The 61,629-nt window shown below is 32.8% G+C and overlaps 6 protein-coding genes across 12 annotated transcripts; 3 read left to right on the forward strand and 3 right to left on the reverse strand.

Annotated features, from left to right (window-relative positions):
* The first annotated feature begins 275 nt into the window (after positions 1–275).
* On the forward strand, positions 276–1,729 carry LOC112418585 (uncharacterized). Its single transcript, XM_024774993.2, has 2 exons — positions 276–464; positions 590–1,729. The coding sequence occupies exons 1-2, from the start codon at positions 276–278 to the stop codon at positions 1,727–1,729; spliced, it is 1,329 nt and encodes a 442-aa protein (XP_024630761.2).
* Positions 1,730–3,814: 2,085 nt separating this feature from the next.
* On the reverse strand, positions 3,815–4,400 carry LOC25483670 (U2 small nuclear ribonucleoprotein B'' 2). Its single transcript, XM_024774627.2, has one exon. The coding sequence runs from the start codon at positions 4,398–4,400 to the stop codon at positions 3,864–3,866; it is 537 nt and encodes a 178-aa protein (XP_024630395.2). The 3' UTR covers positions 3,815–3,863.
* Positions 4,401–10,343: 5,943 nt separating this feature from the next.
* LOC25483671 (non-classical arabinogalactan protein 30) lies at positions 10,344–11,943 on the reverse strand. The gene is made up of 2 exons (XM_013612372.3): positions 11,205–11,943; positions 10,344–10,636 (listed from the first exon to the last, which is right to left on the reverse strand). Exons 1-2 carry the CDS (start codon positions 11,941–11,943, stop codon positions 10,344–10,346), a joined length of 1,032 nt encoding a protein of 343 aa, XP_013467826.1.
* An 11,402-nt stretch (positions 11,944–23,345) lies between these two features.
* LOC25483672 (putative phosphatidylglycerol/phosphatidylinositol transfer protein DDB_G0282179) lies at positions 23,346–41,773 on the forward strand. 5 transcript variants are annotated; one of them, XM_039827028.1, is made up of 5 exons: positions 23,375–23,480; positions 33,409–33,475; positions 33,955–34,056; positions 34,529–34,689; positions 36,475–36,767. In XM_039827028.1, exons 1-5 carry the CDS (start codon positions 23,451–23,453, stop codon positions 36,580–36,582), a joined length of 468 nt encoding a protein of 155 aa, XP_039682962.1. In that variant the 5' UTR covers positions 23,375–23,450; the 3' UTR covers positions 36,583–36,767. The 5 variants fall into 5 exon arrangements, with proteins under 5 accessions (XP_013467827.1, XP_039682963.1, XP_039682962.1 ...); XM_013612373.3 differs by lacking the exons at positions 33,409–33,475; positions 33,955–34,056; positions 34,529–34,689; positions 36,475–36,767 and adding exons at positions 23,936–24,037; positions 24,461–24,621; positions 26,031–26,298 and having other exon boundaries at positions 23,346–23,547; XM_039827029.1 differs by lacking the exon at positions 33,409–33,475 and having other exon boundaries at positions 23,357–23,547.
* Positions 41,774–47,617: 5,844 nt separating this feature from the next.
* Positions 47,618–53,412, forward strand: LOC11424420 (pentatricopeptide repeat-containing protein At3g04130, mitochondrial). Of its 3 annotated transcripts, none has more exons than XM_024777400.2 (4): positions 47,618–48,193; positions 48,765–50,336; positions 52,412–52,553; positions 52,998–53,412. In XM_024777400.2, the coding sequence occupies exon 2, from the start codon at positions 48,814–48,816 to the stop codon at positions 50,317–50,319; it is 1,506 nt and encodes a 501-aa protein (XP_024633168.1). In that variant the 5' UTR covers positions 47,618–48,193; positions 48,765–48,813; the 3' UTR covers positions 50,320–50,336; positions 52,412–52,553; positions 52,998–53,412. The 3 variants fall into 3 exon arrangements, with proteins under 3 accessions (XP_024633168.1, XP_013467830.1, XP_024633163.1); XM_013612376.3 differs by having other exon boundaries at positions 47,656–48,193; positions 48,765–50,464; XM_024777395.2 differs by having other exon boundaries at positions 47,656–48,193; positions 48,765–51,525; positions 52,998–53,397.
* A 3,041-nt stretch (positions 53,413–56,453) lies between these two features.
* Positions 56,454–60,525, reverse strand: LOC11431185 (uncharacterized). The gene is made up of 4 exons (XM_003590251.4): positions 60,079–60,525; positions 59,820–59,978; positions 58,456–59,139; positions 56,454–57,811 (listed from the first exon to the last, which is right to left on the reverse strand). Exons 1-4 carry the CDS (start codon positions 60,406–60,408, stop codon positions 56,723–56,725), a joined length of 2,262 nt encoding a protein of 753 aa, XP_003590299.1. The 5' UTR covers positions 60,409–60,525; the 3' UTR covers positions 56,454–56,722.
* Between the last annotated feature and the right edge of the window lie 1,104 nt (positions 60,526–61,629).

Raw genomic sequence — 61,629 nt, forward strand, 5'->3', positions numbered from 1 at the left:
TTAATTCTTACTCATCCGTCTTAAATCATACGATCTTTTGGTCATTTCATATAAATTAATAAATGTAAATAATATTGTATGAGAAAGAGATATCATAAGTAATTTTAGAAAATTATTAAGTGTCAATTTAAGTGGGTTAATTTAACTTCTTAAAAAAAAAAAAACTAACAAGTTGTCCTCATGAGCTTAACTCAGTTAGTATGGACATTGCATAAAATATGTAAGGTCCGGGGTTCGAATCCCGGCCACCACCAAAAATACAATGAACTAACAAGATGTGGGTTATAACCTCCTCTCTAACAAGTACACTTCAGGGCCAAACACTCTTCATGCCAAGACCAACAGGAGAAGCTCTCCCTCTTGGTCCTCCATTATCAAAATCAAACATATCCTTTGCAATGGATACCAATGGCGTGCTGGTTCAGGATCCTCCTCTTTTTGGTTTCACAACTAGAGCTCCCACGGTTTTCTTGACTCACTAGTTCCTATCATGACATTCATGACCTCCATCTAACCGTTAGAGATGTTTTCACTTTTACCGGTTAACACACTCAGGCTCTCTACACTAACCTCCCCCAAACAATTGCAGACTCTATTAACAACACTCGCATCAAGTATAACGAGAGGATTGAAGATGCTTTCATTTGGAACCACAACAAAAACGGCGACTACACCGCAAAAAGTGGTTACTCTTGGTTACTTTGATACTCGGATTCCTCCACCACTGTCATCTAATTTATCCTGGACTTGGATCTGGAAGTTGAGAATTCCTGAAAAATTCAAGCTGTTGATTTGGCTAGTTTGCCACAACGCTGTTCCAGCTTTATCCCTGATCCATCACCATCACATAGCTCCCTCTACTACCTGTTCGAGATGTGGGGAGGACGATGAAACTATCCTGCATTGCCTTCGTGATTGTAGTTTCTCCAAAAACATTTGGTTTAATCTCGAATTCACGGCTCAGGTTTTCTTTACTGATGGTAATGCGAGCAGCTGGGTTAGAAACAACGCTTCAGGTATGCTTTATTCCACCTTCTTTGTCGGCCTCTGGTGGACGTGGAGACACCGGAACTTGATGTGTCTAAATCATGAAACCTGGTCCCTACATTGGCTCAATTATCATATCCAGAACACAGCTGAAACTATCGTGACCTCCCTTCACTCAGTGTCGGTTCCCCAGTCAGAAATTATGGTTCACTGGAACAATCTTGATAGTAATTGTATAGTTCTGAATGTGGATGGTAGCTGTTTAGGTGAGCCTATTCGAGCTGGGTTTGGAGGTGTTATCCCGAATTCTGCAGGCTTCTACATCTCGGAGTTCTCCGGTTTCATCGCTTCAACAACTGGCATTTTGTTTGCCGAGCTTACTGCTATTCATCGTGGTCTTCTCCTAGCGGTGAAATTGGGAATTGAGGATATGCTTTGCTATTCTGATTCTATGCTATCCATAAAACTTCTCATCGAGCATGCTTCCAACTATCATGCTTATGCTGTTTTAATCCAAGATATCAAAGACATTTTATCGACAACAAACTTCTCCATTCATCATTGTTTTAGAGAAGGGAACCAATGTGCTGACCTCATGGCAAAGCTAGGAGCCACCTCTAATGCAGACTTCTCTTCTCATGCCACTCCTCCATCCGACCTTTTTCCCGAGAGCTTAGGCTTTTTCTTTTCTGTTTGTTGTCTTTTATTCTTCCTTTTTAGCTTTGTAACCAAAATAAAATAAAATTATCCTACATTAATGATATAAGAAAGATAAATTAAAAAATTGAAAGTAATAAATAGTTGAAGGTATAGTGTGAAAAATAACATTAATATATTATAAAACAACTTATAATTTGAGACAAAATTTTTTCTTCAAAGCGATTTATAATTTGGACAGATAGAGTATTTTTTTTAAGGAATCTCTTAAAACTTAATTAGAAGTTAGAACTGTGTCTCATAGAATAGAGTGAACTTTTTTTTTTGTGATTATCAATGAATGAGAATGAAGTATTCTAAATCATCGAAACCAATTTTACTATTTATTTAGTTAATATGGAGTTTTCAATAATAAAAAAAATTGGTTACAAGGCAAAAGAAAAAAAAAGGAAAAAAGGAACATAAGCAAGAAAAACAAGAAAGAAAAACGAAGGAACTACTCTCTAGAATAGACAGTTCCAACTACGTACATCCTGAGGAGGTTCAAGAGATTATCTGGAGGAGAGACATGGTAGAGCAGCTCAGTATCCGAACCTGCTTCAAGCTTGACCAAAAAATATGCGCATTGATCACCCTTTTTAAGAGTGTGACAAACAGTTACATTACCTTGCCTAATCAGATCCTTCACATCTTGGATCAAGACATCATAAACATGGTATCCCATTGACGGTCCTTTGAGGAGTTTTATAAAATGTAGGGAGTCGGTATAGCAAACAAACTCAACAATATTAAGCTTTTCGCCAAAATGAACCCATGGTAAATAGCGTAAAGCTCATCATACAAGATGTTAGATGAATCATTAATATAGTCTGAGAAACCTGATAAATAAAATCCAGCATTATTCCGAATAATTCCACCAAAACCAGCTCTCACAGGGTCCTAAACAACTACCGTCAATATTGAGGATGGTACAAGAATAATTATCATTATTGCACCTAATAAATTCCCGTGAGCTTAGCTCTGTTGGTAGCGATATTGCATTTTACTAGATTGCCGACCCGTGCGCCGCACGGGTCCTATGAACTAAAATCATTTCATAATGTATTTTGTTTGAGTATTGCTACTTCACACGAAACGAAACACACGACCAATACATTTATGTTTTTAAAAAAAGGACACAATGGGCTTTTCACACAATACATGGGCTATGTGTAGTGTTATTCTTGCATTTCTTGTGTTCAGACTTCTTAACAAATAGAATTATCCATTTTGTTTTGGTAGTGTAGTTATAATGTAAATTTGAAAATATTTAATACCTAATGAATGTATCAATAATCAAGAATTTTTTTTAGGTATTAAAATTGAACTTTCAATAATTGTAATTCATATTTAAGTACATAAGTGGCATTATCAAAAAATATAAGAAATAATTATTCCATTTCAGGAAGGTCTACGAAAATTATAATTTACATAAAAATTTAGGAGTGCTAATAACACACTTTTCAACATACTCATGCGGGTTCGATAAAATATTTTCTAACACAATTTGAGGAGTTGCAATTTTTCTCTTAATATCTTACTTTCATATTACTATAACATTCATGCACAATGAATTATAATAGCAGGAACTATTTTGACTTAAAATAATTGTTTTTGTGTTTTTTAGTGCCATTGTGTTGTTGTTGTTAAATATTGTAGTAGGCACGATGAATGATATATTATTATATCTTTCATAACTATCCATTGTTAGAAAAAAGAATTAACAACATTGTAGCATCAAAAATTGTATCTCTATATCCCATTCATTCTCCATAATAGGCTAAGGCAAAGACATTCTGCATGATATGAAGTTAAGGACCATAAGAAGAATTGAGCTGTTATTTTTACGCAAAAAGAATTAAGGTAGGATCTGATTCATTATTTTTTGTCTATGTCAATGACAATGAAATGAAACAACTAATAGAACCTAGTTTACAAAGTAAATGAGAAAACTGTTATACAGAGAAAATGAAAATAAACCACATACAATCAATAGACATCGTTATACCAAGCACTATTTCAATCTTCCCACAAATGTGATATATATAGATCTCTCACTTTCCATCTACTTTAATCCAACTTGTTGTAAACTTACAACTTCTGCAACTGATTTTGAAAAGATCTACACCAATACAATACGCAAAATTTGCTTCAAATATTGACTGCAGAAAATCGATTAGTTACTTTTTAGCAAAGTTTATAATCATGGGATTTTGTGGGGTGATTTTGAATCCTTGAAGAGCCTGCATTGCCATGGATGATTGCCCCTCATCTTCGAAATCTACAAACGCGATACCTGGCTTTGCTTCGATCAAGCGCACTTCCTTAAAACCTGGGTATTGTTCAAAGAGCATTTCGAGCATCCTGCCAGTAGTTTCATAAGGCAAATTCTCTATGAACAAAATATTGTTGGGAGCAGCTGCCTCTTGGGCACCCGACCCTGGACAGAATGAGGCCTGTGTTGAGCCACCATTACTTGCACCATGTGTTCCATTAGGCACGGCAGATTGTTTTGATTCATCAGCATACCACTTTTTCTCAGCCTTTTCCTCTTGTTTCTTTTTCTTTTCCCTTGGAACAAAGCTTCCCTCTTCTTTAGAAACACAGTCTGACTTTGTTTTTGTATATTGAATTCTCATAGGTTTTACATAAAATGGGAAGTTTTGCATCTGTCGGACTGCATTACTGGCAGCAGTTACTTCACTGAAACAAACCATTGTAAAGCATTTGTCCTTACATTATAAAATTTCTAAACAAATGTCACATTATTAGAAATGGATATCCCTTTCCTTATAATTAATTTAATTTTAGAAATGGATTCCAATGCAAATTAACATAATCACAACTGATTAGCAGATTGAAGTTTTTTTTTTAGGTTCAAACATTTAATTCGTTGAAGAAAAGCTGGTTCACAGCTTCTAAAAAGAGGTTACAACAGTTTCAGTTACCAACAGTTCAGTAGGGGCATTCCCTATCCAAGCTTTAAATCCTACAGTCTTAGAAAGAATAGCCATGTCATGTGCCTCTACATTAAAACATCTTTTTACATGGATAATTCTAGCAATAGTAAAAGAGTTTAGTAGCTGTTTACAGTCTAGTATAACAGTGTCAATTCCAGCAGTGAAACTCTTTCCTAAGATGCAGTTTACTTAATTCTCAGCATCAGATGCAATTATCAAGCTTGAGATACCTCTTTCTAGAGCAAATTGCACATTGCAGACCCCATCGCACACCTAAAGCTTCTGCTAAGGCTGGCTCTACTGCAATTTCTTCCAATCTGTAGGTTTTAAAAACAACGGCTCCATCATGATTTTTCACAATCAAACCCAACCCAACAAAAATAAAGCTGCTAAATCTTGCAAGATCCATCCCCAACCAGGAAATTCAAATGAGCATGCAACGGTTACTAACATCCTCAACGTCATATTCAACAATATATGACCTATACTTCATTCTCGTTTTGTTGATTTCCTTGTCCAAATCTGAAACAGGGCACTTCACGAAAGGACATGTTTAACATTAAACACCAATATTAGTAACGTACAAAACTCAACATGAAAAGATAGGGATGAATGCAAACAATGATAATATATCTACCGGTCAAGCAGTGGTAAGAAAGTAGGGTTTCAATGTTTCTACCAAAGATGCTCGAGTTGGAAGATTCATATAGGCAGTAACGATATGGTTCATGAGTATCTGGTTTGCATACATATATAGCAACAAAAGATGGGGAAGATAAACGATTGTTTGCATTGGAAACACCCAAAATAATGCTGAGTGGAAATTAAATGTGACTGATTGCATAGGGTATTCCAAAGTGTATGGTTCTGTTTAGAAATACCACATAAAAACAGATAAAGAGGAAAATTAGCATTAATTGTTGGAAAGAAGTTGGAAAAGCGCCACATTAGCCAAGAAGAATTTGAAATTTCATTTTCACTCTCAGCAAGGCAGAATATTAGGATTTTAAATTGCAACATCATATGGAGGGAATTTTTTTAGGGTTGCATCTATTATAGGAAACAAACTTAATTGGGATACCATTCTACATGCCTTGGAAATCGAAAAGAGAGGCTGAGTGGAGAGATTGGTGTTTTCCATACGGCACAACAATAGAAATTAATTAAATGTAGTTCATTGTATCACCAAATTAATAAAAAGGCATGTTAAATATTGCTATGTTTTTTGAATTTCATTTGGTGGAATATTGAAAGAATTAGGGTTAACACTAACAACAATTAATACAACATTTTGAGAGGGAAATTTTTTGGGTTAAGTGATTGCTAACCTAATAACATTAAGGAGTAAGGGATATGCAGGGGTCAGGGTTCGAACCCGTACACTCCACTTCTCAACAATTAAATTGTGTGAGCTCTGGTCACTTGCCTACTTGACAAAAAAAAAAAAAGAACCTCTCAACTTGATCCACATGAGAATCAATCGTGAAACAATGAGAAAAAGAATCTATACCATTCAGTATTTGATTCTATATAACTATTTTATGATATCTAATCTCACACAAATTAGAGTTATGTAATTTGACTTATTAGAAATCAATTTAATAGATCAAAGAAAACATAAACATTGAGGAGAGTTATGACAATGAATATGGATTCAATGAGTATCCTTTCATAGGTATGGACAGTATGATACTCGTCCCTACCCTGTTGGATAAATATAACACATGTGCTCGTCCCGTACCTGCGTTGGTACCATTATACGGGTAACCGTAAGTATTGAGGTATTCATGGGTACCCATAAAATTTTGAATTTATTTATTTTTTAGTAGAAAGAATAACTTTTTTTTAATTCCCAAAAAACTTCAACTTTTAAACTTTCCTACATAATTCATTCAAATTTCATAAATCATAAATAATTCATACAAAATCCATGATTCTTACATCGTGCGTTTCAATTTACGAAGGAACAAAATACATGACATAAAAGAAAAGTAACTAAGACACATATAAAGAAATGACTGAACAACACACAAAAATTAAATCAATTCTCACAAAGAAGTTAGAAACAAATTGAAATACTCATGTATTCATCTAAAACTAGAAAGCTCTCAAATCTAAAATAAAAATCAAATAATCATGCTAAGAAGAAGAAGAAGAAAACCGAGAATGAGAAGAAGAAAACCTGGTTGTACAAAAAGGGAAGAGGAAGATAAAGTTGTCGTACAGTAAATGAAGCTAGGGTTTTTTGAGATCTCAAACTCATTTGTGTGTGTATTAGTAATTTACTTAATTTATTATCGGATATGGGTACCCGGGGACACGAGCATCATCAAATCCGTGTCCATATCCATAAAATAAAGAAAAATTCCCGTTTATTATACCCGTAGATATCCATTTACCTACGTGCCCCATGTTTGTGTTGGATTTTACATGCGGGTACCCACATGCACGGGTATTTTTGTCACTCCTAACAGTGAAGGATTTGAGGAAGGGAATCATCGTGATGGTGATAATGATAATTATTATGTTCGATGTTATTCAAGCATGTGACGCATCTCAATATCAAGATATTGAACCAAAGTGACATGAGTGTGAGATGATATGTCGCACAAAATGTATCTTTAGAAGAAGTATACAATGTGTTATTGATCGTAGAAAATTGCTCTTTTCCCATCAAGTTTTGCTCACTCCCATACAAACTGACGAAAATACTCCCAACGCGATTTAACTTACACAGATGTTAAATGCAATGTGACTTATGTCACGCTGAAATGCAGTGTTAGTTAACTCACGCTGATTACAGGTAAATGTGAGTTAACTAACGATGGACCTGTGTGCAGAATATCATAAGCATCTTTTTCTCTAATTTCCTTCCTTCATTCATACATACATCAATTCCTCTCAAAAATACATGTTTTCATCATTCATTCAATCATTCATAATTTAAATACGGGAAATAAACGAAAATTAACCAAAATGTCATAAAAACGCAGATGTGCAAATCTAAATATATTACATCTATATCAGTTGAAGTGTCAAAAAAAACATCTAAATATACACATATGTTAGAAAAACATTACAAAAACCTACTCATGTGGACCATGGCTCATAGTCCTCCTCCGCGGAACCAGCTCCTCCTACAACATGAGATACTCCGACCGAATGCCCTCCACAATGGCGGAAACAAGAGGATTCGCAAACACATCAAGAACCTCCATAACATTGTCCACTCAGCGCCTGATGTTATCGAAGATCTGGAGTGGGTCGTGAACCTGTCTACCCCAGTGGCAGAGGTACCACAGGGGCCAAGGGAGGTCGTGGTCCCCCCACATTTTCCAATTTTTTTTCCTACTAGTAATATACCATGATTTTATATGATGTTTCAATAAGGTCAGCAATGTGGCCCCCCATCACTATGAGTCTATGAGTGTTATGGTATATTATATGTCTAGTGGATCTTTGTCTTTTATGGAAGAAAAAAAATGCTTTTTAACTTATAAAAAAAAAGTCTTTTAACTATGTAACTTGTAAGCCATTCAACTCCGGATGTAGTTTTTTTTTAAATATGTAGTGCATTTGAGAATTTATTTTTGTCTTTACTAAAGTATACCTTTTAGACTTGCTCCCCAAGATGTTTAAATCCTGGCTCCGTCCCTGGTCTGGCCTACTGCTGCTAAATAATAACCTCCTCATAAGGAGGGACATGAGTTGTGTCCTAAGCAACGGGCGCAGACGCACTCATAATAGGATGGAATACACGGTATAACCATTTGATTTACCCCCTCGCATACTTCCACAATTTGTCCTCACCCTCTCCACCTAGCTAAGGACCTAGACAATAAAATCCCGAAATACGATAACCTAAAGCCACCCAACACCATGGTAAGGTGTGAGTCGGCTACTAACTACTTCTATCTAAAAATCTAAAATTATTGGCAATTGTATACTTTAAAATTTGGGTAGTGCTAACTTGTAGGTTACAAAGACTAACCACCTCATATTCAAAATTTATATAAGATTTTCGGGTTTGAAATTTGAATAATTTAGACTAACAATATTTGAAAATTATAAAACTGAATGAATGTGTATTTAATGCATGCTTGTATTTTCAAACTTCAACAAGCATTGGAAGGACATCATTAGATGCATGACAACAATGGCAAGAGGTTTCATAAACATCCCTCACCACCAGTTGTGCAACATAGGCAGAATAGAGTGCAAGGTAACATCTCAGTTTGAGAGAAACCAAGTGAGACCTGGTCGAAATGCAATGTGGATGCCGCGTTCTATAACCGTAACCAAGTTAGATCTTTTGTGTGTTGTGTTAGAGACTCCCGTGGATAATTTATTCGGGCTCAAACGAATTGGCAGCAGGCAAATACGACAGTTTTGGAGGGTTACTCGATGCCATTCACTTTGCTGATGGGACCGAGTTCTTTTCGAGTCTGACTCTTCTACTCTAGTGCAAGATCTATCTGCTTCGGGTCATAGTGATTCAGAATTCTACGCTATTATTTCTAGTATTATTTATCTGTTATCTTTACATTCTAACTTTGAGGTGAAGTTCGTTAGGAAACAAGCGAACATGATTGCTCATACTTTTGCTAGGACAACATGTTCTTCGGCTAGTCACCATATTTTTTTTTTTTTATCCTTCTTGTATTAAACATTAGTTGATTAATGATAATAGTTAACTTTCGTAAAAAAAAATGCATGCTTGTAGGAAAGGGTCCATCAAAATTCAAAATGTGATACATGACATGTTTAAGATGTATAATATCATGGTGAATTAATCTGTGACAATACTTTTTTTTATGAAGGACGTAATATGTAGTTATGTTCATACCTTTCAAAATGAATGTAGTTATATATATATGCCCTTTTTAACATTATATTTGAATTCTTATAAGCAAAAACATTTTGTTGGAATTATTTAAAAGTTAACACTGTTAATTACCTAAAAAAAAAAATTCTTAGAAGTTATATGCATACCCTTTTATAAATTACAATCTTTGTGTTTCTTTAAATAAACTTATTTAAAAATAAAAAAAAAAATATATACATATCCTTTTATATATATATATATATGTAGTTAATACTTTTTTTTATGAAGGACGTAATATGTAGTTATGTTCATACCTTTCAAAATGAATGTAGTTATGTATATGCCCTTTTTGACATTATATTTGAATTCTTATAAGCAAAAATATTTTGTTGGAATTATTTAAAAGTTAACACTGTTAATTACCTAAAGTTTTTTTTCTTAGAAGTTATATGCATAACCTCTTATAAATTATAACCTTTGTGTTTCTTTAAATAAACTTATTTAAAAAAAAAAAATATATATATATATATATATATACACACACACATATCATTTTATAACCCTTTGTGTTTGCCTTTATGATGTAATTAACAACCAAATTATAATGCCTTAATATGTTTTCATATTTGAATTTGATTGATTTATATGAATTAGTATTATCATAACCAAATACATTAGTAATTTCACACAAATAAATTCTACTTCTAAAATGCAGCAATTTAAATCGATTTAAATATACAGGGGGGGGGGGGGTTAGCGTAAACAAGTGTGATAAACCATTTTTTTATTATTGATGATTCAAGATCCAAACACCATATTTGAACACAAAGTTAAAACCCTAAAAGATTCTTCAATTTACATCACTATTATTTTTCTTAATGATGACATTTGGGCTCAAAAGCAAACGGCCCAACAGAGAAGAGTTTTACATAAACACCCTTAGACATTGATCGTTTTACAAGCTTAAGAAGAGCCCCAATAACACCACCATGAAGATTTGAAGGTTTTAGTACTTTAGGTGCACTATCCAAAACAACGTTGCAATGGCGAGTTGAATAACCTGTAATGTTCTTTGGACCTCCAATATAAAAGTAACCTTTCTTATTCGTCTTGGCTTTAAGGACCAACTTGTATTTGGTGTTGTTGCATTGGAGCTTAACAATGGCACCTTCAATTTTCAAAACAACATAACAATGTCATTGTCATAACTCTGATCAATCAATACATAACGATTTGGACATACACAAACAAAAAAGTAGAAAATAAAATAATTAAATAAAATGTGTTTTTGAAATAATTAAATAAGGTGCATTTTGTAGGCAAAATTAATAACGTGTTATTATGTTTGTGTGTGAGTATAATAGTTATTTTACAACCTTGTCATATCAATGGTATTACTATAGAAGTATTCTTCTACAACCTTGTCATATCAGTGAAAATAAACACAAAAATAATGTATATACAGACACGATATATTAAATTTATGATTGTAATAATAAATTTATATCTATATGCATTGTACATAAAATGTTAGGCCAAAAGAAGGTGTGAAAAAAAATACAATAAATACATAATATATTACTTATATATTTTGATTCTTCATGCAAGAATGCAGTCAATGCTTGACGGGACAAAAAATATTAGAAAAACAAAAATAAAAATTTAAAAATACTTTTTAAAATAAAGAGACAAATAAAATAAAATGGAGTTTCAACATATAAAGTTAAGAAACAAACCAGGAAGTGGTGTAGCTCCCTTTAGGGTGTCAACACCAGTATGGTTGCATGATTTGACATAAACAACTCCTTCAACAGCTATCAAGTTTCTCGAAACATGTGTGTGAGTAGGAGCATGAGCCGGAGGATGGTGGTGGGTTGGGGATTTTGCAGAATGAGGAGGAAGTAAAGGTTTGTGAACCGGAGGCTTAATAGGAGCATGGGCAGGAGAATGATGATGATAATGGGTGGGGGGTTTTGCAGGGTGACGAGGATGTAAAGGAGTGTGAACATGGGAAGGGGCAGGGGATGGTGAGTGATGTTGGTGGCGGTGATGGGTTGGAGGTTTGGCAGGGTGAGGAGGATGTAAAGGAGTGTGAACCGGAGACTTAATAGGGGAATGAGCAGGAGAGTGTTGTTGATGATGATGAGTTGGGGGTTTTGCTGGGTGACGAGGATGTAAAGGAGGGTGAACATGGGAAGGCGTAGGGGATGGTGAGTGATGTTGATGTTGGTGGTGGTGATGGGTCGGGGGTTTAGCAGGGTGAGGAGGATGTAAAGGAGTGTGAACATGAGAAGGTGCATGGGATGGTGAGTGGTTGTGGTGAGGTGGGCTAGCTAATGGTTTATGAACAGGTGACTTAGTTGGGGAATGATGTGGAGTTGCTGGTTTGTGATGAAGAGTTTCTAGCTTTTCAGCAAATGCTATGAAAGAGGTTATTTGGAGAAAGAGAAAAAACAATAAGAGAGTTTTCGCCATTTTTTTGTGTTAAGAGAAGGTAACCTTGAAAGAGAGGGAGATGAGTGATGTTGATGTGTTGAGAGAGTGTGAGAGTTGATCTATTTATAGGAGTTAATGTCTAATATCATTGTGGTTTTTCTTTATGTGTGATAAACATTGTTTCTTTAATTATGTTTTTTAGTTAATGACCAAATTCATTGAACTTTATTTGAATTTAAGGGGAAAAATAACTTGTTTCTCTTTATTCATGCTTGTTAGTGCAAGACATAAGGAGAAATTTGGGAAGGGTTCAAGGGAATACTGAAGTGTAGTAAACTAGTTTTGAGTACCGGGGAGAGTATACGTTTTTTATTTTTTAAAGGAAGCGTATACATATGGTATGGTATATATTTACACTCTAATAAAATCGATACCTTTTTATAAAAATATAATAAATTCGATGCTTTTTTGTAAAAAGTATAATTATTGTATTCTGTTTATTGACATGTTTCATAAAGGTGCAAATTCTGAAGGACATCTTTGCAATTCTCAAAATTATTTCTTTCTCTGTCTTTATTTTGTCCATGTGATGCCTCCATTAAATACAATTAATTCTGAAGATTATGACACTTGAATTATGATATTAAAAAGTTTGCAATCAGATTAATATTGCATTATATTAATGGCTTACATATCAAATGTTTCTTCTTTTTTCTTTCAAAAAAAAAAATGTTTCTTCTTTTTGACGAGTGCATAACTAGCTATGCACATTACAGAGGTTTAGTAAGGATTTGTTTGCTTTCCGAAAGTATTTAGCTTTAAAATATTTGTTTATTTTAAACTAGCTTGGAAACCCGTGCCAAGCACGGGCTAGAATTTCGTGATATTTAAAATATTAATTAAAGATTTGATATCATTTTCATTTGTCTGGTTGTTCTCTGTGCAATGGGTCAATCCATGCCAGTGTTGGCTCCCTTGTAAGGCCCAACAATAGTATCATAGCTTAGATCGACTTTGTGGAGAAGCAGAATTGGTTTATGGTGGTAAATCTCATATGCAGAGAGTCTCGTACTTGAGGGAGAAATGTTAATGTGTCAAGTGCGAGTTAAAGTCACATTGGATGTAAGAGTAGATGTTGAGTAACATATAAGTGTTATGATCCATATACCTAATTTCATAAGGTTTAGGGTGAAGATGTGTTGTTAAACTCACGTGTATTGTTCTCTTTGTTTAATGTGATTATCAAACTCGATGCAGAATCTCCCGAAAGTCGCAAATAAATTGTCTTTTAAATTTTTGATGTCGTTTGTTTGCATTTTTTATCTTAAAATTTAGTTTTTAAATGTCATTGTTTTTCATCTGAATTTTTTTCATTCAACCTCTATTAATTTAAATTCATCAACTTTTGGACTTTGGCGACAAGTGGCAATGGAAAATTGCAGATGTGTTATGCTGAGTTCACAAAATACATGTTTATTAGACATTTAAAATTATGTGGCATTTCTTAATTGACTCAATTTTTTTAGTAAAATAATTACCCAAAAATCTCAAACTCCTTTAACAAACTCGTAAAATCACCGATAACTCACACTACTCTCTATACTCTCATGAACATAACGCACAATAATTATTTTTTCCCTATCTTCTCTCATGTTCAAATTCCTTTTTCAAATCCGTTACTTTTCCTTCTGATTTCCTTTTTGTCTTCACGTAAAAGAAAGGAATATAAAACTCTCTTCATGAAACAGTCACCAGCCAACCTTCTGGAACATGGTGTTCCTCCGCTTGACCTTATTTTACTATGTCACGTGATTACGAACACGAATAGTTGCCCATTTGGTTAAGAAATATTAGTGTGTGTCTAGTGTGAGTCAAAGTTCTATGTTAGGATGAGATATATGGTAAACTTTAAACAACATATAAGTGAGATGACATATATATCTGATGCCTTAAGGTTTAGGATAAAGATTTGATATCAGTCATACATGTGTGGTTTTTCTTAGTCTAATATGGTGATCAAACTTAGACTATGATCCCTCGAAGGTTCCAAAATTAGGATGAAGTGTTATGTCAGCTTTTGGATGTCATTTGTTTAATTTTTCTTTATCATAAATTTTAGTTGTTGGATGTCACTCTCTTACATTTTTTTTTTTGTTCAACTTTCATTATTTCAAATTCCTTGACTTTTGTCTTTGGTGGAATCTGAAATGGAAAAAAGATGTATTATGTTGAGTTGACAAAATATATACTTAGTAGAAATTTGAAAATGAAGTGTATTTTTTAATTGAGTCTAATTTTTTGGTAAATAAACCCCAAAATCTCCAAATTCTTCAACAAACCTACAAATTACCAGTAACTCATTTTATTTCCTATACTCTCATGGTTAAAATACACACTCCTTATTTTTTTTCCTTACCATTTCTTTCATGTCAAAATTTCTTTTTAAAATGCACCCGCCTTTTTTTTTTATCATGTTATGCATCAATCTGACCTTATATGACCATGTCACCATCATACAGATGTAGAGTCGTCGCACATTTCAGAGAGAGATATTAATGTCTCTTATGTAATTAAAGCTTCACATTAGATAAAAAAGTAGATGATGAGAAAAATATAAGTGAAATGACCCATATACCTAATGCCTTTAGATTTTGAATAAAAATATGGTGTGAATCTCACTTTTATGGTTGATTTTACCCTACTGTGATTATACAACCCAGTTTAGACTCCCCCGGAAGTCTAAACATTATGATGGGTGGTTTTGTTAGTTTTGAATATCTTTTATTTATTTTTTAAATTTTAGTTTTTGGATGTCATTCGTTTTGATGCTATTTTTTTATTCAACATCTATTATTTTAAATTACTTAACTTTTGATCTTTGGTGGGATCTGACAATAGAAAATTATAGATTTGTTATGCTGAATTGACAAAATACATGTCCATTACACATTTTAAGTTAATATGTAGTGTCGATCTCTCTTGTGTGATTGCTCTTAACCTAATATGATGATTCAACTTAGTGTAGACATCCTCTGTGGTCCCAACAATATAAAGAATAATTTTATTAATGTTTGAATGTCATTTGTTTTTTTTCTTATAATGAAATTTAGTTTTTGGATCTCATTCTCTTTCATGCTCTTTTTTTATTCAATCTTTATTATTTGAAAATGTGTTATGCTAAGTTGACAAAATACATGTTTATTATACATTTAAAATGATGTGATATTTTTATAATTAAGTCTAAATTTTGGTAATGTAGTTACCCAAAAACTCAAATCCTTCAACAAACTCATATAATTACCGACAATCCAGCATATTTCATTTACTCTCATGGTCAAAACACATTACATATATTTTCCCTTATCGTTTCTCTCATGTTCAAATTCCTTTTTCATATTCATTCTTTTTCTTCTATTTTCATTTCTCTCTTCCCATGAAAGAAATGAACTTAAATCTTCATTCATGAAACTACTTAAACTAACCTAATTAACATGTTGTGACTCTACTTAAAAAAAAATGTTTCTTCTTTTTGACGAGTGCATAACTAGCTATGCACATTACAGAGGTTTAGTAAGGATTTGTTTGCTTTCCGAAAGTATTTAGCTTTAAAATATTTGTTTATTTTAAATTCCTAACAAGGAAATCGAAAACTTATTTTTACAAACGGAAATTGAAGACTTGTGTTGTAACAACTACAACTAGTGTTGTAACCAAAAAAAAAAACTACAACTAGTGTATTAACATGTAAACAAAAAAAAGCAGTGTATTAACCCGTGATATGTACTATTTTTTTGTCTCTAAAATATTTTAAAATAAGTTTAAATGGTGATATTCCGTTAGCAATGTCTTATGCAAGACTTTTTGAGTTATCGGAAAATAAACTAGCTACGGTGTTGGAGATGTTTGCTTTAGATTGGGGAGGTGGGTGGTGAGCAGTGGCGGAGCCAGAAAAAAATGTCAGGGTGGGCCACTAAAATTAACTATTGAAAAATTGTTTAAAGTCTCGCTAATTAGAACTATAATTGAATTATTTAAATTTTTCGGGTGTGCCACTACACCAATTTGCGGGAATTTGGATCAACCGAAACCTAAAACCGACATAAAATTGTATAAAATTTCACAAAATAGACCTATAATTGAATTATTTAAATTTTCGAGTGGGCCACTACACCACTTTGCAGGAATTTGGATCAACCAAAGCATAAAACCGACACAAAATTGCATAAAATCTCGCAAAATAGACTTATAATCGTTGATTTTTTAATTTTTCGGGGTGGGCCACCCAGCCCATGAAGGGCTCCGCCACTGGTGGTGAGGCGTGGAAGTGGAGGAGGAGGTTATTTGTGTGGGGGGAGGTTTTGGTGGGGGAGTGCGTGGAACGGTTGTCTGTTGTTGTTTTGCAGGTTGGCACGGCTGATAGGTGGGTGTGGAAACTTCATCCTTCCAACAAATACATAGTGTAATCTGCGTATTCTTACTTAATAGCGATTGACGATAACGTTACTGAGGAATTTCATCATTTTTGTGTCATAAAGTGGTTCCGTTAAAAGTTAATATTTTTGTCTGGCGTCTCTTTCTGAACAGACTTGCTACAAAGGATAATCTTCGAAAGAGAAATGTTCTGATGTTTCACTGGTATCTTGTGCGGCTTCATTTGGGGCTGTAGAGGATAGAGACCATTTGTTTTTTTAAGTGTGATCACTACGATCGTTTGTGCCTTATGATATCCCATTGGCTTGGTATCGATACAATTCTTCATGACGACTTATATACTCATTGAAATTAGTTTTGTGCTCTTGCAGGGTTCTCAAAATATTCAAGGACAACCTTCTCTATTACTATTTGGATTTCGGTCTTATTTGTTATATGATAAAACCGTAACAATAGAATTTTTAAGGGTTAATAGGCTTTTACCCCCTATAATATAGGTCACTTTTGGTTTTGCCTCCTGAAAAAAAATAATTTTGGATCCAGTCCTTGTAAAATTTTTTTGTTTTGAAAAACCCCCCTAGACCAGCTGACTGTGCATTTTTGCTGATGTGGCATGCTGCGTCACCTTTTTTGGATGACGTGGCGCGATGACTGTATAATTTTTTTATATATATTTTTTTATGGGGTACACGTGACATTAATGATTTTTTTAAAAAAAAAAACGAAAAAATATTATAAAAAAATGAAATAAATTCTAGAAAAATAAAAATGATTAAAAAAAACAAAATAATTATGGAAAAATTAATAAAAATCTGGTAAATGAAAAATAATGAAAAAATCTAGAAAATTTAGTAAAACAAATTCTGGAATAATTTAAAAAATCTGGTAAAATGAAAAAAATATTGAAAATTTAATAAAATAAAATCTGGAAAAATTAATATATTTCAAACAATTCATATTTCCATATTATTTTCAATAGTGGAAAAATTTAAAAATTCTGGAAAAATAAAAAAAAAATCATATTTTTTTCAAAATTAGGAAGTTTTATTTTATAAAAAAATAAAAATAAATTTCGATATATTGGAAAGATGGAAAGTATATTCATAATTAAAAAAACATAACATTAGATCATGAAGAATAGAATTTCGATATATATTAATTTTTTTTATAGAATTTCGATTTTTTTATAATTTTAATTTAATTCAGATTTTTTTAATAATTTTTTTGAAAATTTTGATATATATTAATTTTTTTTATTTTTTCAGATTTTTTTTATTAAATTTTCTAGATTTTACTAGAATTTTTAAATTTTACCAGATTTTATTTATTTTTCCATAATTATTTTCGTTTTTTAATCATTTTTATTAATATTTTTATTTTTCCAGAATTTATTTTATTTTTTATAATATTTTTTCGTTTTTTAAAATTTTTTAAGAATTTTTTATTTGAAAAAAAATCATAAATGCCACGTGTACCCTATAAAAAAATAAAAAATAAAAATAATTATACAGTCAGCGCGCCACGTCATCTGAAAAAGGTGATGCAACATGCCACATCAGCAAAAATGCACAGTCAGCTGGTCTAGGGGGTTTTTCCAAAACAAAAAAAATTTACAAGGACCGAATCCAAAAAAATAAAATTTACAGGGGGTAAAGGTCTATTAACCCAATTTTTAATAATCATTTTCATCAGCTCAGAGGACTTCTTGAAAGGGTTAAACTAACAAACATATTGGTGGTTAGAAGCGAATTACATTACGTTCAACTTTGACTATCTCTTTTGAAGGCAAAATCCTTTATGTTGTTTTCAAGCTGCGATGTAATTTCGTTTTTCGTTTCTTTGACTGTTAGTAGCCTGACTGTATTGTACATAAACTTTTAACAGATACTTTTAGCACGCCTTGTACTTGAGGGGCTGTTAGTTTTTTACTTTAATATAATTCGTTTAATTTATTAAAAAAAATGATATATTTATAAGAATAAAAAACTTATTTAATTATTCACTAATTAATCGAATTATATGATTAATTGATCAAACTTCCTTCAAAAAATTATACAAACCTTATTAAAGTTTTATCAAGAAAATGATATACATTAATTGATCAAACTTCCTTCAAAAAATTAATCGATCAAACTATTATGATTAATTGACGTTGACGTAGGAACCTTTTATTTTACAAACCTTATTATCTTTTTCTTGTTTCCATCTATTTCTTCACTTACTAATTTGTTCTAGTGCATCCCTCTCTCATAAAAAATTAACAATAAATAATTTTAACTTCTCTTTTTTTTAAGAAATTTTTTTAACTTTTATTTTTGTTGTCATAATTGGATAAAATTATTTCTCTCTCATCTTATGTTCCTTTCTCTCAAGAAAATAACAACTACTCCCTTCGGTCCTTATTATAAGAAAATTTTCAAAAATTTTTTTGATCCTATTTATAAGAAAATGTCACAAGTTTTAAGATGTAGTTATTACAAAAAAAAACTTTTATATCCTTCATTTAATGTTTGTCTTTTCAATATTAGTGAAATCAACTTCTTTGTAGTGGTTAAAAGCTTGTAATGCTGTATTTAGTTTTGGTACTCATAATTGGTGGTCGAGCCTGCTTTCATGTCTGGGTATTGACTGATTTGATTGTAATTTTGTTTGGACCTTGACATTTCCGTGATTGTTTTGGCACATCTTGTGCGGTAACAATTACGGTGTCCGTGTTAATATATCTCATTTTTGCTTGTTCAAAAAAATATTAGTGAATGTATTTAATCGTTCACAACTTTCTATAGGGATATATTTGTAAAATTATTTAAAAAGTGGTAAAATTAATGATTGTATTAGTTTTTGTGTTTTTTTATTTTTCTTCTTATATATTAAGGACTGGAGGGAGTAATTGATTTTATTTCGTATATCAAATATTATTTTATATTTTATTATTTGAACTAATATTTCTAATTCAAACTCATAAGCTACATTAATGCAATTTTTTATGTTAAAAACAATGTATTTTTTAAACTTATATAAGTAAAAGCAATCTATTTTATATCAAATTTTGAAGATTTGATTTAACTTGTCTATTATCTATAATGGAAAGATAGTCATGCAATTCCAATCTCCCTTTTTTGCTATGTCATCCCAATTTCGTCCTTTTTTTTCCATCTCATTTCAATTTTGTCCCCCGACTCTTATGACCCATTTTTTTCTTTACATATTGATTCCATTTTTTCAGTTATATATTAATTTTTTTCTCATTCACCTTTTAACCGATAGAAACAAACAAAGGGATACACATTTTGACCCTTTTCTAATATGAGAATAAGCACACCTTCTCAGTCTCACACATTATTTCCTTTTAAAAACATTTTCACTTGATTCAAAAAAAAAAAAAAAAAACATTTTCCCTATCCACTATTTGTGATATTGAGCAGCATGATCATTACACAATTATATTTCAATTTGTTCCTTTAACGTAATTTAAACATTGAAGTATATTTTCTATGTTTTCTTTAGTAATGTATATTTTCTATGGTGAGCAGCTTGATAATTACACACACTCATTTTTCAACCACTTCCAAAAATATAACTGATTTATCGACCACAAATATGTTGAATGTGTCTGCAATTACTTTACTACACAAAATGGTAAAGTATGACTTTTTTAAGAGTTTATTCAAAAATTATGAGTACAAATATATAAAAAAATATATCAACACCCACGCATTCAATTTCTCTTTACTCTTTCTTCACAAATCTTAACTGTCATCACTTTTCTTCTTCTTATCTATCGAAAATGGATGATTTTGGATCAATCCTCTAAATTGTTTTCCTTTTTTCACATAGTTTCAATATTAAAATATGTAAATAAGTGGGGCATCCAAGTTATTTTCAACTTAAAAAGTTTGCTTCCGACCATTGCATTAAAAGATATTCATACAACATACCAATCTTTTATAAATTATGACGGCTTAATAGTATCGTAATATAAAATCTAAAAAACTCACATAGTTATCCATTAAAATCAAATGGATAGTTAATGGTTTCTCAGAGTTCTTCGAATCAGTTGATTTTCATAGCCTGACAATTATAGGAAGAAAAAAAAAACACCATTTACTTCTGTTGTCGTTCATTTCAATAAGGAAATTGAAATTTTGGCACATAATAAAGATGTTATACAAGATGTCTCGACAAGTGAGATGTTAAGAATAATGTCAAGACGTTGTGATAACACAGTTAATCTAACAATAGATATGGACAGGAAAATAAAAGAACATAAGTTGTTTGTTGACCCAGTTCGGTGCAACTTAATCTATGGCTGCGGGCTACCAAACCAGGAAGGAAATTCACTAAGTAGTATCAATTCAAAGCATACATAAAAATTCTCGGTCTACAGCTTCTCACTTAATCATAGATATGAGAACCTCCGCTCACTTCCTCTTAATCACAGATCCAATGATCGTCCTTTTAATAGATAACAAGATGGAGACACTCTTCTAATCCTAATAATCAACTCGTGCTTACAAGCTTTGAGTGATTTCTAAGAATTACAACTCAAATACAAAGTCAAGTTCAATGCATCAACATGATACAAGAGTGACTCACAAATAACAAAGAACATACTAAAATCCTAAATGACTCTTTTATGAACGAAGGCTTCAGTGAACAATTAGGTCTTGAGTCTTTCTTTATATAACCTGATGTGAAATGAACTTGATGCACAAATTTGGCTAATCATCAGCTGAATCACGAGATTTCAGCACATGATATTCTGAAGCAAATCGGATGTTTCCTTAAACGTTGCAACAACATTCTTAAGGACTAAGTTAAGTATAAACCGTCTTTCTCTACTTCTAAAAACATGATTCTTGGTCAACTCTTCGTGACTAAAATCTTCAGAGAATATTTAGAAAATCTTCACGCTTAAAATAAATAACCAAGAAGGCGGAATCAAGGCACGCTATGATGTCGTACCAAAATGTTAAGACATCTTGTCTGACATCTTGCTAGAACTATTGTTTTAACAAAATGTAGCCAATGCATGTCTACAAACCCAACAATCTCCCCCTTCGATAAATTTTTGGCTAAAACAACCATTGCATGAATCTTCAAAATACCAATAACTTGCACAAATAGGACAAAAGAGCGAGAGATCATTTGATCATAATAGGATTTTAGCACGAAAGAAGATAACATAAGAACTTTAACATTATTCAAAAAGAAAAATCTTTAAAAATAACGCACAGATGGACATGTTCAGTCATCATCCGACACAACAGAGGCGTATGCTACAAAATAGAATAAAACCCAGTCTCACAGATAAAGTCAGGAGAAATAAACTCCACAGCTCTCATAAGCTTATTTTATATTTAAAACATTGTTAAATATTTGAATTGCACTCGTTGAAGATTTTATATGCTTATATATGCAGAAGAAATTTTTCTCCAACGATATGTGATAGTTGATATGATAAAATTTGGAAAACTCGTGTCTATTTTTAAAATATCAACATCAATGTATTATTTCTCCAAAATAGCGTTAAATATTTACACCGCACTAATTGTAGAATTTATGTGCTTATATCTTCAAAATCAAATTTTATGTATACCGATATGAGAAAGTTGATATGCTTAAATTTTGAAAACTAATGATATTTTTTCAAGGGTAAAACTAATGATTATTTTAAAAATATTAACGTTAATGTAGCTTTCTATTAATTTTTTTATATGCAAATAAGTAAGATTAAGAGTTCTCCTTCAAAAAAAAAAGTAAGATTAAGAGTTTAAAAGAGATGAAAATAAGCTATTTTCCTATACTTTTTTTTTTTTTTTTTTTGAAAGGGAACATATTTCATTAAGAAAAAGCTGGTATACAGCTTAAAGGATTACAACTGACAGAGTTTTGAGGAACATAAACAGGAAATAAGGAGCTAGCAGGAGCTGCCCCAAGCCAAGTACTAGTGCCCACAATTTTTGCCAGAGCAGCTAAGTTATGTGCATCAGAATTCTGCCCTCTACTAATAAACATAATACCAACATCCGACAAACTAGACATTAAGTCTCTACAGTCTTGAGCTACCATATTGATTGATGCAAAACTGGATTTCCCATTGATACAGTTGACTACATTTCCTATACTTATGCATAAAAAAGTAGCATAAACTGTTTTTCCTATATCTATGCTATAATACACTGTTTTTTCTTATTATTATTAATAACAAATTGATCATGAAACCCGCTAAACCGATTATTTTGTTGTGCAATTATATTCAAAAAATAAAGAGAATCGGATAATAAGGAGAAGAAAGAAGAAATAAATTGACTTTTTATTTGCAAAGTATAGGAAATTAGATGTAGAGAAAAGATTGCCTACACCTTTTTGTTTTTATTTATAATTAAAAAACAAATAATGTTTTAAAAATATTCCAAAGACTTATTAATTTTGCATCCAAAATATTATAAAAAGATAGAAATTGCATCCAAAAACAAATATGCATGGAAATTAGTTATATTCGTGATAGTTCCTTAATATTTAAAAACAAATGAATTGATTCGATAGATATGAAAATTTGTTAGACTTGTAGTGACTATTATCCGTAATTTTTTTAACAAATTAATTAATTTCATAATTATCTGTGGTAATTTGTTACAGTTGTGACAATCATTATCCATATAATTAATTTTCAATTTTTTTAAAATTCAATTAAGTTAAATTTTTGCAAAATGATCATTATACACATAAAATTAAACAGATCATAAGGACGATTATAAAATTTTATTATACTTCAATTTTTATATACTGTTATTAGATAGATAATACTATTTTGTCCTCCTATTAGGCAGACCTTGCGCTTGATGTGGGTGTTTTAATCTATTTATTTTTTCATTTTTTCTAATAATTGGTAGAGAAGAAAGGGAAATTTCACCAAAAACAAAAAATAAAAATAGAGAAAAAAAAGGGAAATATAGTAGTGTTGGAAAGTTAAGAAGATTACGCACGCAATGCTAGTTTTAAGGAAAAGTTGTTGCTAATTCTACTTCATATTGTATTGTGTTGTCAAATACACTTATTATCATTATCTCAACACTCAACAGAACAAAACTTGGATCCTCCCTTGAGAAACTATGGAGAAGAAAATGATAACTTCCAAACTATTCTTCTTCTTTTCAACTCTCTTTCTTCTTCAAGCTTTCACCGACGCCACTGATGTTCACTATTGCGGTTTTTTCTCTTTCTTTCTCATAGATTAATAGTATAAGTTTACATAGAGAATATTTGAGATTTGCATTTGACCACTTTGATTTATAATGATCCTTGCTAAAATTAGGCCTAGTTTGACATAAGTTGTGTGACACTGTTTTGGAGAACTTAAAAAAGCAGCTTATGATAGTTTTCATAAACTTTTTTCAGCTATCCAATATAGTTTATGAAAACAGCTTATAGCATATTAAAAAAAATGAAAAATTGTTATTGAAATAGCTTATGTAAGCTTGTACATAAGCGCTTATCATGATAATCACTTGTGCTATAAGCTGCTGTTTTGTGTTGTATTAGTGTTGCTTTTATTGAATAAACTATATTACTTAATTATCTTCTATGTATGCCACAGATAAGAAAGCTAGCTATGATATTGAGGTTAAAGAAGTTCAAATATCTCCTGATCCCATTGCAAGAGGCCGCCCTGCTACATTCACCATTTCTGCAACTACAAGTACTGCTTATCTTCACGTGCTTTTCTTATGTTACCGTGTTTCTTTTCTTTTCTTGTTTAAATTTAGATTGTTATATCTATTCTCATGCATTTGGTGTCTCTTTATGCACATGTTTGCTTGTACAATATTTTACCTTTTAAGTGTTTATTCCGAACATGGTAAGTAATGTGGTTTGGAATTTTGGTGCGGTTATGTCGTAGTGGCAGCGTTGTCAGTCGCAGATCCTAGAAAATAATGGTTTGTTCGAATAGCACTACACGATAGTGTTAAAATGATACTATAGACGGAATTTGACAAAAAATTTGTGCTAAAAAGTGTATTGCAGAGTAATAGTAATATGTGCATTCCGGGTAGAAACAAACAAGATTTTGATGATAATGATTTGGTCTTCTTTTCACTAATCCAATCATTTCATGACTCAGATCAAACATTATCAGGAGGGAAAGTACTGATCGATGTGTCGTATTTTGGATGGCACGTATATAGTGAGACCAAAGACCTTTGTGGAGAATCATCTTGCCCTATTTCGGTTGGTGATTTTGTGCTTGCACATTCACAAGTTTTACCTGGATTCACCCCACCTGTAAGTCATTGTTGTTAGTTTTATTCCTTGAATAGACTGTGTTCGTGCGTGCATGTATCTTTGGGCTATAGGAAGTATATCTATTTATGTTAATACAGATTTGCATTATTGGCTTCTCCAATATTAGTTGGAACTTGAGAAAAAATTGTTATTCCTTATACTTTGTGTTATGACATTTAGATATTATAGGAAAGTAACTGACATCTGTGATAACGCAACTGTCGTCTGATGTGTCTTGGCATGTTATATATGTTCAAATTCTTGGATAGTATTAAAGTAATATCTGTTTTGAAATGTTTTTTCAATTTCTTTGGGAATTGGAGGGTAAAGTCAATATGGTTAAGGTGAAATTGCTAGCTGGTGTTCTCATAATCTTAAGAATGATAACCCACCTAGGTTGGCCTGGTGGTAATGGTTTGAGACCTGAGAGTGTGCTCATTCTCAAGGTCTTCGATTCTCACCCGGTGCCAATATTGGTAGGTTAATTTAGCTTCTTCAACGAAATAGCTCAGTATTGGCCCGTGAAGAAGCTAAATTAACCTACCAATATTGGCACGGGTGAATGATACTGTTAGCAACCTTTCTTACAGGTCTTGAATGACATTGTTACCAAAATAACAACTCTTAACAACCACCTAACAAACTCCCCTTTATTTACAGATACATAAATTGCTCCTTTGACCAATCTAGGAATGATAGGTCTAACATTTAAGATTCTGATAATTACCAATTAGAACACATTGTTTCTTCCATTTTTGGTACTGGAACATGCAACAACAGCGATTTCTTAGATAAAGAATTTCCTTTTTCTCTCAATGCTATATTGACAAGTTCCTAGTTCGTTGTCCTTTGTTCATTGCTAATGTTATGAGAATATTAACATGTGATTCATCTTTCCCTTTGAGAGGTTTAAAAGTTGAACGAGGCTGTGGATTTCATTTTTTGTTTCCTTCATGTTATCGACTCGCCTGTCTCATTATGTGTGTCCCTTTCAATTTTTTATGTAATATAATTACTTTTTTTTCCAATCCAACCGTCAAATGTATACCATGTGCATCCATCCCAACTAAATATCTTTCACTTTTTTACATTTGTAACAATTGTGATTGTGAACACACCAATACGGTTAATTTGGTAAAAGTTACTCCATTTTTAAATATATGTTAAATATGTGTGAACATGGCAAAACGACTTATAATAAAATACGGATGGAGTATGAAATAACCAAATGTGACACTCATAATGGAAAGGAGGAATTTATTCAATTATATTTGTTTGTTTGCTCTGGAGTATGTTTTTAAGTAAGACTTAAGAGTGTTTGATTATACAGTACTGTCCTGTTTTTTGTTTAATGCTAGACTGTTATGTTTTTTCAACGAAATAGCTCTTACCGTCTGTTGCAATTGCAGGGTTGGTACTCTCTGAAGATGAAGATGTATGATGAAAACAATAATGAGTTGACTTGCATTACATTTGATTTTTATATAGGGTTTGGTTCCTCAGTGGCTGATATGTAGTTGCAATTTGTCATTGATATCTACGTTCATCTGCATATAGATTAGTTTTACAAACTGAAAACTACCCTTATTATAGTACTAAGTTCCTTATATTATAATTCAACACGACAGGATTTGCTGAGATTACTAAATACAAACTTCATGCTTCTTTATTTATTTAGTTTTTATTTTCTTATTATGTTTGACAGACAATGTATATCTGTCTATTCTTACTATACTTTGAGAGTGTTAATGTGGTGGAATGATATATTCCTTCTATGTCCAATTACATTTAGGATAACAAAATGAGTCTACATCAATGTTTTAAAACCGAACTGGACATTGAACTGTGAGAAAACTGGGATCGAAATGCTAACAATAAGATAACCAAATCGTAGGGAAGACCTGTTTAAGGTTAAATGGTTGAACTATCCGGTTCGATTTTTAAAACATTGTTCCATGCAACCATCTGAGGATGGGAATGAAATGTCATTTTAGCCGATAAAAAAATATGACGTCAAATTCTTCGTCTGTATAAGTAGGAAGCACATAACATCAGTACGAATATCCCACCCGCATTGATATATAAGATTAATGTTTTGTGTAATTTATTTTGCCATTATATTTAAGTTGTATAAGTTTCTTTTTTCTCTTTTGATCGATCAAAAACAATAGAAATAGAGAGGGAATGAATAAATAGAATAAGAATACAATGATAAATATAAGAAATTGTCTCAAAATGGTTAGTTATACAAAGGACAAAACTTAGGAAGAGTAATGTTCATCATTCATCATGTTGGCCAACAATAACATACTCATAATATATTTGATATAGTGGGGGCATAGAACCAAACACTAACTCACATACACAACAATATTACGTGTTGCTCATTGAAGCAACTCTTGATTACCAACTAATAGCTGTACACAAAGAAAGAAGCGGTACAAATTAACGTAGGCGGTGCTGCCACTTTTCCTTTCGTCTATCACGAACATCCACAATGGAGACATCCGTTTTTGGATTCTTAAATGGATGTCAACTATCTTTCATTTATAATTTTTTAATAGTAGTATCTAATAAGCATTCAATCACTATCAATAATTTTATATCATTATATTTCAATTTTTTTAATATTAAAAGAGTGCGGGTCCCGCTTAAAAGTGGGGACCTTATAAGACCCTGAAAAAGATTCTCCCCATTAGGGGTACCTAATAGGTAACGGGTCTTAAATAGTTAAGACCCATCCAATGGAGATGGTCTAAAAAACCAATTATTTTTAAAGATTTTTATATTTATTTATTATTACTCTTTTATTAATGGACGAGATGATAAATAATCATTGAAGCTCACGCACACGAATGAATGGGTTGATGTTTGAACATCGGTTACGTCGTTCAACCTTACAATTGCAACATTTTTTTATCAGTTAAGCTATGATTTATTGACTTTATTGTTAACTTTTTGGTTGCTAAATGAAATTATTAAACCATTGAAAACTCACACACGCAAACGGATGAACTGATTTTAAACTCCAATCAAAATGTTTGACGTAACAGATTTTTCTTTTGAAAGATTCTATTATAAGTGACGTCTTAAAATTTTTACTATACAATGTTAATCTTAATGTACATCAATAATGTACTTCCTCTATCACTAATTATAAAACGATTTACAAAATACAATTTAGTAATAGTTACATGTTTTTTTAGACAAATTACTCGCAATATAAACTACTCTTATATTAAGTGACCGAAGGAGTGTAACTCTTATACTTCTCAACTCTTCTAGTGATAGGCTTTATTTAGTTTTCAATGACATAGCCATTGCATTTGGCCAGGACCGGATTTAAAGAGTGTAAGAAATGTTACCGAACCGAGCCTTAAAAATTATAAGCTTTAAAAAAAAATTATAATACGCACTCTCACTTAAATTAAAAAATTATATGTTACTTTTTTTCTTTGGTACACGTATGAGTTTTTTCTAGACTCTAATTCCACTTTCTCAACATAAATTTGGTGCTATTAAACCACCATCAATTTGAATAATCACTTAATAAGTCAATTTGAAAAACTATTTCATTTAAAGAATCACAACAATTATTTCTTTTTCGCATAAACCATTCGTTTTTCTTTTTCCTATCACGTAGGAGTGACATTCCAAACGACACCGTTAGGTAAATTTCACCTCTTTCACTTAATTTTATTTTGTTTTGTTGTGTTTAAAAGTTCTTCTGATTCTAATTTTTCAATGAAGCTTAGCTACACAAAAAGAATTGCGTTTTGATTTTACTAGGACCTATTTTAAAAATAGAATCGAGCATCATATTTCATATAAACGACCCTGCATTTGGCTACCAAGAATTTACCCAATAAAGTCCACAAAGTTTTAGCTTCATAAATTGTTAGTTGGATAACGTAACTGAGGTTTGAACCTTTACTCTTTCATTGGGGTGTGCTTACTTATTACTTCGTCTATATGAAGAAGAAAAAAAACAATAATAATAATTTTCTATACTATATATAAAGAAAACTACCCCCTTCAGCACTTTGGGTTGGATTTTTCCTTTCAAAACAACTCTCAATTTTCAATACAAATAACACATTTTTTTTTTATTTTTTTTCAAAAAAGTAGCTAGCAAAACACTAGACTACCGAAAATATAGATAGAGGAAGAGAAAAATACAAAGAAAGGGAGGGGGGCCAAACCAAACCTCCTTAATGGGTAACAAACCTAAAGTTAGGCATCCCTAACTTGTTTTGAGATACAAAAGCGCTAATGCTACCAGGGAGCTGCATCCATATGTAAGGAATATTACAAGTTAAACCCATGTTTGCCAGGTGATCAGCACATTGGTTACCCTCCCTAAAAATATGTGATACAATGAAGTTCATGTTGCTCACAATGTTCAAGCAGTTATCCCATCTATTCCTTAACCTCCAAGGGACTAAGGCTTTGTTCTTGAAAGCATTAACCACTAGTAGTGAATCAAGTTCTAGCCAAAGATTGAACCAATTGAATTGTTTTGCTAATTCAATCGCTCTCAAAGCACCTGATAATTCAGCATAATAAGCATCTTCTTGACCAGTATTCTCAGCAAAACAAAGAAGAAAATCTGAATTATGGTTTCTAAAGATACCACCACAGCCGGAGGAGATAGAGGTTGATGACCCATCAGAATTGCACTTTATCCAGTTTAGAATAGGAGGGTGCCATAAAACCTCTATGATTTGAGGGGCCCTAGGAGGATGCAAAGTGATGTTGAATTTTTTTATGATAGTAAAATCATACATGCTGGAAGAGGAAGTTGCAAGAGTATTATTACCAGAGAGGTTGGTGCTAGAAATAAGATTAGCTATAGAGGTTCTCCAATGAATGGTTTTGCTGTTGAATCTTTTTTGGTTCCTTGCAAACCAGATTACATTGAAGATATTGATCATTGCAGCAGTAATAACTAGCTTACCTTGGGGGCTAGAGCATTTGTTAATGGTGGACCACATTTCTTCTTTAGATTGAAACTGAAGAGGACAGTTTAAACAAGTAGCAAACCACCTCCAAATATTAACTGCATACTGACATAGAAAAAATAGATGAAAATTGGATTCTTCTTGAGCCAAGCATAAAGAGCACACTGAAGGAAGATGACATCCTCGGGAGGCTAAGACTTCATCAGTAGGTAATTTATCTAGCATCATTCGCCAAACAAGCAGAGATTTGGAAGGGGGAATATCCTTTGACCAAATGAGTTTTGCCCACTTAATCTTGGGAAAGTGATGTTTTTTAAAAGCATATGCATCTTTCTGAGTTAGGTCACCTTTAGAGGAATGATTCCAAACTAGCGTGTCTCTCTGATCACTAGAAGGAAGGGTAATCCGAGAGACCAACGATCTCAGATTAGGGAAGTTTTGATTCAATTCTTCTGAAATGTTCCAATTGTGATTGCTGATATAGTTCTCCAACTTCTTAGGTAACAGCTGAAGCGTATGATCATGCACGTTGTAAGTTTCAGCAAGAATCTGTCCACACCAAGAGTCTGACCAAAAATTTATTTGTTTCCCATTACCAACTATCCAAGAGCAGTTGTTCATGATAACTTGAAATTCACCTTTAACTCCACTCCAGATAGATGAGAAGATGTGGTGATTAATGCATTTATGGTCTCTTAAAACTCTGCTTCTAATTATGATTGCCCATTGCTCATCTGACTGGAGTAAGTTCCAACACATTTTCAGGTTAGTAGCTTCATTCAAACATATGAGAGATTTGAGCCCTAGTCCACCCTCTTCCAAGTCTGTGCATATTTTCCTCCAAGCTACCGTCACCATTTTCCTCTTTGTGATATCACCACTCCATATGAAGTTTTTTATCCATTTCTCCATATCTCTAAGAATTTTAATTGGCCAGGAATAAATAGACATTGTATGAACAACCATTCCTTGGACCACCGATTTTACAAGTTGAATTCTTCCAGCAATAGAGAGCAGTGAAGCTTTCCAATTTGCAAGTTTGGCCTTCACCTTGTCAGCTATAGGTTGGAAGTGTATGCATTTAGATTTACCCTTAAAGATGGGAGCCCCAAGATAAGTAAAAGGGAGTGAACCTACAGAAAAACCAAGCAAGTTGACAATATAATTAATTCTAGAATCAGTAATGCCACCAGCAAAAATAAAAGATTTCCTCAGATTCATGACTTGACCAGAACATGCAGCATATCTGGTGAATAGAGATTTTAATGCTTCCAAGCTTGAGACCTTCCCTTTGCAGAACACCATTAAATCATCCGCATAAAAGCAATGTGAGGGGATGTTGTTATTCCTTGAAGCAGCAATAAGTTCTATTTTCCCTTGATCTACCAATATGGAGATACTCCTGCTTAACACCTCTTCAGCAATACAAAAGAGAAGGGGAGATAGGGGATCGCCCTGTCTCACTCCTCTATTACAATTAAAGAAACCATGTTGAGCTCCATTCATAGAGATAGACATTTTGGAAGAATGAAGAATTGACCAAATCCAGTTGCAGAATAACTCATTAAAGCCAAAAGTTTTGAGAACAAGAATAAGAAACTCCCAATTTAAAGTATCAAAAGCTTTCGATACATCTACTTTGAGAGCAAGGTTCCCACCGAAGCACTTTTTATCCAGCACATTGATTGCTTCAGAGGTAAGGGCAATGCAATCTCTTATGTTCCTGCCTTGAACAAAACCTCTTTGTTCTTTTGAGATGATACTAGGAAGAATTTTTGCTAACCTATCAGCGAGAACTTTGCTGATGATTTTGAATTTGAAATTGGCTAGAGCAATAGGTCGAAATTGATCAATACTATCAGCATTGGGAGTTTTTGGAATAAGAATGATTGAGTTAGCATTGAAATTGGTGGGAAACAAACCAGTTCTGAAAAAATCAAGCACAGCTTCATAAACATCCTTCTGCACAATACTCCAATATGATTGAAAAAAACAAGCACCAAACCCATCAGGTCCAGGTGCACCATCTGAGTTTAAATCAAAGACTGCATTTTTTACTTCTTCTTTTGATGGTAACATTGTGAGAATCCTGTTTGAAGTTTCATCAACAAGCTTTGGGATTGCCTCTTCGACAAGTGACTGATCCTGCAAAAAATAGTTAGTAGAAAAAAACAAATTTTTATAATAAGAAACAACATGCTCAGAAATTCTTTCTTGATCAGTGATGATGTCTTCACCATTTCTCAGTGATGAAATAATTTTAGTTTTATTTTTAATTTTTGTAAGCCTATGAAAATACTTGGTATTTCTATCACCATCCACATGCCACTTAAGATTAGCTTTCTCCAACCAGAAGGTCTCTTGTTTGTGTAAGGCTAGGTCAAGGTTTGTTTGAGAAATTTTTTCTTCATTCATAAGAGTATCATTGTGCCCTGAGATGTTGATCTGGTCTTGAATATTATTCAGATTTTTTTCAGCTTCTGTTACTTGCAAATGAATGTTACCAAAGACTTCTTTGTTCCAGACTTTGAGTTTCTCTTTGACCATCTTTAATTTAGAACTGAGAATATACATAGGGCTGCCAAGAATTCTAACATTCCAGCTCTCTTCAATCACCTTATGGCATGTGTCATGCAATGTCCACATTTTAAGAAATTTAAAGCTTGAGGCTATTTGTAGGTTTAGGGTTCGAAAATCAAGAAGTAAAGGGTAATGATCTGATCTAAGTTTGATCAAAGATGAACAAGATATAACAGCACAAGAATCTAACCATTGTTGGTTGCATATAGTTCGATCTAACCTTTTCTTTGTATGCCTCCTACCAATACAAATAACACATGTAACAAATAAATTAGAATATATTTAAATATTAAAATAAAAATGTAACAAACACAAATGTTCAGTTTTTTCTTTTATTATTTAAAAATTATAGCAAACTAGATGAATGTATTATGTATATATATACTTATTTTTTCAATATCCCAATTATACCTTAAACAACAGTTTTTTCTATAATAAAGATTGTTGTTGGTGTCATTAAAAAAATAAGAATTTAAATTATATATTTTTGTTATATTGTTGGTTTCATTGAAATAGATAATCACAATTAGTTTGATTTGTTATAATTTGAAAGTAAAAAACAATTATATTTTAACTTTTAATCAAAATTAAGATTTCATAAAAAACATTGTTCATAATTTTCAAACGTTATTACAATAAAAAAGCGGAAAGACGGACACGTGTCGTATTTGCAGACAAAGCTAACACGATGGTGCAGCTTTTAGAAAAGGTTAAGTTGTATTCTCTTCGTTGGTTGAAAGCTAAAAATGTGTGCTTTCCTTTTGGTTATCATTTATGGTGGTAAAATCCCCTTGCTTGTTTAGGGATAGACTGAGGTTTTTTTCTCGCTTCTCTTTTTTAGTTACAAACAGGTTGTAATTTTGTTGTGACTTGGTTTTGCTTCTTATTGCACGTCTTATGCTTGAGAGCAAGACTTTTTGTTTTTAATATATATCTCATTTTGGTTTGTTAAAAAAAATAATAATCTTTTAATAAAATTCATTATAATCATCAAAATTTATTTTTTAAGGAGATTATAATCATTAATTAATAAAAAGAAGAAAAAAAAACAAAACTAATGTTGAAATTGGGAAGTTAACTAGAGTAAGCAATGCTAGATATAAGGAAAAGGTTGTTGCTGGTTGTTCATATATATTTGATTGCATCGTGTTTTCAATTTTCATCATTATCATTATTTCTATAAAACAAAACTTGGATCCTTCCTTGAGAAACCATGGAGAAAATAATAACTTCCAAACTCTTCTTCTTCTTCTTCTTTTCAACTCTCTTTCTTCTTCAAGCTTTCACCGACGCCACCGATGTTCACTACTGCGGTTTTTTCCTTTTCTTTCTCTTCTCATCAATTTTTTTTTTTTTAATTATTGTTTAGTTTTCAACTTCTGTTCAATATTCCATGTGCAGTTTCATGTTTTCAAATGTCGTACATAAACGTTTCGTTTAACAATTCGGTTTCTTTGCTGTCGATTTTTTTATATTAATTTTTTTGGTTTCGTCAGCTAAATTATCGTTGCTTGTTGTCCGAGTTGAATTAATTAATAATTTACCGTTACTTGCTATAATATTAGGCCTACATAAGTTTTGTGAGACCGTTTTCGAGAACTTAATAAAACAGCTTATAGCATATACAAAAAATTTCATGATAAGCACATGTGCTATAAGCTGCAAATAAGCTGTTTATCCAAACAGATATAATTTAATTTAATTTAATTTAAACTGTTTTGTTGTATTAGTGTTACTTACTTTAATTAAGTAAACCATTACCTAATTATCTTTTATGTATGTCATGTCACAGGTAAGAAAGATAGCTATGATGTTCAAGTTAAAGGAGTTCAAATATCTCCTGACCCCGTTGCAAGAGGCCAACCTGCTACATTCACCATTTCTGCAAATACAAGTAATGCTTATCTTCACGTGCTTTTCTTATGTTACTGTGTTTCTTTTCATTTGTTTTTTAAATTTAGACTGTTCTATATTTTCATGCATTTGGTGTCTCTTTATGCACATGTGTAGCTGTACTATATTTTATCTTTTAAGTGTTTATTCCGAGCATGGTAAGTAATGTTTGGAATTTTAGTGCGATTATGTCATAGTTGCAGTGTTATCAATGGTAGCTTGTGAAAAATAGTTGTTTACTCAAATTCTGCTACATAATATTTGATATAATACCACTGTAGTCGCAATTTGACCACAGTCTACTAAACAGCTTATCAGAAAATAATAGCTATTTGTTCAAATTCTGCTACGCTATTGCGTTATAGTGCTGCTATGGCCGCTATTTGGTGGTGCATTCCGTGTAGAAATAGATGAGGTTTTGATGTATAATGAGTTTGTCTTCTTTTCTCTAATCCAATCATTTCATGACTCAGGTCAAGCATTATCAGAAGGGAAACTAGTGGTCGATGTGTCGTATTTTGGATGGCATGTATATAGTGAGACCCATGACCTTTGTGGAGAATCATCTTGCCCTATTTCGGTTGGTGATTTTGTGATTGCTCATTCACAAGTTTTACCTGCATACACCCCACCTGTAAGTCATTGCTGTTAATTTTATTCCTTGAATAGAACGTGTTTGTGTTTGCTTGTATTTTTGGGCAATAGGAAGTATATCTATATATGCTAGTACAAATTTGCATTATTGGCTTCTCCAATATTAGTTGGAACTTGAGAAGAAATCCTTATTACTTATACTTTGTGTTATGACATTTAGATATCCTACGAAAGGGACTGACATCTGTGATAACACAGCTATCGTCTGATGTGTCTTGACATGTTATATATGTTCAAATGTTCAAATTCTTGGATAGTATAAACATAATATCTGTTTTGAAATGTTTATCCAATGATTTGGGCATTGGAGGGTTAGGTCAATATGGTTAAGGTGAAATTTCTAGTTGGTGTTCTCATAATCTCATGATGATACTGTTATGTTTTGACAAATCATGAATGATACTGTTAGTAACCTTTCTTTTGGTATACAGAAAGAATTCCCAAAACTGGGCTGAATTAATAAACACAAGAGAATGAATCTAATTAGATTAAAACAAATGAAGGATTTCTTATTGTTGTGAAGTGATTGAAAGAGAAGATACAAAAACGTATCAATGAAAATGACAACCTTCCAGACAAGGCTATCACAAAGAAGCCCTATCCTTTCACACTATAGCATTCTCTAATCACTAAACTTAATTATTCAAAAACTATCTTTCCCCTCTACCCATGAGGGCTATTTAAAGACATTATAAGAATAACCAAAATAACAACTTTTAAAAACCACCTTATCAACCACTAACTAACTTAACTTCAATCATAGCAAACTCCCCTTTATTCGAAGTCCTAACAGATACATAAGTTGCTCCTTTGACGAATGAAGAAATGATAGTTCCAGCGTTGAAGATTTTGCTTATTGCCAATTAGAGAGCATTGTTTCTACCGTTTGGTACTGTGACATGCAACAACTACTATTGTTTAAATAAATATTTTATATTTTCCCTTATGTCATAAAAAAGGGGTAACCTTGGCGCAACCAGTAAAGTTGATGTCTTGTGATTGAAAGGTCGCAGATTCAAGTCTTGGAAACAACCTCTTGTGTAAAAAACAGGGTAAGGGTGCGTACAATTCACCAAATGGTCTTGGACCCTGCCTATGCAGGAGCGTTAGTGCACCGGGTTGCCCTTTTTATCTTTTTCTTTTCTATTATGTCATCTATGCTATATTGACAAAGTCCTAGTTCTTTTTCCGGTGATTTAAACCACCCCCCTCCCCGATCATAAATAGGGTTTTTCTTTGCTGCTAATACTATGAGATTGTGAACTTGGGATTTATCTTTCCCTTCGAGAGGTTTAAAAGTTGAATGACTCATTTTTTGTTTCCTTTATGTCATCGATTCCTTTGTCCCATTATTAATGTCTCATTTGCAACAAATATTTTTGCAAAGTGAGGGTCACTTTCAATTTTGAATGTAATATAATTACTTTTTTTTCTTCAATTGTACCCTCTAATTTATACGATGTGCATCACTCCCAACTCCATCTTCCACTTTACATTTATGGTAATGGTGAATACATCAATACTTGATAAGGTTGATTTGGTAAAAGTTATTATTTTTTATTTCATTTATAGTTTCTCCTTAATTTATGTAAAATAACCAAATGCAACACTCATAATGGAACAGGGGAGTCTTTAAGTGTTTGTTTGCCCTGGAATATGTTGTTAAGAGTGTTTAATTACGCAGTACTGTCTCCATTTTTGTTTAATGCTAGTCTGTTATATTTATTTTCAACGTCATAGTTCTTACCATCAATTGTAATTGCAGGGTTCGTACTCTTTGAAGATGAAGTTGTATGATGGAAACAATAATGAGTTGACTTGCATTAAATTTGGTTTTGATGTTGGGTTTTTTTCCTCTGTGGCTGATATCTAATTGCAATTGGTCATTGATGTTCATTTGCATATAAATTAGTTTTACAAACTACCCTTATAATACCCGAGTATCATCATAATCCAGCACGACTGGTATGTTGATTAAGAACTATAAAGTATGTTTTCTACCTGCTGAGATTACAAAATACAAACTATGCTTCTAGATTTATTGTTATTTTCTGATTATGCTTGAGAGCCAGTCTATATCTGTCTATTATCTTACTAGGTACTACGAGGGTGTTGATATCGTGGAATGATACATTCGTTCCATGTCAATGTTTTAAAAACCAAACCGGTCATCGAATCGGCGAGAGAAAACATTAATTGAATTGCTAAAAATAAGAAAACCAAATAAATCATAGTGAAAACCGGTTTAAGGTTAAACGGTTGAACTGTCTGATCCAATTTTTAAAATACTGGTCCACATTACTATCTGAGGATAGGAATGAACAAGAACATGCCATTTTATCATCATAAGATAAAAAAGTTGATGTCAAATTCGCCTTGGTCTGTATAGTAAGCATAGAAACATTAGTACGTCCCACCCGCCCGCATTGATATATGAGATTAGTGTTGTATATGCTTTATTTGAAGTTATTGAAAAGGATTCCTACAACACTAATCTCATATATCAATGCGGGCGGGTGATGCAGGATATAGACTGTTCTTATCATCATAAGGATTCCCCCCAGAATCCTGTTCTGTTTGGGGGTGATGCACGAAGTATTGAAAAGTTTATACGAAAGTTTATACAAACATTTACTGCCATGTCATTTGTTCTTGAGTTTGATGAGTATCAGGGTTAATTTGTGGTTTGATACATCAAGTTGCCTTATTTGGTGAATATCAGTGTAGTTTCTATATCTAAAGATCGTACATAACATTAGGCAAATATTGTATATTCTAAATGAACACACAATTGGATGCAATTTTCAGCAGTGTTTGTTTGCAGCAGTTTGTTAGTCTTTGCCACTTTATTAATGTGATAGGGAAGTTCAGTTGTTTTTGAAGTGGTAAAATGTCGGGGTTGAAAGTCAAGTTTCTTTGGGAAAATGTTAAGAAAATTAAAAAATTAATTGAGTCATATACGCTGTTAGTGTATAGATTGTTGACGGGTTGCATTTGGGTTTGGGTGACATTTTGTCTATCTCTCATAACTAATCATTTTCTCTCATCAAAATACACTAATGTAATCAAAACTCAATGTCATCCAAGTATTTTCCGATTGTTGACACTGTCAACGAATCATAACATCATAAAAATAGTTTGACTTTTATGATAACTACTTTTAAAGTCTCCCATATGAATGATTGAAAGTGTAACTTTTTTTATTACAGTAACATTGTGTTAAAATCAAACTCATGAAAATGGGAAATTTTGGAAGTTGAAACTAAAGGAGGCCTACTTTGTTTCCCTACCGATTTTGTTCTCTACAGAGACCTAGCATGTACTGTGTATCAATAATGCCGTGGGCACAGTTTGTCTTGTTCATATTAGTTGTCATATTTGGTCCTAGAGCTAGAGGAACTTAAATAGTAGTGGTACCAGATCAACCGAACCATTGGGACTTAGGTTTGTAATCTGGAATGGAATTTTTTTTTCCACCTCCAACATGGGTTCAGACAAATTATTAATTTTATCTGAAGTACAGATAATTTATGTTGTGTGAAAGCGAAGGAGGGTAAAAAGTAGTGTCCTTTGTCATAGTTCCCTAGCAGTGGGTAAATGCTGGGAGGTTTAAGTCTAATTCATCATTTCAACTACACAAATATTCACCATAGTTTGTAGTTCAGTCTATGAATTGAGGTACTATATGGTAGGTAATGACTCAGTGTACTCTAATAAGATAAGAGGGTAAGAGTTTAATAAAGCATTCCTACATTGCAAGCTTTCAGTATTCACTTTGTAGCCTTTAAGCCATCATTTTCTGCTTTTCTTTTCATCTGTCCATAAGTTGGTAGCTTATATGACATGCCATCCAATTTTCAAAAGTTAAAAGCATGAAAATCAAAAGCAGGATTACTAGAAAATGGAAACTCATCCCAACCTTAAGCAATTACAAACAAGGCCTAGATCTTGTGCCCCCAGAGAAGTTCAAATCCACTACTCCGGCTTAGAAATAAGAGAGAATCCACCCTCTAACTCAAATTAGAAACTCACATTTTTATATATATTAATGATGATGATACATGAAGAGAATGACCCTATCTATACTGATCTTATAGGTTAGATTGTAGTTGAAATAGTAATAGTAATTAATACATAATTGGAAACACAATCTAGTAAAAATAGATATTGTCAAACATGGTGGCTTGTTTGGCTTAAAGTCAATAGTAGGGTGGTGGAATGGAAAAACTAGCATGGTAAGATGGTGGCCATGCAAACTAACTGGTCGTCTTCAACCTCTTGACTTCCGGTGGTGGTGTGTGTTGGTGGGTGGTGGTCTGACGAGAACTCTGGAGAGGCGTTTGCATGGCCAGCAACCTACCATGTTAGTTTTCTCATTCCACCACCTTATTACTAACTTTAAGCCAAACAAGCCGCCATGTTTGACAATATCTATTTTTACAAGATTGTGTTCCCATTGATGTATTAATTACTATTACTATTTCAATTACAATCTGACCTATAAGATTAGTATAAATAGAGTCATTCTCTTCATGTATCATCATCATTCAAATATATAAAATTGTGAATTTTTCATTTGAGAATGGAATATCTCTTGGTTTCTGAGACACAATCTATGATGACCAAGATCAAATGAACAACAACTTTGCTGCATTAAAGGTTGACCACAATAGAATTGAGGATGTAAACATTCTGATAAGGTAAAATTAAAGGTCAAATCTATTATCATCTAAAAAACCAAGTGTAGGTTGTAACAGCCCGATTTTTAGCTAGATTTATTTTAATTACTTTTATTATGTGTTTGTGTGATTATTTGTGCTTGTGTGTATTTAATTGTCATCGGGTGCATTTACGTGGATTACCGTATTAGAAAGGTATTTTAGTCATTTGGCGGGTAAGGGTAAAATGGTAATTTTGGTGAGAATTATTTTAATAATTAGTGAGAACTCTTATTTTACTAAGTTACTAGTGTAGTGATTAGTTTTTACCGTTAGTGACCGTTGGTTACATTTTACCGTTATTAATTAAAATATCGTTTGGAGTGTAGTAATATTTTTGGTTTGAATAGAAATGGATTAAGCCCACTAGAAACTAAGTTAAGCCCATTAGTGGAGATAACACTAGGGTTGTGTTAGAAGAATCAATTCATTCATTTCACAAAAATATTTCTAGAGAGAGGTAGAGAGAGAAAGAGGTGAAGAGAAGAGCAAAAGGGTTTTGCAGAGAAGAGCTTTAGGAATCAAGTGGGTGACTTAGGAGCTGAATTAAAGTAAGAGTTTGGGTTAATCTTCTTCTAAGGTAAGGGGGTTAATTATTATCATAATCAATTTCAAATTTTACATCTTCTCATGTTGTATGAAAATGGGTTGATGAACAATTCATGTCAAATTCGTGCTCTTGTTATGTTGCTGTTTCTTATACATGAATTGATGATTATGGTATGTTTGTGGATGAAATTACATGGTTCAATGTATGTATAAATGTCAAGTTGTGAAATTTTGCCTAATTAATGATTTGTGATAAGTTGTGTTGAATTGAGGTGAGAAACAAGTTTCAATGGATGTTGTTGTTGACAAAACATGTTGTTGTGAGTGAATTATAACTTGGGTATACTTAATTATGGATTGATGATGAGAAATGAGATGTTGTTGTTGTTTTGTGAAAATGGGTCAAATGGTGATTTTGTTTAAAATAATGTTTGATTCAAGTTTGTATATGGATTTGAGTATCTTTTCATGTCTAACAACATTTTTATAAACCTTTGGGATCAATTTGGGTATTGGGAAGTCAAAAATTGGGATTTTGGGGTGAAAATGGATTTTTCACGAAAACAGAATTTTCTGAAACCTGTCATGACTCGCGAGGCGAGTGGGAGGCGAGCCGGTGGCGAGTAGCTACTGGAATTGCTCGCCACGGCGAGTAACCCTTACTCGCGAGGCGAGCAGCCCAGTGTTAGCTTCCCCTGTGCACTCTTGCTCCCTTCTCGCATATTTCTGTTTTGAATTGAACTCTGGTGTAAACATGAAAGTTTTAGATAAATATGTTATTGTTCTAATGGTTTTGGTTTGGTATTCAAATGATTTTTAGAACTTGAGTTATGATCAAATTAATACACATGAGTCATGTGGATTTTTGTGAAAACTTATCATAAATATTTTCTTTATAAACCGTGAAACTTTTCCAAACTTAGTAATGGGTTAATGAGGTACTTAGAGTGAATAATTGAATATGCATGTATATGTTTGAAGTATGATGACTATCGTGAGAAACGTATACTAATTGCTTGGAATATGAGAATTCTTGAGTTGGTAAAATCATACGTGATAAGTGATGTTTGTTGATTAATGAAAATCAGGTAATTGATGTTGGATGACATTGTTGATTATTGATAAATATGTTGATGAGTGATGATGAATACTATGATTTATTTGTGTGGGCATGTTTTCTTGATAATACAATGTTGTGGAGATAATCAATATAATTGTGGTGTTGTCCTATATATTGAGTTGAGATTGTGAATTGTTGTCGCATTATCGAGTCCTTATACATGTCCATGCATCATAGTCGTTGTTGCTGTAAAAGGGATGACTCTTTTACTTCGAGATTATTGTAAGGCAGGTGTGAGCCCTTACATTCGATGTGCAAGTGGCATCGAAAGGTGACGACCTTGTTGAGATTTGGTATCACATACATTTATGGGTCAATAAGTGCATATCATATCATGAGTCCTGTGTGAAATACGTGATCGGTGATGAATTGAGATGAATGAATGTTGATAATGATTGTTCAATGATTGGTGTTGTGAATGAATATTTATGATTGGGTAATTATTCATGTGATTGATGTATGTTGATATGAACTATCAAGTTGTGATATAAGTATTTATGCATGACTATTATTATTCAAGTACATGATATTATTTGTTTTGATTATTATCCAGATTATGATAATGTAATGCTTACCCCCAGTGGTTTTAACCGCCTACTTGCCTGTATGGGTGAGTAGACGTTGTGCAGGAGTAGTGCTCGGTGAGTCTTTCCGTGGGATATCGGGAGCTTTCTCCGATATCGGGTTGTGTCGGCTCTGATCTAGGCTTGTCGTGTCGGTCTAGATTAGGTTGTTTGTATCTTCCGTTGGATTATGATTTTGTTGATGACTACCCGTATGTTTGGGTTTTGAGATTTATCTTTGAGACATGATTTATTTGTTCATGGCATGTATATATTTGATCACTCTGATTTGTATTCCGTTGTAACTGTTGAGGTTTACATACATGTCTATCGGTTTTTGAATTTTGAATAAGACGTAATCTCTATTTCTTGAATAAATGTATTATTCGCATGTTTAATTGCTTTAATAGAAATAGGAGCGTTACATAGGTCACCGTTTTGGTAACGAACATAGCTTCTAAACGTCGATGCCAAAAGGCGGAGGCGCTTTGGTATGACTGGGCGGCCAAACAATTTGGTACCCAACAAATTCATCCATAGGGTCCAAAGAGAAAGAGCTTATTGAGGAAAATGTAATAGCCTCTAGTCCTAAAACCAAGATGGAGGTTAAAAGCTCGCAACAAGATAAAAGCATCAAAGAGTATCCATGTCTAACCTATTTTGAAAATATATGTCCACCAAAGGGAAGCCAAGGGGTAATTCTCTTCAAATCCTGCTTGAGAGGTATAAGAAAAACATTTCATGATTGCAACAGAATAAAAGGTGTTTCTCTACATTTGGAATATAGAGAGGAATTGTAGAAGAATTTTGGTGGAAAAGTGATTCCTCTAAAGCTTTTCATAATAGAAAGGTACATTGGAGGAGTTGATGAAGTTATAAGATTGCATGAGATGGATTGTCTTGGATAGCTTTTGGATGGAATACCAGTTGAAGTTGTCGATAATCCTTGCAAAGGGTGCACTTGCATGCTTTATGCAATCTGCACCAATTGTGTGATATAATTTCAAATTCTATATCCATGAGTCATCTAACTAGTGTCTTTGGAAATAATATATTGAATCATGGCCAAAGAAATACCCATATTTAATGTCTATATACCTCAAATATGATTATCAAGAGAAGAGAGTTTATAAAACTAAACTTTGAGTTTTACAAATGTATATTATTTTATATAACAAAACATTACTCTTGTTAAATTTAGTTAAGTTTTACGAAAGAAAAAATTATTTTTGTAAAACTCAACTTAAAATTTTACAATAATAAATTACGGAATTAAAAAATTACTTATGATATTTGGTGTATTTTTTCCCCGTAAAAACCGATATTTTTTTGGGTGGTGGTCGGAGTTTGAACCCCAGACCTTGCATATATTATGTATTGTTCCAATCAACTGAGCTTTTTCATAATTATTTTTAAAAATTCTTTCCATTAAATTTTAAAAGTATGCTTATTTTTTTCTTTAAAAAAGAAATCTTTGTTTATTTTTTAGGTGAGTTAATTCAGCTTCTTAAAAAAAAAATAGTATGCAGGTGAGATGACTAAATGGTTAACTATAAAAAATATCATTGAAGGTGCGTTGGCATATGAAATTTGGGCCTTATAGAATTTTGGCTCGGTAAAAGTCAAATTATTTTCAACAAAGTTGACTTTATATTTATTCCATCGTATATGATTGTTCATGTTCATTTAGCCAAAGGTAAATCATAGTATGATCGAGAGGTAAGTAAATTATGGTTAAGAATTGTTTCATCACTTAGGTTGTCCCATACGATTTCTTTATTTGGTGGAGTTCATTAATCAATTGAGTTCGATCACATGAGTTCATTGCAATTGTGAGATTTTGACCCTCATTTTTATCGATTTGATCCCTATTTTTTACAATTTCCTCCAAAGTTTACACTGAAGTAGCGTCATTTATTGACCTAGCACTTTACTCTGAGTCAACTAGACTTTTCTTTACAATATAAAACAAAAACGTCAAAAATTCACTCGTACATGTGTGTGAGAGAAAGAGACATAGAGAGAGACAGAGAGAGAGGAGAGAGAGATAGTATAAAATATAATAGATGGTGTTTTAAATTTTAATTTCGTAGGAAAGTTGTGTTGGATATAAGAAATGGATGTCAGTTAATAATTGATGTCATCTTAATGTAATTTTAGGAGAAAACTTGAGGAAACTATCAAATCACAAAGTGTGAAAACATAAATGGACAAAATTGTTAAAAATAAAGTGGTAGGCCAAAATCGCTCAATCTGTATACATTGGTTGGAAATTAAGCAAAATAAAAATTTAAACATAAGTCTATTTAGCAAAACTCATTTTTAACAAAAAAAGAAACACTTGTAAAGTGATTTTTTTTTTGAACCAAATATCTTATACGCGTAACTACAGACATTAATCCGTCAAATCAGCTAAGACTGCATGGCCTGGAAAAATCTCTCAAGCAAAAGTGAAGTTTAATCAAATTATATCTGCAAACTTCAATCAAAACACACTAAATTTCTATATATCCAAAAACAGTGCCCCAAAGTTTTTAAGAAATTACGTCGAAAAGCATAAATATAGCAGATGTATGAATGGCAAAGAGAATATAATATATTCGTAGAAATGCATAAGAGGGGTGGGTGGGTGAGAATGTGAAAATTGAATTATGAAGCTACCATTGCCCCCACTAAAAGAAAAATATACAAATAATTATAAACTACTTTTGCCCAAAAGTAATTGCATGTGAGAAGAAATCATATTTTTTTGCATGATGAAATTTATCGGTCAAAATAAAACATGTAACATCTCAATCGGTACAAAGTATTCCAAGAGAATCTCAATCAAACTATTTTCTGGTGGCATGCTATTGATCCATTGAATGGTAAACCATTCAATAATAATAATATGATAATAACATAAAATAAAAAATGTGAACAATGCATTCATATCTTTAGAAGTTCTCTTTATATTTAAAAACTCAAAAGCGTAATCAAAGAATATGCTTAAATCTACCATTATAAATCATAAGAAAGCATCACATCTTGTAACTACAATTCCATTCGCATATAGTTTTTCGACACTAAAAGGAACCCAAGGAATACAAAGGTAAATTCAAGATAATTGACAATGTTTTTTTTTTAAGAAGCTAAATTAGCACTCAGAGGAATCGAATCTGAGACCTTGAAAAGGAGCACATTCTCAGATCTCAAGCCAATACCACCTTAACTACTCTACGAAGACCACGAGCCCCAAACCTTATTTACATTATCTTAAATATAAAATTTCTATCGTCGTTTAAGTTTCGGAAGAGAAAAGAGAACATATAAAACACACGGGGTAGGTTTTTTAGGTTTAGGTGTATACCACAAGAAAACTAATATTCAAATATCATGTTTAATTGTAATTGAAAAGAGAAAAAGAGTTGCTTGTTGTTGCAGAAATATAGGAAGCAAATGAGGACAAAAGCACTATAATCCGACTTGTGGAAATATATTTCAATGATTTATTCTATTCTTTTGACTATAAAATACATCATACATTAGAATAGACAGGAGACATCAAAAGGGACAAATCATGTACATAGGATTTCATATAAATGTAGTCTTTTTGGTTTGGAGTTCGAGATGGAGTTAGAAGGAGGACCAACAAAGACCACAATCTCTCCCAAATTTTTATATATTTTTTCATATTAATATGCTATAATATATTTTAGTCACTATATTTATTTTCTAGAAACTTTATATGATGTTGTATAATGATTTTTGTTGACTCGATTTATTTAGCCTTCAACACTCAAGTTTCTAATCTTAATTACAATGCCTATTATTTAGAATGCATACCAATAAAAAATAAAGTTTTGTTTACAATTTACAAAAGAATATTATTCCTTAACAAATATTAATTCATGATTTCTTGTTACAATTTCGCTCAAACTTTTTAATTATTGTATGCAATGTTATCTATGCTCTCTCATACCAACAATTCATTGTTCATGATTTTATTTTAAATTCATCATCTTACCTTTACATTTTGTTATTTCAGGTTTTCTTTCTACACTAATAAAAAATCTTATTTAGTCTCGTCGTACTAAAATAAGCGTCAAAGAATTTTATCTTTAAATTTTTTTATAATTTTTTATACATATTAACTTTGGATATATCATATAATTTCTTAAATTTCTTTGATATATTTTGCATATATTTTTTTTGTGTTTTACTAAATTATACTCTTAAACTCGATCCTCTATAAATTAAATTTATGTTTTCGTCCATGCTTAATGTTGAGAATAGGCAAGTATTTCCCCCAAGGGTATGAGCTGCATATATTGAGGCACACGTGGAATGATGTGAAAATAGTCCTTGCATTTATTGCAAGTTTTAAATGTTTCTAATATTTCTAATATTGAGGGCCCTAATCCAAGGGATCAAATCTCCTTTTCTACTAACAGATGTAAAAGAGCCACCTAACTTTGAAATAAGATCATGAATAATTCTATTGTTAAAATATCATGGTAATGGTTAATCAGAACAATAATAATAATAATACCTTTTTCATCATTTAAAATGTGTTGCCTTCCATGCCTTGGATACTATCTATCTATCTAAAAAAGTTGGTCAGAGAAGGCCTTCCAATTCTGTGAAAAAATGTTGGTATTGGGTATCTCTTCAAATTTTCTACCCCACTTCTTGTTAAGGCAATTTTAAAATTAACATGACCATCCTTTTTTATATAACAAAAAAGAAAAATTCAATATTTTCATATATAAAAATAAAATTAGTTAATAAAAAGTCAATGTGGGTATGTCATTTCTTTAAATAGTTATATTATTTATAGTCAAACAAACACGTTCATATTAAAAAACTACAAATGAAACTAAAATAAAATGCATTTAGTTTAGTTTAGGGGTGGACAAAAACATGATGTCCGACCCAAACCGTTGTATCTGATAGAAAAAACAATGTCACGAGTGGTTTAGTTCGGGTCTGCGGTTCAACGGATCACCTTTTACAGTTTAAAATGGATAGTGTAGGACTAGGGTTGGAAATGAGTCGAGTCGAGTCGAACCTGTCTGAGCTCGATTTGAATCGATAAGAATTGGTTCGGCTCGAAACTCGACTCGAGTTTGAAACGAACTTTTTTTTTAACTCGAGTTCGGCTCGTTTAAAGTTCACGAACAACTCGGTTCGGCTCGTTAGGTTCAACTCGTCTACTCGAATTGTATACTTCAAAAGCTTCTTTTCTTCAATTTTTTTTTTGTCAAAAATACATGTCTTTGACTTAAAAAAAAAACAAAAAAAACAAAAATATAAATTAAATAAAACTATGAAGGTAGAAAGGCAATAGCACTTAGTACTGTACTCATTATCATCCACCTCTCTTATATATACACTCTTACTCTCTAATATTTTTAAAACACCCGATGTGGGACTATTTGTGTACAAATGTTTGTTTAAAAGCCTTCAAAAGATATTAACTTTTTTCCTCTATCATAACAATTATCGTTGATTATTAATCAAATTAGTAATAATTCTTATGAAAAAGTACATAATTATTGGAAGAAGCTTGTAATAAATTACATATTATATAACAATATGTAAAATAATATTTTATATATATCGAGCCGAGTTGAACCATACTCAACTCAAGTTCGACTCATTTATTTAACAAGCTTAATTTTCAACTCAAGTTCGTTTCATTTGGTTCATGAACCAAGTTCAACGAGTCAATTATCGAATCAAATCTCGAACTATTTTCGAGTTGGTTCGGTTCATTGTCAGCCCTATGTAGGACGAAATCGGGTTGGAAATTTCAATCCATCCAAACCCAACACCGACCGATCATAATTATTAATTAATAGTACATAATATATATTATGTATATTATAGAGGAAACTAGCATAGAGTAGAGGAAAGAAACTAGATACAACAGTGCTTTTTCTCTATCAAAGAAAATACTGACACCACACGTCTCAGGTCTCACCACCATCACACCACATGTCTCATCTTTTACTATTATTATAATTTATTAATTTTAGAAAATAAATCCATTTTGGTGCAGAGAAAAGTAGTCCTCACACAAACAACACTGTTCTCTTTTCTTCACCACAGCAAATGGCCATGGCGCCCCTTTTGTCTTTAGATTTATTTTTATATCATATAATTGAAACAAAATAAAACCCTCTCTTCATCTTCCATGATCATTCTACTCTAGTTTCTAAGCTCTCTCTTTTTCTACTATCTCTTTCTTTGTTTTTTTTTTTATTACTCATGAATTTTGGTTGCTAATAATAACGGAGATGATGACTGTAACAAAAAAAATGGAGATGATGACACGGTGAAAGAACCAAAACAAACCACCCAATAAAAACCGTAACCCGTCGAAACCGTCACCCGAAAAAACCGACGTCATGAACGGACGGAATTGGGCTTAAACTGTCCAACCGTGGTTTCGATTGGATTGGTCTTTTCGGTCCGCCGCCGACCGAATCCGACCCCTTGTGTTGGAGTCACCACTGAAATCAAAACGCAGGCGCAGAAACAATCGTTCAGGTTTTTATTTTTTTTTATTTTGTTTCTTCATGTCATTTTACGATTGTAATTTGTAGGATGATTTCAATTTTCATTTCGTATAGTATCAGTAAATAAACACTATAATCAATCAAATATTATGTGGCTAACACAGCCTCAATTACGATTTAAAACCTTCACTATGAATGATTATTGGTTGCTTTTTCCATTGGTTTTATTTTAGAACTATTCTAACCTATTTAATAGTTGTATGTAAATATCATGAAAAAAAGAATCCGTTGGCAACTAAGATTGTAACAGAACTTTAACATATTGCTATTGTTCATGGTGCCCGTATTTACTCTATAATGTTGTCAACTTCTGATGCTGTAGAATCTATGAAGCACGGACACGACACCGACACTTGTAATTACACTGAATTATGTGATTTTTTCAAATTATTAGTTGTGTCAGCGTGTCCGTGTCGTGTTCAGTGTCCGTATCCGTGCTTCATAGTGTAGAATTGTTGTGTAGCAAAAATTTTGTAAGATGTTAGTTCTCCTTGGGAAATGACTCAAATTTTAATATTCGACATGATTTTATTGTGAAACAGAATCTCCACTCCAACCCTTTTCATTCTGAAATTCCATAAAGTCACCCCCATGCGATCAATATATCGTCTTGTTGTTCGTGATCGCTTTGGCATATGTACTATGGCTCTGGTGTCGAGAACTTTATTTTCTTCTTTAGCAACATATCACGCTGCAGAAGCTAGAGACTTTTGGCATAAAGAACAAACTCAAGACCTTACAAGATCTGTGGACATTCTTACTACAAAAATTGGCAAAGGTAACAGCGAGGACGACATTCTCCAATCTCTAATCAGTGATGAAGGAGTAAATGGCATACATTTGTCTGAAAACCTCATTAATAGGTTGCTATTTCGATATAAGGATGATTGGAAGTCTGCATTGGCGATATTCAGATGGGCCGGTTCACATTCAAACTTTAAACATTCGCAACAATCGTATGATATGATGGTAGATATATTGGGTAGAATGAAGGCGATGGACAAGATGAGAGAGATCTTAGAAGAAATGCGTCAGGAGAGTCTCATCACTCTCAATACCATAGCCAAGGTAATGAGAAGGTTTGTTGGGGCAAGACAGTGGAAAGATGCTGTGAGGATATTTGATGACTTGCAATTTCTCGGCTTGGAGAAGAATACAGAATCCATGAATGTGTTGCTTGATACTCTTTGCAAAGAAAAATTTGTTGAACAAGCTCGCGAAATTTACTTGGAGCTGAAGCATTACATTGCTCCAAACGCTCACACGTTTAACATACTTATTCATGGATGGTGCAATATCCGACGCGTTGAAGAGGCACATTGGACAATCCAAGAGATGAAAGGATATGGTTGTCGCCCTTGTGTTATAAGTTATTCCACCATCATTCAATGTTATTGTCAAGAACAGAATTTCGACAGGGTTTATGATCTTCTCGATGAAATGCAAGCTCAAAATTGCTCCCCGAATGTGGTCACATATACTACTATAATGTGCGCACTCGCAAAAGCAGAAAAATTTGAAGAAGCTTTACAAGTTGTCGAAAGAATGAATGCTGTTGGATGTAGGCCTGATACACTCTTTTTCAATTCGCTCATTTATACATTGGGGAGAGCAGGCAGAATAGATGATGCTACACATGTATTCAAGGTTGCGATGCCGAAGGCCAGTGTGGCCCCAAATACATCGACCTATAACTCAATGATTTCTATGTTTTGTTACTATGCACAAGAAGAGAGAGCTTTTGGCATACTGAAGGAGATGGAAAAATCAGGTCTTTGTAAGCCTGATATTCAGACTTATCACCCATTGATCAAGTCATGCTTTAAAATGAGGGAAATAGATACTTGGTTGAATGATATATTAAATGACATGGTAAATAAATATCATATTGGTCTTGACCTTTCAACCTATACATTGCTAATTCATGGGCTTTACAGAGCAGATAGATGCAAGTGGGCATTCGATCTGTTCGAGGAGATGGCTGATCAAGATATCGTGCCTAGATACAAAACTTGCCGTTTGCTCTTGGATGAAGTCAAACAGAAAAATATGCATCTCGCTGTTGTGAAAATTGAGGTTCTTATGAAGAAACTTTAAATGTGGGAGTCTCTTTGGTATGTATGTTTCTGAATATAATCGAAAACTCAATCACATTCCAAGTATTTGAGAGACTTGGTTATCATCTCAGTCTCGGCATCTTGTTTGGTTGGAGAGGAGAAAGTGGGAAGAGAGAAAGAAACATGTAAGAACGATAGAGTTGAGAAAGAGTGAATCTTTTGAGAAAGAGTCGAATCTTTTTGGCGATTTCATGGTTGTGAATGTCTGGATTGCAGCTCTGATTTGAAGTTTATATATATAAGGATTTAATTATATCAGTGTTGTGTATTTCATTTTCAGTTGCATTTAAAATTTCAAACTGGAAGAGGTAGCTTTAGGTTCTGTAGTTGAATTGTCTCGTCTCATTTATGCTCCTGCTACCAAATTATTTTAAAGAAAGTTCCACTCTAATTAAATATGAGAAAACAAGAGGTGCAATGAACATAAAAGTTTGGTAATTAGCTTAGCCCAATAATCAATATTCTCTGCATCCAGTATAGATTATTTTGAATCTTATAGTTTTATGCATCTCTTTCATATATTAGGACAATTTAAACTGAATGCTAGCCTCAAGACAATTTATCTCTAAAAAAAGTGTCACTGTGTGATAGAGACAGAGTTGATGCCAAAGTTTGCATTTGATAGGCCAGTTTCTGTCGGTTAAGAGGTTAATGTGTTCATTATTTGTTATTGTTATTGTTAGTTAGAGTTATGGCTCAACAGCTTGAATGACCAACGTTTTCTAGGATAGAAACACCGGAGTGATGGGTATTTCTATGAAACCAGAAAACAAAAAGAATGATGAAGGTCTGAAATCAGGAACCATATTCTTTGGAAGGAAAAAGAAGCAGATTATAGGAGAAAACAAACCAGAGAGAAAAAAAATGCTGAATTAGTTAGGGTGGAGGAAATGAAAGACAGCGAGGGTAACTTTTTTTTTTTATGAAGAAGAAGACAATGAGGGTAACATAGATCTAGTTGCGATCAAGAATCAAGAGATGTTGGTTTTTTCTAGAGGAATTGAATAGTTGGAACGGTGGGATCCTGGTAGACAGCAACATACAACTATTAACAGTTCCACTGTTGGGCTTTAAACCGTGGGACCTGGGAAAATTATCTCAAGAGGCTATTTGCTTTTCATCTTGAGGACAAGATGAAGGTTAAGGGGGAGTATTGACAAGTCAGTTGCTGCTTGTGTTAGACAAGGTACTGAAGCTCTTCCTGCAGATAAGACTTTAAATGTCTATTATAGAGAAAAGGGAAAATATCAACATAGGGTTTAATGTTGTATTTAAGGACTTAGTTTGTAAAGCCTCTGTGAGTACAGTTATTTATGTTTGTATAGTTTTATTCATTATAGTTTGTTAGGGTTAGTTTATATCTTGTTATCTCTAAGCCTTTGTGAATGCCTCTGTGTGATTAGTTTCAGGCAGACTTTTAGATTGCACTTTGACTGGAATTTTACTGTGAGAGGAGATAGTTCTCCTTTGTGTAAACATTTCATTTTTCTCATCAATGTAGTTTCAGGGGTGAATAATTCCCTTTATGGCTCTCCTAGTTTCGAGCCACCTCAGTTTGTTAAGATGTTAATTTGTTAATTGTTTGTTATTGTTAGAGTTAGTTGGGTAATTCGGAAATAAAGTATGTTGCCTATAAATATGAAGGGAGCCTTAGAGAGTGATCTATTGTGTCATTTGTATAGTCTTGTGGCCTTTTGGCATTGGGAGAGTGAGAATCTGTTGAATACTCTAGGAATCATTTTGTGAACAGTGATCTTCCCTAATTTCTTGATAATACTTGTTGGTTTCTATCAGGTTTCTATTTGGAGAGGTTTGTAATTATCCCACAGTAATAAAATGTTTTAAATAAAGGGGACATATACTGGATGTTGGTTCTCTTACACTTTTTCTATACTTGCATTTTGAATTGGATGCATATGCATCCCACCATTTTTAAGTTCTTTTCCAGTTTTTAGAGTGTTTTGGCGTGTGACGGGGTGAAAATCTGGCTGGAAAATACAGGCGTTTGTCTTGTTACATATCTATTCATTTCTCTGCTGGCAATTTACATCATAATTCTTGGTATATTGCAGATTAAAAATTTATCCGCAATGGAAGTGAATATTGTTCGCCCATTTATTGGGAGAGCTTTACAAGCATGATAGTTCAGATTTGATCCCAGACCCAGAGCGAGTTTCAGATAGACGGCAACAAGTTGCCCACAATGCCCCAAGAGTATGTTTGTTTGATACACTCTTAAGAAATGTTTCCTGTACTAACAAAATTAACCGTTTACTTATTTGCTATGTACTTTTTGTTCGAGTTTATCAACTATATGTCGATAGCTTAAACATGTTTTACACAGATGTTCAATCATATTTGACTGTCTTGTCATGTCAAAATGTGTTCTTTGTAGAAAATGGTAACTTGTTTACTCTATAATTGTGAAGTAATTTAACTTTTTAATTATACTTTGTTATTTATGACATGCGATTTCTGCAAAGTTAGATACATTTTCACTGGCCTACTCATTTTTCACATCAAAGATAAAAATTCAATATAATTAAATTTTAAACGATGAAAGACAAAAATGTTTGGTCTATCATACATGCACATAAATACATGTATATATTCTTTCGAATGGAATAGTTTTCATGCAGCTGGTATTTGCTTCTGCAGAGGCAACTACGAAGATAGTTATGTATAACTTGTTCGGCAGCAAGACTTCTAGATTGCTAAATCTGACTGGCTTCAAAGGTACATCATTTCCTGAGAAGTACTTGGGAGATATTTTTGCTGCTGCTTTCATTGTAAAATAGGTAGCTTGTGACTTTAGTTGAATCTTCAGAGACCAATGTTCTCCAAATTTTCGTCACTGTTGGTTAAGTATCAGAAAAAAGAAAACGCACTTTATAGGGATTTAACATAGTTAAGCCCTTTTTATTTTTATTTGGTTAATTTGAAGTATGAGATTCAAACATTGTGTGTAATGTAAACTTATATGAATCAGAGAATTCACTACTGTTTGTTTACTGAGTTGAAGTGCAAGAAGTTTCCACTTCCAATTTATAAACTAGAAGACAAATTGCACCTATGAAAGAAATAACAGAGATGAAATAAAGATATATGGAGGAACAGCAATAGATGATAACGTTGCATATGTGCTGCTTCCCATTATTCTGCCCAGCACTTATATGTGACTCAGTTACACAAAGTCTATTGAATGTTAATTGGTTTCTCTTGGTATGTTGTTTTTTCACTCTGGGAATTGTGGATCCTCTCTAAGCATGTGTTTGCTTATGCATTCAAGAGACAATAAACTACTAATATTAGTTTCTTGTTTTCACGGCAAAAAGGTACGTCGATGTACGACTGTGGCTACCAAACACTCAACCAAACACGTACTAAGTAAACTTTGGGCCTATTGATTCCCAAATTTCCTCCCCTTTTGGAAGTACACATTTGGCGAAAAAATTGTGTTGTCCGGATGCTTGTTTCCGGACAAAACAGTTTTTTTTTTTTTTTTTCATTCTACCCGGAACTTATTCCACTTCAAATAGTTTTTAATCGTCCCACGAGTATATGAACTAAGTGATTATCGTGCTCACCTCGTACCTTTGATTGTTGTATTCATAATAAAACTGATTGATATGATATGTTGATTGTGTCTCTTAGTTGAATAATGTGAGAACTATTATTTATTTTTTTTGGTTGGAAAAAGTGAGGACTGTTGTACCACTAGTTACTAGTTTGCATGTACAGGTTGATGGTCTAGGGATGACTTGCTCATGTGGAAGAGGACAAATGTTATGAGAAGTACAATGTGTGATTTCATTAAGCAACAAATTCGCATAAAAACATGTTCGAAGTACAATATTATGAGTCTAATAGTACAATAAAACAAATTCGCAACAAATTTCCCTTTCTTCTGATCTAAATAAGTGATTTTCACAAATATCAAGCGTTTTCTTGTGATTTTGTCGTCTAAGTGTGACCTTGTGTTGTTCATCGCCTTGTGCGGCGTTGTTTGATTTGGCATCTTGTTGCGGTGTTCGTTGGTTCATATTGAAAGATCAGCTTCAGTCAATCACAGATTCAATCAATGATTTGGACGTCAACGTTGCAGATCCAGAAGCAAGAATATTCTGGTGATTTAGATTATATCATATTATTTGTAGGCATTTTGCCGTTGTATGATATTAACTTGGGTGATGTGAGTTTGTTCACAGATTCATCCTTTACGTTTTTAGCGATCTTGATTCTGATGTATTCTATCGATTTGAATGAATGAATATCATTTTGTTTTTATCATATTATTTGTAAGCAATAGGAAAGAATATTCTGGTGATTTAGATTATATCATATTATTTGTAGGCATTTTGCCGTTGTATGCTATTAACTTGGGTGATGTGAGTTTGTTCGCAGATTCATCCTTTACATTTTTAGCGATCTTGATTCTGATGTATTCTATCGATTTGAATGAATGAATATCATTTTGTTTTTATCAAAAAAAAAAAATAATACAATGTTATGAGTCTTCACACTAACCTAAGCCACTATGTTAGATTTCCATGGATAATTGACATTAAGCTACTTGGCATTGCGTTCCATCGTCCCTCTCCACAATCATGGTGCTTTTTATTTGAGTTTGATTAAAATAATACATAGAATTGAAAACCACACATTTTTTTGGGGGGTTTTGATGGATTAGTGCAGGTTTAGCAAGACCCAATTTAGAATTTTTAATATGTAATATTTTTTAAATAACATCATATATTATGCATTGTTCATATCAATTGAGTTAAGTTTACAATGACTTTTGATGTGTAATATATTATTTAAAAAATGTAATCTACTTTTTTAAATAATTGAAAAATGTGAAACATGATACTCCCTCCGTCCCAAATTGTATGTCACTTTAGAAAAAATATTTGTCCCAAATTGTATGTCACTTTAGAATACCAATGAAACATTAATGTTACTTTTCCTATTATATCCTTAACTATTCATTTATTAAGGATAATTTTGTAAAATAACTCATAATATCTCTTTCCCACACAATATTAATTACATTTCTTAATATGTGTGAAAATGCCCAAAACGTCATACAATTTGGGACGGAGGGAGTAACTTTTTCAAAAGGGGGTCATTTAAAACTACTGAATTGGATGGTATGAATGTGTATGCTCTTATTTCTGACCTTTTTTAGACAAAAACTATTTAGTTAAAAATAGTCTATAGTATATGAGTAATTACTTCAATTTTATTCTTATCTTCAATAAAAAGATCTTCATTAAAAGTTAGAACCTTTTATTTCCAACCACACTTGGTTGAAGATAAAATAATGGATAAGTTAGAGTTATAATTTTTGAAAATATTTTATTTTTAGGAGTTAATTGTTTAACTTTGTATTATAGTTTAATTGATATATTCTTACGATGTATAATTACTTTACATGTATATCTTATGAATGTATTGTCACATTAATTAATGAATATAACAATTAATATATTTTCATATTTATATTAATTGATGTGGTAGTAATATATTGTTGAATGCATAAAATAATTATACACTTACAAAATATAGTAATTACATTTGGTTTAATAAATTATGGCACACAAGAAACATCTCGGTGTTCGAGAGAAAGTTCATTGCGCCGCACGAGGTTTGTCCTTCATATCACCTTGTTCCCCTCTGATTAAGAGTATTTTGAATCAGAACAGATTGGGATGCATCTTAACTTGGTCTCAAGTGCTTCGGGAGGCAAATCAGGTTGCTGATAGTTTAGCAAAGTTTGGTCTTACTTTAGATAGCTGATAGCTCTACTCGTACTTTTGATTATGTGCCTGATTTTAGTTTAAATTACGTTGTTGCTGATACTTTTAGGGGTTTGTTTCCCGTGTGGTTTCTAGTTTCTTTTTTGGGCTGTTAGCCCCTTTGTTTCACCAAAAAAAAATTGGTTTAATAAAATATTGGGTTAATAATTTAATTGTGAATAAATATTGGACTGACTTTCCCTCAAAAAAAAAAAAATTATTGGACTGACCAAAACCAAAAAGGAATAAAGTTAAACAAAAAACAAAAAAGTAAAAACATCACAACAAGGAAAGTAGACAGACACAAACAAAAAGGTAACAAAACTGCAAAAGTTAAAAAGGCAATTCATACATCTTACATCTTTATGTTAGAAACCAAAAGTTTGAGCTCAGATGAAAAGGAAATTAAGATAAATTTACATGATACACTTCCCTAGACAGACACAACCTTAGTTCACTCTCTCATTTACCATCAACAGTTCAAATAATCCTCCTTTTGTTAAATTTAACTTCAAATCAGAAACAAAAAACACTTACATAGTAAGACTAGTTAGAGTAAAACCGTACTTTCATTAATCGGTACGATTATGTGTTAACCTCAGTTACTGCAACAGAAGCTTCTTCAGCCACAGGAACAACATCACAAGACTGCAACAATTGAGTATAGTGAAACTCAATTTGTAGTCTATGATGAAGTGGAGTTGATGATATTAAACCTTTCTTCACATCAGCTTGTAATTCTCTAATAGGTATTGCTGCTAAGAAACTTTTGATGTATTCTTTGCATGCTTCTTTCCCTTTGCACAAAACCTCGTCTTCCTCTCGCTCACTTTTCGACTGATCTCCTGCCTCAGCACCAGACTCCAACTCCTTATCGTTGATTTGCTGAACCTGCCTGTCATTGTGCTCTAATACATCTGCAACGGTTTGTTGTTCACCGGTTGTGTTTTCAACTGACGATTGAGTAACATTTGGCATTTTGTAAATTACCGTGTTGCTGTCGAATTTCAAGATATATGCTTGATTGCATCCTTCGTAAAGCCTCTCTCCGAGAGTATCGATGATGCAATAAGAATCGGCCTCAACTTTGAGGATGAAGAAATGGTCATTCCAACTGATAATAAAAATCCGAGGTTCATTGTTACATGTGGAGTCGTTTCCGGCATTACTAATCTCGTCCCAAATGTTATCGAAAGACATGGCGCCGTGCAGAAAATCGAACCTTCCCTCATCCATTCCTTCTGGATGAAAGAAACCGATAAAAGACTTCTCAGGAACCACAGAAAGAGGGCGAATTTTGGCCTGAACGACTGTTTCAAGATCAAAATGTTTGTCGGGGAATCGCTCCCTGTATGTCTGGTTTTCACATAAGTTTCTCCACTCTAATGAGCCATCTCGAATTAAGCTATCGAACTGGGACTTTATGGGCATTAGGTCGCGGTTGTTTTGGAACCAATCAGCAATTACAGCAACAAGAGCTGTGCAAGCACTCTCACCTGCTGCACGTTCACTGCGTTGATCAATTGAGGCAAAGAAGACTTGTGTCTGAAGTTTCATGTGGCCGTCACGGCTCATTACTTCTTTCTGCTCCCAACTGCCAACCGCAAAGTTGTCGTCCCCAAACTCAGATACCGATGTTCGATTTGCACCTGAATCGTCCTCGGCTTTATGTGACTGTCATACAATTTCAAACATCAGTACTGATAAGCTAATTAACAACAGGGTCCATGTCCAATAAAAGATGCAAAAAAGACGAAGTTATTAAGAGACAATTTAGATAATTTCTCAAGAGGCATCAATGGAATAAAAGGTTTAGATCATTTCCATTGAGGAAAGTTGCAGAAAGAGAAGTAGAAAGGGACATCTTGGCTTAACGGGAAGGGACATTATAGACAACAAAAGAAGTGTGTGCATTTCCCAATCTAATAAGCCTTTGAACTCATCCTCATATTCTACAATGACACTTAATGTAGGAAATCTTCTCGGGATTGGACTCTAATCATGAATTAGATTGAGTTTTTTAGACAATAACTTCTCTATTAGTTGAAATTAACTTCCGCGTCTCATTTATTCAGAAGCTCTTTCATTAAAGTTCTCCATATACATCTATAAGCCTATAAAGACAGTTTAGTAAGTGAACTAAAAGCTAATCCAAAGTCAAAACTAAGCCCAATTGCTTATTAAAACATGGTTATCACATGTGGCAGATCACTAATCAAATTGACCTTGAGATGAATTTTCAGGATAACCAACAACCTATTTTCTCATGCCATAAACATGTAAATCACGAAAAACAATGAAAAGGAACAAGTTCTTACTCCAAATGAAATAGATTCATCAGAGCTAAGCTGCCGGCGATCAAAATCAATATCATCACCACCTTCTTCTCCGTATGCCTTCTTCAGCAAGGGTTCTCCTTTAGATTTAGGAGATCTGAAACTCAACTTCCTCTTCCTCCAAGGCAATAAGCTGCGCCTTGAACTTTGTGCTACATAAGGCTCGGAGGACGAAACAATAGAATCCTCTTTCGGCAAACTTTCAACGTCTGATTTGTGATTGCTGTAGTAAACCCAATCCTCATCATCACCCTTCACTCTCATGCTAGAATAGAATGATCCACCAGCATTAGCAAAGGCCAGTTTCCCGTAACTGAACGATTTCCTCACACTGGAATCCTCCTTTACCTCTTCTGAATGAGAATCCCCTTCCTCAAAATCATCAAGGGAGTCAGAGTCAAAAGGGTAATTGTACTCACCGTCTTCACTCCTGGCAGAGTAATTTCCTTCACTTCCCTCTTCCTCACGGCTTGGTTTCCTTGATTTCCTTGTTGACACAAACTCGGTCAAAATCTTCACTTTCCTAAGACCAGCTTTGATGGTGGAAACCTCGTCTTTCTCTGACTCTCCTGATTGGTTCAAGGGTGATGCAACAGGCACTATTGACTTATGACCAAGCTCACTATTCTCTTGAGCCACTCTTAGCTCCACTAAGCTGATTGATATCTGCACACAATCAAGAGCGGTTATGATAAATTGACAAGCAGTGCAGAAACAAGCAACAAAGAAAAAACCATCCATTGATTCTAGAGGTGTAGAATTGATTGTGACATGTTTGGTTGCTCTTGAGTAGAATTGACTTTGACGCCAGAACTGATTCTACTTGAAGTTTAGATATTGGAGCTTTTGATTCTCTATAATTGATTTTAACACTCAAATTTATTATTCAACTCACTTTTACATGAACCTATGCAAAACATAAATCACTTAACATTCAAATCACTTTTACAAAATCATTTTTTGTCAAGGCAGAATCGAACATACACTTGGTCCTTAAATTATTTAAATATAATAATTAGTCCCTAAAGTATATAAAATCCATTAATTTAGTCTATTCTATTAAGATGTTTGGGACTAACAACATAATGAATTTTCATATACTTTAGGGACTAAATTGACGAATTTCATATTACAATACTTATAATTTTGATATACTTTATGGATTAAATTCGAGAGAAAATTGATATACTTTGGGGACTAAATTGATGGTTTATCCAAAACAAATTGCAATTGAAAGTGTCAATTTTGAGTCACAAAATAAAAACCATTCTAGTATAAATAGATGAGATAAAAAAAATGTTAAAATAAGTCCAAAAAAATTTGTGGATAGAGATTGTTGAACATACAGTGAGTGAAAGAGAAGGGTCAACAGAAGCACCACCAGGAATTGTAAGTGGAATGCTCAAATCAAAATCCTTCTGATCAACAACAGATGCATACTCAGCTAGATTCAAAGAACCTGTTCCAACCACAGGAATCTTGTTCTTTGGCCTCTGATTCAAACCCTGCATCAAAACAAAAAAATCCCTAATTTTAAAAATTCAATTTTTAACGGATTAGAACATTCTATAATAAAATTGAACAAAAAGGGTATAAGAAAAATACGTTGAAAACGGTGAAAGCGATCTCCCAAGGATGAAAACCATTTTCCTTATTAGCAGAAAGATTAACAAAGCTACAAAACTCTTCATCCCACAAAACGACATCGTGTTCATCTCCCTTAGTATGAGCCTCACCAGTAAAATTTCTCACAACAGCGTTCCGGCGAAGCGAACTGAGAGCAAGTTTAGGACCTTTCCAACGAATTTCAACGGCGAATGTATTCTCCGGCGAGAGATCGAAACCGCCGGAGAGAGTTTTGATGAGGAGTTTGACTTCGAATTTACGGGAAATTGGTGGGGGCCATGGACGCCATTTCATCATCTTAACAACCATGGTAACGCGCTTTGTTGGTATTGTTGGTGGTTGAGAAAAGAGACAAAGGAAGAAGAAGATGAAGAAGCGAAGAAAGAAGGAACCTTAACTATGGATCTTACAAAAGGATTCGTGTGTGTTTTGTTTGGTTTTATAGTAACGCCGTTTTATTACAATTACCGTTTCTCTTTTTTGTTTTTTTTAATATTATATTCATTTTCAATTTTTATTAATTATTCTCTCTGCTAAGCTGTCAATCAATTTGTAACAAACAAAGTCCTAATGGTCCGGTCGTTACAATATTTTTTTTTTTTTTGGCTAAATTGTATTTTTAGCTATAAAGTTCGGATACCATACTGCATCAATATGTTGATACGGAAAAATTTTAAAAATTAAGATGTAATATTGCTGAGATACGTTAATAAAAACAAAATTATATATTTATAAATGTACGATATAATTATACCATTTTTTTTAATATAAAAATATACTCCCTCCGTCCCAAATTGTATGTCACTTTAGAAAAAATATTTGTCCCAAATTGTATGTCACTTTAGAATACCAATGAAACATTAATGTTACTTTTCCTATTATATCCTTAACTATTTATTACTCTTTCTTTTTTCAATTCTTTCATTTATCTTTCCCATATCATTTATTAAGGATAATTTTGTAAAATAACTCATAATATCTCTTTCCCACACAATATTAATTACATTTCTTAATATGTGTGAAAATGCCCAAAACGTCATACAATTTGGGACGGAGGAAGTATTAACAAACAACAAAAACTAGTCATAGGCTCGTATCACATCAACATAAATATAAATAATATTGACGATTAAGAGAGTGATGATTAGTCAATTACTACACAATATATCTTAAAAAGAGCTTCATCAATTATATATTATATTCAAAAAGAACATTGTTAGTGTTATACTATATCGATCCAAAAAAGAAACACTATATTCAAAAAAGAAGCACATCAGTACTCAAGAGTTAAGTTATTTTAGTTAACATTAATTGGGAAGTATCGGGACATGTATCGGTGTAGGATAATGATCGGATACTCTCTTGATATGTATCGGGAAGTATCAGATAATTATTTTTTAAAAAAATAAAATTTAATCTTCAAATACTCTCTTGATACGTATCGGGGCAGGTATCAGTGCAGGATACGCAAGGAATACGGTACGCCATCCCTTTTGAAGTATCGGCGCTTCATAGATTTTTAGTCACTTA

The sequence above is a fragment of the Medicago truncatula genome, chromosome 1 (assembly GCF_003473485.1).
Source record: "Medicago truncatula cultivar Jemalong A17 chromosome 1, MtrunA17r5.0-ANR, whole genome shotgun sequence".
Classification (NCBI taxonomy): Eukaryota; Viridiplantae; Streptophyta; class Magnoliopsida; order Fabales; family Fabaceae; genus Medicago; species Medicago truncatula.

Coding starts and splice junctions, on each gene's coding strand:
- LOC112418585 (XM_024774993.2), top strand. CDS start 276: ATGTGGGTTATAACCTCCTCTCTAACAAGTACACTTCAGGGCCAAACA. Junction 465..589: donor TCACAACTAGAGCTCCCACG/GTTTTCTTGACT, acceptor AAACAATTGCAG/ACTCTATTAACAACACTCGC.
- LOC25483670 (XM_024774627.2), bottom strand. CDS start 4,400: ATGGTTTGTTTCAGTGAAGTAACTGCTGCCAGTAATGCAGTCCGACAG.
- LOC25483671 (XM_013612372.3), bottom strand. CDS start 11,943: ATGGCGAAAACTCTCTTATTGTTTTTTCTCTTTCTCCAAATAACCTCT. Junction 10,637..11,204: donor GGGAGCTACACCACTTCCTG/GTTTGTTTCTTA, acceptor TGAAAATTGAAG/GTGCCATTGTTAAGCTCCAA.
- LOC25483672 (XM_013612374.3), top strand. CDS start 33,376: ATGGAGAAAATAATAACTTCCAAACTCTTCTTCTTCTTCTTCTTTTCA. Junction 34,057..34,528: donor CACCATTTCTGCAAATACAA/GTAATGCTTATC, acceptor TTCATGACTCAG/GTCAAGCATTATCAGAAGGG. Junction 34,690..36,474: donor TACCTGCATACACCCCACCT/GTAAGTCATTGC, acceptor TTGTAATTGCAG/GGTTCGTACTCTTTGAAGAT.
- LOC11424420 (XM_024777400.2), top strand. CDS start 48,814: ATGCGATCAATATATCGTCTTGTTGTTCGTGATCGCTTTGGCATATGT.
- LOC11431185 (XM_003590251.4), bottom strand. CDS start 60,408: ATGGTTGTTAAGATGATGAAATGGCGTCCATGGCCCCCACCAATTTCC. Junction 59,979..60,078: donor TCGCTTTCACCGTTTTCAAC/GTATTTTTCTTA, acceptor GTTTTGATGCAG/GGTTTGAATCAGAGGCCAAA. Junction 57,812..58,455: donor ATGAATCTATTTCATTTGGA/GTAAGAACTTGT, acceptor ATTGTATGACAG/TCACATAAAGCCGAGGACGA.